We start from the raw sequence: 72,089 nt of genomic DNA on the forward strand, positions 1-72,089 counted from the left end.
GATGCATCAAGTTTTGAACTAAAAAAATTAAGTATAACTTGCATTATTATTTTATCACTGAAATATTATATTATATTATATAATATGAAACAGTTTTTGTGTGTTTTTCTGTGTCAAAATATATTTTTCAAATAAATGTGGCAGAATGAAATATTTCAATAATAAACTAATAATGCAATTTATACTCATTTTTTCAGTTATCAAAACTTGATGCATTATATGTTGATTCAATAACAGTGCAATCTTAACAGATTTACTATCGTCAGGTGGTCAGAGCAACTGGAAAAATGTAGAACAGGCAATTTATTCTACTCCAATATTGTATTAAATGCCAATTTCAGAGGTTCATAATAAAATAGTACAGTAATATATGTTGTTCTTTAGGCTGTTCATAGTATAGTAGTTTTTCACTTTTATAATTTGGTATCAAATTCAACAGACTATTTGATAATCTGGAGTTAGGGCAACAGGACATATGAAGAACAGGAAATTTGCTCTTATTCTGTAATAATAGAGGGTAATAATAAAAAACAGTAATATTTGTAGTTATTTAGGCTATTCACAGTATAGTAGCTCTATTTTCCTAATTTAAATTTAACAGACTTTGAAAATCTGCAATAAGGGCAAATGGAAACAGGCGATTTATTCTCCTTTAATCTTCTCAAATGCCAAGTTTAGAGGGTCATAATAAAAAATGGTACAGTAATATTTGTAGTTCTTTGGGCTAGTCAAAGTCTAATAATCATATTTTCATAATTTCGTGTCAAATTTAACAGACTATTTGATAATCCGGAGTTAAAGCAACTGGAAACATGAACAGGCTATTCATTTTTAATTAATCTTCTCAAATGGTACCGCAATACTTCTAGTTCTTTAGGCTATTCACAGTCACAGTATTTTCATAATTTGGTGTCAACTTCAACAGACTATTTGAACATCTGGAATTAGGGCCAATGAAAACAGGCAATTTATTCTCCTTTAATCCTCTCAAATTCCAGGTTCAGAGGGTCATAATAAAAAAATGGCAACAGGAAATATGCAGAACAGGCAATTTCCTCTTATTCAGTATTTAAGTGCTAAATTCAGAGGGTCCTAATAAACAATGGTACAGTAATAGTTGTAGTTCTTTAGGCTATTCACAGTACAGTAGTTCTGATTTTATAATTTGGTGTCAAATTCAGCAGACTATTTATAAATGTTGAGTTAGGGGGACAGGAAATATGCAAAACAAGCTATTTTCTCTTATTTAGTATTTAAGTGCCAAGTTCAGAGGGTCATAATAAAAAATGGTACAGTAATATTTGTAGTTCTTTAGGCTATTCACAGTATAGTAGTTCTATTTGTATAATTTGAGCCAATTTCAAGAGACTATTTGATAATGTGGAGTTAGGGCAACAGGAAATATGCAGAACAGGCAATTTTCTCTTTTTCAGTATTTAAGTGCCAATTTTAGAGGGTCATAATAAACAATAGTACAGTAATATTTGTAGTTCTTTAGGCTGTTCACAGTATACTAGTTCTATTTTCATAATTTGGTGTCAAGACACCATAAAGCGAATTTATTTACCCTAGAAAAAACATTAAAAAATCTGGTTCAGCGCATGCGCACTGCCGCTAAGAAGCACATATCGGCGGGTAGCGTAAAGCGACGGAACACCGGGCCACATCCGCGCTGCTGTCAAGGCAGCGGGGGGAGGTAAATATCGGGCGGACCAGCTTCCTGTTGTGGTGTCTGGTCTCGTGCGCTGCTGTGAGGAGGAGGAGGAGGAGGAGGATGATGAAGGTGAGAATGATGATGAAGATGATGATGATGGTAATGATGAAGATGATGACAGCGCGCTCCTAGCCCCGCTGCTGCTCCTGGTGCTGTGGGTCGGGTGGTTGAGATGGCGGGCGGACTGACGGTGCTGATGTCGGTGCGGGTGCGGGCGGTGCTGAGCTCCGGAGCGGCTGCGGGATCCGAGAGCCTCCGCCTGCAGCTCAGCATGAACCCGGAGCGGCCCGGAGACTTCCACCTGTCCCTCAGAGACACCCCCAGCTCCGGACACATCCGGGTAACTACTGCTGACCCCCTCACTAGTACTACTGTTCACTAGTGTACTAACTTATTCACACACCATAGAGAGAGAGAGAGAGTATTCTGTTATATGTGTTTATGCTTTATCATCATCATTGTTAACTGTTATAATGCGAGGGCAACACTGTAACGTTACCTCACACAGGCATTTAATAAAGCTACACTGATATAAATAGAGAGAGAGAGAGAGGCAAAAAGAGGAAGAGAGATAAACTGAAAGGAAAGACAGAGACAGACAGATAGAAGAAGAGAGTGGAGTAAGAAGAGAGATAGACAGAAAGAAATGGGAGATAGAGACTGCCATAAATAAGGAAAGAGCGAGGGGGGATAAAAAGAGAAGGAGGATAAACATAAAGAGAGAAAGAAGGGCAAAAGAAGGAGGAGATACATAAACAGAAAAGAAGAACAAAAACAGGCAGAAAGAAGGAAAGGGGGAGAGAGTGGGGTAAGAGAGAGAGATAGACAGAAAGAAAGAAAGAAAGAGGGGATATAGATGAGGAGGAGAAAGATAAACAGAAACAAGGGGAGTAGAGAGAAACAGAGACATAAGAAAAAGAGGGAGAGAGAGACAGAGAAAGAAACAGACAGGGAGAAGGAAAGGAAGGAGAGATATGGGGAGAGATAAACTGAACAAAATGGGAGACAGAGAGAGGAGGTGAGAGTGGGATAAAAAGATATAGAATCAGAACGAAAGAGAGGATGGAAAGAGAAAATATAAGAGAGAGAGACAGAAAGAGAGAAATAAGCAGAAAGAAAGGAGGGAGAGAGATATGAACATAAATAAAATTGTAAATGTGGAGGAGAGATAAACAGAAGAAAATGGTAGAGAGATGAAAAGAGAAAGAAAGAATTGGTGCAATGAAAGATAAAAAGAGAGGGAAACGGACAAAGTAGTTGGGAGAGTGTGTAAAAGAGAGAAAAATAGAGTGAAATGCTGGGATAGAGAGAGAGAGTGATAGAGAAAAAAAAACAACTAGAAGAATAGATGCAGGGAGGGAGGCAAAGGAAGAGGAGAGAAATAAAAATAGGGAGAGTGTGAGTCAAAGGTAGAGAAAGAGAGAGAGAAAGTCGTGTTGGATATAAAAAGGCAGGAAATAGAGTCAGAGTAAGAGAACAAAAAAAGGGAGATGAAGAGAGAGAGAGAGAGAAGTGGAGAGTGAAAATGGGAGTGAGTGAGTGGGAGACAAATGCAGAGGTGGGGAGATCAAAAGAGAAATGGGACTTTTGGTACCCATGGTTAGATTTAAATATTTTTAATCAGTATTTTTTTCCTCTCTCTCTCTCGCTCTCTCTCTCTCTCTTTCTTTCTTTCTCTCTCTCTCTCTCTCTCTCATCTCAGTCTCTAGCGGAGTTTGAGCTGTGCACAGTGCGGTATGAGATCAAGTCGCCTCGCTGTCACGAGCTGTGTGTCATCAAACCTCCTCACGAAACCTACAGCTTCACCTTCCGCAGTGAGCAGGAGGCTCAGGAGTGGGCCACCGTCATGCTGTCATCACTGAGGGAAGCTCACCGAGGTCAGAGTTTATACTCTTTTTATATATATATATATATATATATATATATATATATATATCACTTTCTCTTATTCAGCATTCTCTTATTCTTTCTCTTAACAGCAGAGTGTAAAGAGTTTCATGAATGGGTTTCTATGGAGTAGGTGCATCTAAGCCTCACATCACCAAATACAACGCAGTGGAAATATTTAAAAGTGTATTTAAACGTTTAGACTGGACTAGACAATAATCAAATATATTGTATTTTTCACACTATAAGGTGCACCGGATTATAAGACGCATTATGCAACACTAGTAAGGAACAGGACTAGTTATTTCAGCAGATCTCACCACTGGGTGGTGGTGGTGGTGAGGGTACAGGGTCAGGGATTTTCGGAAAGGCTTAGGCTACTCAAATATGTTGTAAAGCAAGGGTGTCCAATTTTTTTTGTTGGGGGCCAGAAGGAGAAATATATTTGAAGTCATGGGCCACAGACTCTGTAATAAAACAAATAATGAAATATACCACTTTAAATAATACATTTTCCTGATTATTTCATTTACACACCATTTTTACTTGACTTTACTTATCTTTATCTTTGACAGTGTTGTGTAAACTAAGATTTTTCAAGTTGATGTTTAATTTCATGATGTCTCTTAACATAAAACTCCTTAATTACGGCAAATTTTAGACTCTTTGGCCTTTGGTTTTTCTGCGCTAGAAATGCGCACCCTCTCCGCTTTTAGACTCTTTGGCCCGTTTTTCTGCGCACCCCTGTTGTAAGGAGTAACTATACCCTATATTTCTTTTAAAAAAAAGACTAAATGTAATGCTTAGGTGAATAAAGGTGCAGCTATATATATATAATATATAATATATATATATATAAAATATAGTATATTTTAGTGTTTACAGCATCTGTTACTGACTGATGTTCATTGCAGGATTCTGCCTCAGTTCACTGCATTCAAGCTGAGCACAAAGGGCAGAACATTATAGCTTTCTGTAGGCTGGCAGTGCCAGCAGTGTATTTATTCTGTTTCGATATCAATTAGTGATATTATATCATATCAACTGACATCAAGAAATATATTGTGACATAAATTTGCTAGATATTTGTCCAATTTCCTCTTGTTGCGGGTCATTATTCCATTATTCTGTTTTGTTATCCTCTTTTTAAAACCTCTCTTTCCTCCAGTCGCCAACGTTTCCTCTCATCCCACTGATGATGAAGTGCACTATCTGAAGCCTGTGGAGAAAAATACAGTCTTGTCATTGTCGGATAAAGGTGAGTGATGATACAAATCCTGATACAAACACCCCCTGCAGCTTTATTAGGGATGCGTCAAATTGTAAAGCTCATTTTGATTCACCTGTAGATATTACACAGAATCTTCAATTTACACAGATTTTTCAGTTTTTTTTTTTTTTTGCTTTTTGACACAAATTTCATGGTGACTGGGCCAATAGACATGTTCTAAAAGTTTTATTTCTAAAAGTTTATTTCACATTTTACTTCCAATAAAAGTTAAGGTGTTTTCCTTTTGTTTTTGTTTTTTTTATTATTAGCAAATCGCTTGGATTATCCTGTAGTAAATAGCAGCACCTTTCAAGTGTCTGAGATGTACATTATATGGACAAAAGTATTGGGACAGCTGCTCTTTTATAGTTTCTGGAATTAAGGATATAAAAAAGTTTATCCTGCTTATACTGGAGTATTTGTCTCTTTCCAACTCTCCAACATACAGTGTAAGAAAAAAAACTGAAGCTTCATTTTTCCAGAGAACAGTTCTACTGCTCCACAGCTTAATAATGAATTCTTCTTTTGTAAGGCTTTTGTTTAGTCTCTTTCAATTGATGTTTGTTTGTATCTGCTAAAGTCTCCTCTTTAGCAGGTACAATTAATGCTCTGTTGGCTAGATTGGCTTGTCTAAAAGCTCCTACTGCTTGACCCTCATAAACTCATTTCTTGCTGCATGATGAAGGATTTTAGATGCATCTTTCTTTAAATTGACAGGCAAACTCTTTCTGTAGACGTCTAAATTCATTGTACAGCTTGTATGTCTGAAACTTTCTTTCTCCGAACTTTTGCCACAGTGAAGATTTGTCTTTGTAGTTTTTGGTAAATTCCAGCCTGTCCTTCCTATTTTTTTCTTATTTTTCTTCTGATGAAGTTTCTGTACTTTTGTTCTTGAAGTCTTTTGTGGATAGAAGATTCTGATCTCCCCCCCCCTGCCCTTTCATGGCAGCACTTACGATGTTTGTCATCAAATGCTGTGGTTTTCCTTGGTCTGCCAGTTCATTACCTGTATTTAGTACACCAGTGACGACTTTCTTCTCCAGAAAATTCCAAACAATTGTTCTGGCTATGGCCGATATTTGACCCAATGTTACTAATATGATTTTCCACTTTCTTTTAGCATCACAGTTGCTTATTTTTCACCCATAGACAACTTTTTGGTTTCTATGTTGGTTACTCCTCTAACTACAAAAGCACAGTCTGCACAGATAAAACCCAAATCTGAAATTGGACATAGACATTCTGCGCTATTTATTGTTTGAATAATCAATTTATTAGGACGCACCTGGACAACAAAACACACCTGACAGTCACAAAGGTGCTATCTTTGAACTGTCTATCAGATTCAGATGTAAATACCTGGAAGTAAAAGCTTAACATTACTATTCTAATATTATTTTAATTAAGCAGTTAATTGTGTTTAACAATGAATCCAGAAAATCAGTACTGTATACAAGACTGTCTGCACTTTACTTGCCAAAATAGTGTAAAGAAATTCTATTGGTCCACTCTTTGTGCCCTGTTACCACATTCTTTTGCATTCCTTCATTATTGTGTTTCTTTAGAGGAGCTGTGTGCTGAGCTGGCTAGAGCTATAGAAGCTGGAGACACCCAGGCCGCAGTGCAGCACGCTACAGCGCTCGCACACCACCAGATGACCCTGACTATTCAGCCCGCTGTGAATAACTTTGAAGACGGGGAGATCAGGTGAGGGAATCACTGTATAAGCAGTTTTTTAAGATAATTTAAGTTAAGATATTTGAATATTTGAGGTTGATTTAAGTATTATATATTTTATCTTTTGATCCCTTACAATAGTAACATGCAGCAAACTTCTCTTTGAAAATAAATAGAGATACACCAATGTGGGAATTCTGAGCCGATGCCAATATTACACGTGTATATATACAGCTCTGGAAAAAATGAAAAGAAACCGCTTTAGTTTTTGAATCAGTTTCTCTGATTTTGCTCTTTATAGGTTTATGCTTGTGTTAAGTGAACATTGTTGTTTTATTCTATAAACTACGAACAACATTTCTCCCAAATTCCAAATATTATTCTCAGTTAGAGCATTTATTTGCAGAAAATGAGAAATGGCTGAAAAAAAGAACAAAAAAAGATGCAGAGCTTTCAGACCTCAAATAAAACCGCAAACAAAACAAAGTTCATATTCATAAAGTTTTATAAGTTCAGACATCAATATTTGATGGAATAACCCTGGTTTTAATCACAGTTTTTTTTCATGCATTTTGGCATCATGTTCTCCTCCACCAGTCTTACAGACTGCTTTTGGATAACTTTATGCTGCTTTACTCCTGGTGCAAAAATTCAAGCAGTTCAGTTTGGTTTGATGGCTTGTGATCATCCATCTTCCTCTTGATTATTTTCCAGATGTTTAAAATTTGGTAAAATCAAAGAAACTATCCATTTTTATGTGGTCTCTTTAATATTATTTTTTAAAGCTGTATATCTGCCGATACAATATACACATTTATGACTTACAGAGAGACAACACAGCCTGGTATATTTATTTTAACCTTATATAAATACTTTTAAAAACTAGCTTAAATGTATTGTAAATGTATTGTAAATTATTTTAAAGCAGCATGGCCAGTGTCGGCCAATTTTAGTAATGTATAGAAATGTGTCTTTTTCTGGAATACAATAAATACGTTGGCAAATATAATTTTAAAATATCTGCCAAAGCTGTACTGATGCACTTCTGATATCAACGTGCATCCCTAAAAATAAAGTTAAATAGATTATTGGTAGTAAATAAACTATTCACTATCACTGTTAATAATGTATCTGTCTTGTCTTTTTTTTTTTTGTAGTCTGGCAGTTGCGGTTGAAGATGCGACGTCGTCTTGTTGTGTCACAGTGAAAGTCGTTCCCCACATGACTGTAGCTTCTCTCAAACAGCAGGTGAGTGATATTCAGTCCTGCACATTTAAAAGCGTGTGGACACCAGGTTTTTCCCATATGTCCAGAAGTGCAGCTCAGAATATTTTAAAAGCTCTTTTTTGGAGCTGGCAGCCATTCACGTTTCTGTGCAAATGTGGGATGACGTTATTAAACTTTATTAAGTCACAACTAGGCCACTTTTGTCACAATTGTTCACCACCTGTTCCTGCTGGTCTAGAGGTTTGATGAGATTTTGGTACCAAGTCCCCTTCTTTAGCCATTAGGTGACAAGACAAGAAAAGACAAGTTCTCCAGCACTGAGGATGGAGAAGTATTAGCATTAGCAGCTAATCATGCTAAGTGCTAGCTTTTTATTTGATTTTTTTTACCTCATTTAGCGGTATTATCAGCCTGTAGCCTGCTGCTAACCCTGCTGTAACCCTGGGTAGCACTGCTGAAGCAGCATTAGCATTAGCATTAGCCAATAACCTCACTAAAGCGCTAACTCTTTTGCCATTCAGAGGCGGATATTTTATAATAATATATTTTGGACTGACAGGGTTCCTCAGTGTAGCGCTGTCGGGCGGCATTTACTAGCACTAACTGTGACTAACGCTAGTGGCTAGCCGCTAATGCTAATGCTAATGCTGCTGCACCAAGCCATAGTGAAAATCTGAAAATCGAAGCTCACTGTAAATAAACCAAAGCAATTTACTCACCCAAATAAACAGGTTTCAGGAGAGAAAGATCTACACTGTGTAGATTAACATTTGAGTGCTTCTTTAACTTAAAAAAAAAATATATATATATATTTTCCTTTTGTTTTTTGTTGTTTTTTTATATATATAAAGAATTACAAATTTGTTCACTTAACTTAGTTACGAAAAATACTTTTTTCGCGAAAAATACAGGAACTGTACACAAATGAGCCAAAACATTATGAACACAGATTAAGTAACAACACATTCTGTAATTATATAACCTTCATTTTTGAAAAAAAAAATGGAAATTTAAGCAGAAATAATAATGATGGAGATAGTGTTAGTAAGTTTGACCAAATCTCACAGTATTGCATTTAGGTATCTGTAAAACAGAAGTTTGGAAGTACTTTGGGGCTTTGCAGGTGTGTTGCCAATAGGTTAATTTATTTTTAATTGGTTAATTTATCTGTTCCAGAGAGTGCTATTCTATTGCATTTGGTGTGCATTAATTAGAAGCATTAATTAGAAGCATTAATTAGAAACATTTGGGCACATCGTGTACAGTTCACTTCTCTTTCTGTCTCTGTTACAGATGTTTGCAGAATACGGCTTCCACCCCCGGGTGCAGCGCTGGGTCATAGGGCAGTGTTTGTGCTCTGATCAGCGCTCGCTGGCGTCGTACGGCGTGTGCCGGGATGGTGACACGGCCTTCCTCTACCTCCTCTCAGCACGACACGCCCGCCTCAGCCGACAGCAGTGCCAGCAGGACCAGGAGAGCGCCCTCCTCACGCCCGCCCCCAAACCAGCGCCAAACCCAACCCCCACTGCAGCGGCGGGCAGCGGCCCCGCCAGCCATGACTGGAGGGGCTACAGCACGCTGCCACCCAGGCTGCACCACTCCAGTACAGGTGAGAAGGGTATAGCTGCAGCCTGGAGCACCTCCAAAGGGGAGGAACATACCTCCAAACAGGCGGAGCCTACCTCCAAGTAGGATGGTGTTTGGTGTTACGCGGTATGGTGTTTTTCACAACGTTTTGTGCTTGTAAATAGCCCCAAAGGTTAATTAATTAATCTATTTATTTTATTGAATGTTTATTTATTTTAAAATGCATTTTCTAAGAGTCTAAAAGCATGTTGTGCACATTGCAACCACATTTTATTTATTTAAAACGTTTAAACATTTGCCATGCTGTGAATTTTTCAAATTATAAAATAGTAAAGATCTAAATAATTAAGGCAGTTGTTTATTCATAGCCAATAATATTATAAATACATACACACTACACATATTTTATTATATTGACATTTAAGAAATATAAATAATCATTCATTGTTGACTAATATATTTATTGACATCCATGAGCTTTTTAATCACGGAGGACTTTTTTTGTGGCATTCGGCAGAGAAATGGAGCTGTGTTGAGTGAGGTCTCCCTGCCTTACGATGTAGACTTTTATATAATATAATATAATGTGATAGTACATTCTATATAACATTAAATTTGATGTAATAGAATAAAAGTAATAATAATAATCACGGAAGACTTTTATTATGACATTCGCCGGAGCCGTGGTGAGAGAGGTCTCGCGCACAAACGCGCTCCCAGTCTCGAGCCGTATACTGTTGGTGGACTTCCCACTTGGAGGTAAGCCCCAAAGGAGAACCTCCCTCCCTTTGGAGCTGTGGACCTAACATTTGGAGGTAAGCCCCTCCTCTTTGGAGGTGCTCCAGTCTGCAGCAATACATACTTGGTACAGGTGGGCTTTTTCTGTGTAACAGTGGGAAAAGAATGCACGTTTTTAATATTCTGTGAACACAGTGTTTGTTTAAAAACTCCAGCAGCACTGCTGCTGTATCTGATCCACTCACTGTAGCTGCACAACGCACACTACTAACACCTCATACACCACCACCACCATGCATGCATGTTGTGTATCTGTAAATGAGGTGATCTTCAGTATATTACTGGTTGTATTTTAATGGAACAGGCAGCAGTAGCAGTGCAGCAGAGAAACACAGCATCAGTGACCTCATGAACCTGGAGATGCTGCAGCTGAGAGGCCCCAGCAATACACAGGTACTGACTGACCCTGTTCACTCTTTCACACTAACCTCTGACTGACCCCACCGTTCAATTTTTCACACTAAACTCAGCTTCTTCTGTCCTGTTTCAGATGGTTAACAGAACTGCACTAAACTGATACTAAAGCAGCAGCATCTTAAAAGCAGCGTTATGCTAGAATTGCTATTTTTCTAATAAAATTCTCAGTATTTTTTAAGTAATAACTAAATAAGGGTTCTCTACTGTTTGCTACTTAAATACATTTTATCCCTCTAAACCATCAGCTTGCCTTATTTTATTAATATTTATTTTATTTATTTTTTAATATTTATTTTATTGCTATGGTCTGTTATTCAGTTCATACCAATTATTCTGTAGTTATTCTAAGGTAGTCAGTAACTAGTTACTATTAAATAACTGCTAATTATTTAGTAACTGCTAATTTATTATAATGACTGAAAAATAGTGTGACTTTAATCTAGAGTAACTTATGTTCACTAATTAGCTTTTATTATTTAACAATTTAATTATTTAATTATTTACTACTATGTATTGTAATTAATATTTACTATGTATTGTAATTAATTATTTAGTAACAGCTATGTTTTATATATGTTAATGATTTTTCTTCCTCTGTTAATGAATATTAATATTTACATTAATAAAATTATGGATTACTTTAAATTAAGTAACTTATTTATCCACTTGTAATTATTATAAATGATTTATCCATTTCTAGTAATTCAGTAACTTCATATTATTAAGTATTGGCTTGTGATTTTTCATTATTGTTGTTAATAACTTCTTTTTCAACTTCTAATTATTCAGCATCTGTTTATAAATATTATCTATTTACTATAAATTATTTACTGATTAAATTTTTTCATTACCTGCTTATTAATTTTAAGTATTTACTAAAATTATTTAGTTATTTGCTGCTAATTAATCAATAACTTTTAATTAATAGTAATTACTTAACATTTTTCAGTAAATTATAATTAATGTTCCAATAAATGTAAAAGTACTATAAATAATAGTTTATTAAGTACCACAAAACTGATATGTAATGTAATGTTTAAAGCCCCACTAGGTAGGATTTTTCTTCTTGTTTTTTTATCTTTTTTAAAGAAGTAAAATTACAGCTTGAAACTCACTGCAGCGCTGCATTGAGGTGTAATAGGAGGAAAAGCGGTGCTCTTGTGTCTGTGTCGGAGCTCCTCTGAGCTCAAACCAGACTCTTTAATTTTTCCGAGGCGGCCGCGACCAACGCTCACGAGAACTGCGACCTGCTTTCCGACCTTTAGTTCTTCCGAACAGTTCTACAAGAACTACTGGTTCATTCTTTACAAACTAGCATACAGACACTCTGGCAGAGGCTGGAAAAAGACTGAATATGTCTGTGAAAGCCAGAAAACGAGAAAGAGAAACTAATCCGCCTGAAACATTTATTACACTCTGCAACTGTAGGGGGAGCCCACGAGCACAAAATCTCAATCCTACCTAGTGGAGCTTTAAGGGTGAAAATGAATGTATGGGCTCATATACAGAACTTTAAGGCTTTAAAGGTTTAATTCTCTTTTGAATGGTTGATAATCAGGATTTGTGTTGTTTTGTGTAGCCGGGTTGGTCGTGCCCTTCCTGCACGTTCATAAACAAGTCGACGAGGCCGGGCTGTGAGATCTGCAGTACGGAGAGACCTGCGGCCCCGGAGCTCAGCAGCTCTCAGCAGGCCTCGCTGCATCTATAGAGGCTGATGATCCGCACTGTGAGCAGACGTGAGTACTGTACCATTACTGAGCTGAACTGAGGCACGGAAACACAGAGGAGAATATGAACAGATATATAAATATATATATAATTATATAAAACTCAACAAAACACAACATACTGCAGCAGATCAAACACAGCCAGCCAACTGACCACAACTCCCAGCACTGAACCCGGGCAGAGCCAGCCTGCCCCCGGACTTTTCTACTGACTGGATCTCAAGATGTTCTGATGCATGCAGCGTGCCATGTTCTCTCCCTCTCCAACCACTATTCCTCAAAGACGTTTTCTGCCACACAGCAGATGGGACAGTAAATATATATACTAGTGCATCTCAAAAAATGTGAATATCATTGAAAAGTTACTTAATTTCAGTAATTCAGTTCAATATTCAAAATGTGAAACTCATATATTATATAGATGTATAACACACAAAGTGATCTAATTTAAGCGTTTATTTATTTAATATTTTTTTCTAATTTTCAGTGTCTCTGAAAATTAGAATATTATATAAGACCAATTGGTACTTTTGGCAGTGTGGGCTGTGTGCCAAATCCTGCTGGAAAATGAAATCCGCAGGAATTTCAATTTCCAGGAAAACCCTGCACTGACTTGGGACCAACACCAGAAGATTGAGACATGTCTCTCTAAACCATCACTGATTGGTGGAAACTTCGCACTAGACCTCGAGCAGCTTGGACTGTGTGTCTCTCCACTCTTCCTCCAGACTCTGCTCCCTTGATTTTTATTAATGAAATGTAAAATTTACTGATGATCAGTGATGGTTTAATGGAGAGTCATGTCATCTGCTGGTGTTGATCCACTGTGTTTTATTATCAAGTCTAAAGTCAGTGCAGTTTTGTTTTCCCACAAAATCTTACACAAGCTCTTCATGCTTCGGCTTTCATTTTTCAGCAGGACTTGGCACACTGCCCACACTGCCAAATTGTACCAATTTGGCAATTGTACCAACAATAAAATAATAAATAAATGCTTAAAATAGATCACTCTGTGTAATACATCTATATAATATGAGTTTCACTTTTTGAACGGAATTATTGAAATTAAGTACCTTCTCAATGATATTCTAATTTTCTTAAGATGCACTGGTACATACGGAACGTGAGGATGGACATATTGTGCTGACCGTTCGTTGGTGGCATCAGGGTGCAAAGTTCCTACAAGCAACTCAGCAGATTTAACCTCTTTTAATCAACAGCTATACAGGAAGATTTCCCTTATTTCAACTGTAAATACACTCATCGCAGGTCTGCAAGGATCTTCTTCACGTGCAGACTGACACTCAGATGCTTATTACTGTCGTTATTACTGTCTCATTTTATGAAATGCACTGAGATTTTCGTAGGATTTTTCTTTACTCATCTAGAATTGCTGATGCATTTTTTTTCTCGTTACTAATGCATGCGAGAGCTTTCCGAATAAAAATACAAAAAAAACATGCATCTGTTAAAAAGCTAAGAAACAATAGCAGCATTGTTCATGACATGATTCTCCAATACAAAATCCTACTAAAATCTTAGCAATTCTACAACCCGACATACAGCACCAGTCAAACGTTTGGACACGTCTTCTCATTCAATGTGTTGTTTTTCTTTTTTTATTTATTTAAAATATTTTCTACATAGTGGATTCATATTGAAGACATGAAAACAGTTAAGGGACACATATATCATTGATTTAGTAATTTAAGATTTGCGGTGATTTTGGGATGAGCTGGAGCTTCACAGCAAAGTGAAGGAAAAGCAGCAACTATTGTTCAGCACCTCCAGGATCTCCTTCCTTCAAGACGCTGAGAAAACTATTCCAGGTGACTCTCCCTCTTGAAGATACTGAGATTAAAATCTCACCAAGAGTGTGCAGATCTGTCCTCAAAGATAAATGTGCTATTTTTAGAAGAATCTAAAGGATAAAACTTAAAATATTCTGGTTTGTTTAAAAAAAAAAAGATTTACAGAATAATTTAGCATGTTTTCCTGTATAGCTTTGATCATTATAGTCTTTAATATTAAATTTACAAAAAAAAAAAAATCATTAAAAGTAAAAAAACACATTAAATGAGTCGGGTGTGTCCAAACTTTTGACTGGCAGTATATGTAGCATTTAATGTTGGAATAATTTTCCAATCATTTCTAGTAATAACACAGAATGTATTGACATGTATTGATGACCTTCAAATGTAGTGTCTTGAGTCCCGTGACTTTTGCCATGTCCCAAAGAAGTGAAAAGAATGTTGCGGGATACACATGTGGAGTCGCTTGTCTGATCACGTGGACAGTTCTAGCCAGACACCGCCGGTCGCCATCATTACCACCCACTGTACAGCTCTGTCCACTGTGGGTGGTAATGTTAGTGTAATCTAATGTGATGGGTACAGTATTCCTGGTGCACATGAGACACTGTGGATCGAGGAAAAGGCCTGCCTCACTCACAAGATAACACCTCACAACCTATACAGGTGTGGGTGAGCTCTCCCAAGCCATCCCCTGAGGTAACACTTTGTTTTAATCGTTATAACAGACTGCTATCTCTTGACTTTTGGCATTTCTAATAATATATCTATAATTGAATACATGGTCTTGATCATTAATGTAAAACATTATTCCCAATCATTTAATAAAGTAATTGGTAATACCATATTAAATTATTATATGATTTTAACATGATTGGAATATTATTACCATATTAAGAGCTACAAATTAATCCAATAATTTCATTCTCTTTAGTGTTTTAGATGTGTTTTTTTTCCCTTATTTTAATTTAATGTTTAATTATAAGTCAGGGCTGGGTATCGATTACAGATGTTTACTATCAGTACTCAGTACTATGTATTTTGTTGCCTTCTTTGAATAGATGTTTATTACATATAACAGTTGTGTTGAGTTAAGAATAAGTGGTTTGTGTTTAAGCCCCGCCCACTTAATAGCAGCATTGTACTCGGCCATTAGATCTAACTGTTATGATTGTGTAAAAGTAAAAAAATATATATTTTTACTCAGATTAAAAAAAAATATCATGGTGTATTTTTAGACAAATTATTTAAAAATTTTAATTAAAATAACCACAATATATGATCTTGCTTACAGTATCTCAATTAGTTCTGTAACTAATGATTATTTTGATGAATAATTCATCTGTCCGTTTTGTTTTCGGCTAATTAGTTGATTATTCGGATAAAAAAAGGGAAAAAGCATTTCATCTGATTTCCAGCATTTAATTTAATAAACCAATCTGTCTTTTGTCACTGTCCAATGAAAAATGAGTATCTCCAAAACAGCAACTTTACAGGAGAGAGAAAAGAACCTTCTAAACTTTCAATGGGAGTCAATATAAAAAGAGTTTATTTCAGGTCATTTAAAAGTATTTCTATTGGTCCATTCATCAAGCAAATGTTGGAACAGTGTAAGAGACAGTTTGTCTGTTCAAATTATGTAATAAACTAAAAATCGACAAAAATGGAGATAGTTGTTTTTCATTGGACAGAGAAGCTTTGTACTAATGTTGTAATCATTATGAGGAACACACAACTTAGAATTAATTTAAATATTTAATATGAAGAATTAATTTGACAGTTACATCAGGTCAGTGTAACGTTTAGCAGTTTAATTTTCTGACTGTATCAAGTTAAATTCATTAATAAAATAATAAAATTAATAAAATTGGATATAAAACCTAAAACATTTTTCAATTCAGTACAGTGAAGAAAAAAAATTTGAACATCTAGTTTTTCATTTCAGCCCTTCACAAACAGAAAGGAAACATTTAAGGAAAAAAAAAGTTGTATCTTCTCTCAATTTTCAGTTTCATCCATTTTTCTCTCTTTCCAACTTGCAAAATGCAAAAATGGAAAATTAAAAAATAAAGAAAATGTAATTTTTTAAATTTCTCCTAAAATTTCGATTGTGAGGGACAGAGATTAAAAAACTAAAATTGCACACTGCTATATTAAAAAAAAAAATAGTTTTACATCCAATTTTCTATTTTGTCATTTAGCCCCAAATGATATATAGTCTGTTTTCATGGCTGAGCAGCTCAATGCAGGCCAGCACAGAATACTATTGCCAGTTTAGTGTAAAAGTAATCTGAGAAACTTTTACTTTTACTTTTTTATGCAATCAAAGAACAGTGGGCGGAGTTTAAACACACCACAGTATGATCCACTTCTGACACCAATCTTGACCTGTAAACTTTTAATTCAAAATCTATACCGCTTTTAAGAATTGATACAATATTGCAAAGTTATATATTAATATTTTCTCACACCTCTGTTGTTTATACTGTTGCTATTTAATGTTGAATGCAGGTTCAGGTGATTTTCAGAAAAGTACTGAATTTTGATACCCAGCCCCAGGTGCCAGGAAAGTTTTATGTTTTATTATTATTATTATTTTTATTAGTATTTTTTTTAAACATCCAGATATTTCTGATCATCACTAATCCTCATTCTTGACTTTTAAAGCCAGTTAATTATAGTAATGTTCATGTTGTTGAGCGTCATTACACTCAAGCTGAAGAGCCGTATGTAGCAGCTCGGTCAAAAACGCTCCTCCTCTTCAGTACAGGACGAGCAGCTTTGATCAGCCTCACTGAAAATGTGACGCACTGAGACACACCACAGTCTATAAAGAGTCTATAAAGAGTCTATAGTGTCTAAAGAGTCTACAGTCACAGCGGCTTCTGATCCTTCTCTCTGTTAATGACATTCAGGAGACACGTCATCACTGTTCTAACACACCCTGGATCAGTTTAGTTTAGTTTATTTCTGTCATCCAGGTACAGGGTAATTTGCAAGTGTTTTTATTTTATTTGTTATATCATTATTATTAAACAGAATAAATGTGACTGGATTTAAAAGAAGTTTTAATTTTTAATGTCTTTTTAATTTACATGGAGTTTTTTGACATAGCTGTTGGAAACACGTCAATTCATTTAACACATGAAGGTTCTGTCAATAAATGCAAATAAATGCTAAATGATGTTGGTGTGCAGTTTTTATTCTTTAACGGTTTAAAGGTTGTGCTAAAATCCACTTTTTCTTGTTCTTTGTGAAATACACTAGATCTCTGAGTTGTATATGATGCTGCTCATAAAACTTTTTTTCAACATCTATTGTCTGCAGTAACTAGTATAAGAAAATATATATATAATAAAAAAACTAAACGATCAGGAAAAGCAACCGTGTGTGCGTCAACCTGTGAATTAGTATTCATGGTGTATTTTTAAAACTAGGTAAAAGTAAAAAAAAAAAATGTTTTTTTTTACTTTCTGGACCTGGACTTCCCACCTCTCTGTGTTTACATGGGATCTCCTGTGGATTTTGTGTTTTACAGAGACTCTAAGACTAGGTCAGGGTCTGAACTGCACTCAGCAGGGCATTATTACACATGTTGTAAATTAACATGACATTGCAAAGACTGTTTTTAGTGTAAAAAGTTCTTTATTTTAAAACGTTTGTAACTTTTGTCCGTCTCTGACATCTGTTGGCATGTATGAATATTCATAAGAATCAGCCGAAATCCTATCGTTCCTTCTCCCCAAACTCCTCCTCTGGACTAAAGCAGTGTTATACCGGATCACTTTTTAATTTTCACAAAAAACATCTCACATGGCATTCATTCATTTTAGAAACAACTAGACTTTACTGTCCACAACTAGACTTTTTTAAATGAATTAAAAAAAATGGAATGAGACCTTTAAGGCATTTCATCCAACAAAATATGATATGGAGTTATAAATTTAAGAGAAAGACCATGCTCTCTATCTCTCTCTAAATAAAGTTATAAGTCATGTATGAAATTTAATGTTTGGAATGAAAGAAGAGCAGCAGGAGCTTTGCTTATTTGTTTCATCATTTATTACTGAAAAAATATATCTACAAAATGGAAACTTTACAGGAGAGAGGAATCTTCTTTCAATTGAAGTCAATGTAGGTACATTTTATTCCAAGTCAGTTTTTGGCTTTTCTTTTTTTCCAATTATCATTAATTTTTAACACAATGTAAATGTTTTTTTCTGTAAATTTGAAGGGGTTCTTTTTTCCTGTACAAGATCCAACCTCAGCCTAGTTTGTATCAGACACACAGTTGACAGTCTGAGACTGCACAAAAACATTATCAAATTAATATTACTAGTGCATCTCAAAAAATACAATATTTTTTGAAAAGTTACTTTATTTCAGTAATTCATTTGAAAATGTAAAACTCAAACTATATAGATGTATTACACACAGAGTAATCTATTTTAAGCTTTTATTTCTTTTATTGTTGATAATTATGGCTTACAGACAATAAAAAAAGAAAGAAAAAACTGTAAATTTGAATAGTAGATAAGACCAAATGGTACTTTTGGCAGTGTGTGTAGTGTGCCAAGTCCTGCTGAAATATGAAATCCGCATCTTTGATTTCAGAAGAAACATAAACGAGGAGGTGTCCCAATACTTTTGTCCATACAGTGTATTTAAGATGGCATTCAGGAAGACTCTCTACTCTCTGGTCTGCACAGACACTTCTTGCAGATGCTGCCGCACCACACTGTCCAGCACTTTACTGAGGCCCTTACAGGCTGTCATCGCTGCCTCCATAAGCGGGTCCAAATGGTCCTGGTGGAGCCGAGCGTCCATCTGCACCAGGGCGATGCTCTCGCTGCGGGGCAGCAGAGCCAGGGCCAGCGTGGTGCCGCCCCCGCTCTCCTCCGCGTGGCACAGGTCCGCCAGCGGCGTGTCCTCCACGAAGCCCGCGGTGCACGCGCACACATAGTCCCGCATGGGGATCCCCGCGTCCACCAGGGCCAGAGTGGCGGCGTTCACACACGCACTGTAGTTCCCACCGTCCGACTGCAGGATCTGCAACAGAACATTAAGAGGGATCACTAAAGGGGAAGGAGCCTGAGTTTAAAAACTTTTGGTGGCTGTTTTCCAGACAGGGATCAAGCATAGTCTTAGATTACACAACATTTTAAATAGAGAATTTTCACTAAAAGGAGAATACAGCTCTGGGGGTTTTGTTTATTTTACCAAATTGAAAACCTATGGAATATAATCAAGAAGAAAAAAAATAATAACAAGCCATCAAACCAAGCTGAACTGCTTAACTTTTTGCACCAGGAGTAAAAGCATAAAGTTATCCAAAAGCAGTGTGTAAGACTGGTGGAGGAGAACATGCCAAGATGCATTAAAACTGTAATTACCACCAAATATTAATTTCTGAACTTATCAGAAATTAGCCATCTCTCATTTTCTGCAAGTAAATGCTCTAAATGACTATTTTTATTTGGGAGAAATGTTGTCTGTAGTTTATAACATAAAACAACAATGTTCATTTTACTCAAACATAAACCTATAAACAGCAAAATCAGAGAAACTGATTCAGAAACTGAGGTGGTCTCTTTGTTTTTTTTCCAGAGCTTTATAGTCTAAAACTAGGCTTAATCTGGAAAAGTCTGGGAAACCTTGGATTTCTGATATACTGTGGTGCTTGGAAGTTTGCAAAGCCTTTAGAATATTCTATATTTCTGCATAAATATCTTGATCTGAAACATGAGATCATTTTCACAGTTTCAAGTCCTAAAAGTAAATTATATTTTGTCATTTATTATTAAGGACCAATATTACATATTTGTGAGTGGCAAAAGTATGTGAACCTCTAGGATAAGCAGTTACTTTAAAGGTGAAATCAGGTGAGAGTGGGCAGAGCCTGTTCTATGTACAGAACTGGGATCTATTAACCTCTTGAGACCCAGTGTCCTCATATGTGGACATTACAGTTCTGCTTCTCTGCACCAAGCTTTTTTAAAACATTGACCCTTTGGCCTCATATGGAGACACTGCCCGTACCATAAAGTGGACTCAACATGACAACATTACACTAAATTGGTTGAAAACCAATCGGCGGGAAGCCCAGTCAAAGGTTTTTACAGCCATTCCAGACAGAAACATGGGCCAGGTAAAAATTATCCTCCACTTTTATGTTTGAAATTAGTTTATTCTATTTTTGTAGAAAGCTAACATTTAGCTGTTGCACTAATCTTGTCCTTCTGATCCCAAATTGAAAGGGTCTTTTTTAAATGTTAAAATTTAGCAAAAATGACTTCCTGTACAAGGACAAAGTTTAGTATTTATACTTTTTAGGTCCTAGTAATCCCAAATACCTAGGAGAAAGTAAAAAATGTCAGGCTTATGTCCAGGCCTCAGGAGGATATAGTCAGCTCTTCACATTACATGTTTGTGGAAGTGTATAGTGGTACGAACAAAGGAGATTCCTAAAGACCTCAGAAAAAGAGCTGTAGATGCTCATTAGTCTAGAAAAGTTACAAAACCACATCTAAAGAGGCTGGACTGCAGCAATCCACAGTAAAACAGATTATAGTGTACAAATGAAGGAAGTTCAAAACCATTGTTACTCTCCCCAAAAAATAGTCTACCAACAAAGACCACTCCAAGAGGTCACAAAGGACCCCAAGATAACTCCTAAGAAACCGAAGGCCTCTCTCATGTTGACTCATGTTTAACTGAATGGTGCAGATAAATTACTGCCTCATAAATGAGGAGCAAATAACACAATATGATATATCTCCTGAACCAGGAATGAACACCAATGACGTTAGTCACGCGATTTGACCAGCTCAACCAAGGTTCCTTTAATCGTGATCCAGGTGCCCCACTGTCCTGCAAATGTACTGCTTTCCCGGTTCCCTTCCCTCGACTCTTTTAGATGTGCAGTGGGTGTGTTGTATTTATTTAGCCATGTTGGGTAGTAGAAGCTGAAGCAGGAAATGTACCGTACTTTAACGTAGATGTCGATCTGGGAGCGTGGGTAGAGCTGGGTGAGGACAGCAGCCTCGAAGGTCTGTTTCAGATGGAGACTCATCTCACTGGACTTGCGGTCGCCGTGCGGCCGGCGCTTCCTCTCCGCAGTGCTGAACGTGGCCATGCTGTACTGGCAGTTGATGACGGCGCGGTCGTGCAGGGTCCTGCTGCGGGACCCTCTGACCTGTAAGTACACACTGATCAATACATGTTACATGTAGGAGACCCTACACACACATCTCACAGTTCAGTGCAGTGTCATTTAGCTTCCATTTTTTGTTGATTTTTAGTTTAATTTATAATTTTAGCACACACACTGTCTTCTACACTGCATCAAAAATCCTTGAAGAATGAATTAATAGAAAGTCTCGTAAAATACCTGAAATAAATTATTTTACATTACCAAGTGAACCTGGCTGCACTACTACAATGGGTCAAAACTGGTCAAGCTACATTAAAATTAATTGATTTAAGCTAATTCTTTATTATTATTATTATTTTAATTAGTTTCAACAGGTATATTTATTTAAAAAAAGAAAAGACAGTTCAAAGCTGTGACCAGTCTATGTAAAGACCAGTTAGCTAAATAAATGTGAAACCATAAAATGTAAAGCCAAAATATGTGAAAAGTTTTGGTAGAAAAACTTGGTTAAAAATTAAAATGTAAAGTAAATAAATGTTACATTTATTTCTAGTTACACTGGGGGTGTCTAGTAGAGCTGCAACGATTAGTTGATATAATCGACAATGTCGATTATTTATATTTGTCGACTACAAATTTCATTGTGGACTAATCTACTAAAAATTAGTACTTTCCACATTTAAACAACATTTGAATGTTTATATATCTTTTAGATCTCATACTCAGCTGTTTCTATAATTAAATATAATATATAGTTATAAAATAAGACAGAGAATGTGGCAGAAATAATCGTTGACTAATCGAAAAAATAATCATCAGATTAGTCGACTACCAAAATAATCATCAGTTGCAGCCCTACTGTCTAGTCCCTCTTAGGTATAAAGCTATAAATGTGTAATCAGAATTCCCATGTTGATGCATCCCTATAACATGTGTCTATACAAATATTAGACCGCCTTCTAAAGGTGACATGAGGGGTCCTGAGTATTAGAGGACAATAATAAAGTATACAATGAAACAGGTACAGAACTACAGTCTGTAATTATAGAACTACAAAATGCTATATATTGTATAAACAGTGGAGCTGCAAAAATGGACAGTTTTTTGTGCAGAAACAAAAAGGTGGTCATAATCTCATAATGTTATGCTTGGTTGGTGTAGGTGCACTATATCTATATGGACAGAAGTGTTGGGACTCCAGCACATTACAATTAAAGCACTATAACTGCAATTCCATCTTTAGTTATTATAATATAAAGTTTAGTACAGTACTGTTCTATTTACTCTATACCCCCTTTCCCCTGCTGTAAGTTACCCCCCCGGGCTGTAGTTACCCCTGCCCCGGGCACTCCTCACCTCGTGCGGGCCGTACACCACCGCCAGCGCCTTGGTGTTTCCCTGCTCCAGGTAGGCCGACCCGTCCGCCTGAGCGAACACCCCCATCCGGGCCTGCAGCTTCCGCAGCTCCGCCGCCCTGCGCCCGTCCAGCCGGTACCCCTGATCCGACAGCAGCTCCAGACCCGCCATGATCACTCCCGCACACACAACACGTGTTCCCGCACTACGGGTCCCCGCACAGCCCAAAACACCGACTACTGACCGCACACCGAACGCCCCCTGCCGGCCGAGCTCCCCCTTACCATATATATGTACATATATATAAAAAGTAAAAGTACATATTTAACGTAAATCAAAATTTTAACAAATGTGTACAGTTTTTAGCACATTATTTTACCAAACTATATATAAATGGCAAGTAGGCTGCACTGTCAATGTTCTCCAATTTATAAAAGATAGATATATAATATAAATATCACAATTTATGTTTAATTTAAGCTGCATACATTCTACATAAAAAAAATATAAATATGAAACAATCAAGAGAAAAACAAACAAACAAGAAATTGTATATGTATGCAACCTTGCTCATAAATATTTTCCTTAAAAAAAAAAAAAAAAAAAAAAACATCTGGGTTGCTTGCACAGTATGTTTTGGGTCATTCCAGTCAGTTTTGTTGCATTTGGCTGAATCTGAGCTAAAAATAAAAACCCTGTAACTTCAGAACTCCTCATTCTGCTTGTCTTCCGTCACACCAAAATCAATATTTGGTGGAATAACCCTGGTTTTTATTCACAGTTTTCATGCATCTTGGCATGTTCTCCTCCACTAGTCTTACACACTGCTTTTGGATAACTTTATGCTGCTTTACTCCTGGTGCAAAAATTCAAGCAGTTCAGTTTGGTTTGATGGCTTGTGATCATCCATCTTCCTCTTGATTCTTGGAAAAGATATTTTCAGAAAATTTTAATATGAATAATTATTATTCTGAGAAATAAATTAATAAAGTTTTGTCTTTAGTCATGCTGGGAAGTCAACAGTAAATCACAATGAAAACATTTTTTTTTTTTTTTTTTTATCCTTGGCTCAAACTGCATTATCCACCCAAAGTGCACATTACTGTTATTAGAACATAGAGACGTCAGAATAAAACATACCATGCAATTTTAAAAATAAAATTTATTAGCATCTCTAATGTGTATAAATAAAAACAGAGATAAGAAACAAATGCATGTACGCATTATGAGCAGAACAAGAAGAACTGAATTATGTGATACAGAGGAGCCGAGGCCGACTGAGGCCCCAGTCAGGTTTTTATAATCCTTTCTTCAGAACGTTAAGTGTGTCTGTGAGAATGTACCTCAGAAAATCAGGCTTCGCAAACCATACGAATCCCTACGAGCTGCAGCTCTACATTCTGTCAGCAGAAAGAAATGAGGACTGAGGTTCAGCAGCAGAATCAGGGGCACACTGGGGTGCAGTGGTGGGGGGCAATTAAATTGAACAGTTTTAGAGTTTAGGTTTTGGACGAACTCTAAAAAAACACAAAACCACAGGTTTTACACTGACATGCCAAAAGTCAGGGGATAGCATTATGTAAAATAATGCTTTGAAAATGCCCACAAATTAATAAATAAAAAAAAATGTCCATTCAAACAGACTTAAATTGACTCCAGCAGAAATCACATTCACATTCGATTCAGAAGACCCCACACACATATCCCACAGTTCGGAGTAGTTTTGGACAGGTCAAAAGTCATGGGAATATTATTTACCATTCCATTACACTTGGCATGTCAGTGTAAATCAATAATCACTATCCAAGAAACAAAGCACATCTCCAAAACATCGACTTAACAGAAGAAGGAAAAACTTTAGTCCTACTTTGTAATAAGTGTCTCTAATACCTGTGTGGTTACACATTAACAACCATGTAATAATAATGATAAAAGATTAATTGCAGTTGTACAGGTTATGTAATTACATGTATATCAGTGCCAGTTAGACATAGATTAATATTTTGTCCTACTGTCCTTAAATTAATCTAATTAATGATATTGGAAATGTTGGAAAACTGGTGTATTTGATGTGGTGCAGTGGATAACACCACCACCTGCCACTGAGCTACCATGTAGGAGACTGGGGTTCAATTCCAGGTCTGGGTGACTATGCTGTGCTACACCAATAAGTCCTTGGGCAAGACTCCTAACACTACATTGGTCCACCTCCAACTTCACTCCGGATAAAAGAATCCGCTAAAGGCCATAAATGTAAAACGAGTTACACATAAATAGTAATTAAATTACTAATTACCAGACAATACCTGGAGAAATATAAATATATTCACATATTCCAAACACATTATCACATGTGATAATTTACACAAATTATGACATGTAATTTCACTTGCCCTATTAAAACACAAATTGTAAAAAAATGACTATAAACACACATCCAGTTACATAACCGGTACAAATATAATAATTCTGTACCGTTTTGTGGTACAGAGTGTGTGGTTACATAGTATGATATTCCATAACTGTTAATGTGTAACTACATGTGTAATGTGTAACACTTATTATAAAGAGATGCCAAAACATTTCTTAGCTTTTAATGAAAGTCAGTGTAACAGCATTTCATTCTAACCCATTTGGCGCAATTCTATTGGTCCGTTTATCATGGAGGGTTCACACAATGTAAAGGTATACAAGAAAAAGCTGCCGGTTCCAAACAATGCAAAAAAAATAGTATATAAGATTTTGTTTTTTGGACAGTGATTTGTAGGTTTTAAACTTGTTTAGCATTTTTTTTCTCCAAATAATCAGATCTTTAAAAGTGATTAAACATTGTTTTTTTTGTGTAATACCATTAAAATGCTAGTATAAAGAACCATTCTGAGATCTGTTTTTATCCACCAAAAATGGTTCTTTGATTCATCAGGAAGCAAAAGTGGTTCTTTTATGGTATTGCACAAAAAAAGTCAGTAAAATTATTAATTTAAAACTTTAAATAAATATATTCCTAGTAATGCTGTAGTAATCCAATCAGATATTTAGATATCATGTATTCATCTTAAACCCTGTTTACACCTGGTCACATCATGTGGCGAGTATCCAACACCTACAAGTGCATTTATTACATTATTTTAAATAACTAAGTTTGAAATGTGAAACTCATATATTATATAGACGTATTACACACAGAGTGATCTATTTTAATCATTTATTTCTTGTTTTGTTGATGAGAATGTCTTACAGCCAAAGAAAACCCAAAATTCAGTATCTCAGAAAATTGGAATATTATATAAGACCAACTGGTACTTTTGGCAGTGTGCAAAGTCCTGCTGGAAAACGAAATCCAAATCTTACAGCACTGCATGGTTTCCCCTCTGCTGATGCTTTTATGGAGGTGCAGATTTTATTTTCCAGCAGGACTTGGCACACTGCCCAATAAGATCAACTGGTCTTGTATAATATTCTAATTTTCTGAGATAGAAGTGTTGGAAGTGTTTCTGAAGTGGTTTGAGTTATACGATTTGTATCTGTTTATAGTTTGCTTGTGTCCAGATATAATTCTAATATTTAAATTCTATGAAATGACCAGGTGTAAACAGTCTTTCTGTGCATTAACTTAAACAGTCTCCTTCTTTTAAAGTAAAACGAATTAGTACAATACTTATATGACTCCAATATAACAGGGTATCTCTAATTATGTTGGCTCAGTAGTGTTTGGCTTTCTAAGGCAAACATGGAAGTAGACCTGCCACGATAATCACAATTACTGACTTATCAATGTATTATTACATGGAAATTACCTCAAAACATATTGCATACTGTAATATGGTCCATTACCTTTACTTGTGTGTTTGCTGTGTTTGTTGAAGAATGAACACAAACAGAAATTGAGCCAGCTTTAACTTTTAACTTAAAATCTGGAAGATCTCCAAATCTATTAAGAATTATTAATAAATAGTTCTATTGCAATGTTATGATATAATATCCATATATCAGTGGCATATGGTAGTCTGAAAATTCCAACAATATAGTTTAGCTCAATTACTTTCAACAATATAGAACAATTAAGCATACCATTATGACCACAACTTGTTTCTACACCTATTATCCATCTTATCAGCTCCACTAATCAAACAGGACACTTTGTAGTTCTATAATAATTACAGACTGTATTTCTGTTATTTAATACTCAGAACCCACACAAAAGAAAACCACCACAGAGCAGCTATTATTATTAGTATTATTATTATTATTATTTGGGTGGTGGGTCATTATTATTCTCAGCACTGCAGTGATTAGCGCTGATTAGCATGGTGGTGGTAGTGTATGAGGCATTAGTAGTGCGTGTTGTGTTGGTACAGTGAGTAAATCAGATGCAGCAGTGCTGCTGGAGTTTTTAAACATCTCAATGCAGTCATCTTCTTGTGAACACTGATGAACCACTAGATAAAAACCAACACTGTAAACTGTGTAGCAACAGCTTCAGAGCTTCTGTCTCTGACTTTACTTTATCTAGAAGGTGGAGCAGCTGTAGGCAAGTGTGTGAACAGAATGTTTAAAAACTCAAGCAGCACTGCTGCTGTACCTGATCCACTCACTGTACCATCAGCACAACACACACTACTAACACCTCATACACCACCTTCACCATGCTAATCAGTGCTAATCACTGCAGTGCTGAGAAAAATCAATGCACAATACACAATTAATAATAGTAATAGCTGATCTGTGGTGTTTTTCTCTACTGTAGGGTCCTGCGTATTGAAGAACAGGTTAAAAAGAGGTGTATAAAGTGTCCTATATGATCATGGGAGCTGTAAAAAACCAAGAAGGTAGTCATAATTATATAATATATGTTTGATTTGTGTGTTATCATGACAGGCCTACATAACTTTTCCACCTCCCACTGCCACCCACAGCTCTATAGTTTTGGTCAGATCTGAAAATCTCCCACTGTCTGAAGTAAACCTCTTTAAAACCTGACAGCATAAAAGGAACAAATAGAATAGAAAACGAGCAGTACCTCCAGAAGCTGGCAAAACAGTGGTCAGAGGTCTAGACTGAGGTAAGAGAACAGGTCAGAACTCAAAAGGAACAGGAACAAAAACAACAACACGACAAAACAATAAAAACACATGTAACAGACAGAACTGTTGAGTGCTAGAGGCAACATCTATCCATCCAAATCGCAGCCATGTGACACTGCCAGCGTCACGGCTGACCAGCCCTACTACGTTGACACGTTACATAGTTAAGTTGGCCTTTGAATTTCTTGCTTAAATTCTATGCTTAAAAACACAGTCCAAAAACTTTCCCTTTTTTTTTTTTTTTGACCTTAACAAAAACACGGGAAATGACATCCGAGACAACAAATGCCCAACGTTGTCAAAGTAAAACAACAGAAGAGAAAACGAGTAAAATGCAGGACGAGTGTTGCGTGGCGTAACGAGAAAAGCGCTGTCGAAGCACGAGGGCCCGGTTGAGCAGATGGAATGAAGGAACTATGCAGGAACTTTGTTTGGTGATGTGGTCTCTGCTCCGTCTCTGTGTCTTCAGAGTGCAAAGATCCCCTCCTTATTTTGTCTGTTGTGTGATATATACACACCCACACCCACACCCACACACTCACACCCACACACGCATCCACACGCACACAGTCCCACACTCGTATTATATATATATATATATACGTATATATACGTATACGTATAGCTCTGATATGTCCACACTACTAAAACTCCGTGAATTCTTTCGCGCATTTTTCTGTAACAGATACGCGGATGTCCTCCTCCTCGTAGTCGTCGAAGTTGCTCGTATCTCCGGGGCCTCTGCACTTTGGTATGAATGGAGCTTCCACCTGTGGATGGACATTAAAACAGCGTGTTTAAAAAAAGGGATATCATTCTCAGGGCATGAACACATTCATTGAACAGGTTCATATTATGTGAACGCTGAACAGAACGATTCCGCTTACAAATAATGAGCGTGAGTATCATTTACCCTCACGCGACTAAACACAAAGCCAGGCCAGAGCTTGTTAATGGAGAGCCCACCTACTTCCTAACCCAGAAAATTACTGGAAATGGTGAACGGTTTGAATAAACAACTAAAAACACAAATTAAAAATAGTATATAACCACTTGGCCATGACATTCCTTTACTTTTAGAAAGCAGAACAGTGTATTTTGTTAAAATGCAAAGAAAACATACCAAAATTTCATTTTTTTATATATATTTTTTTATTTTACACAATGTGTTTAATGCAGTAAATGTGCTATTATCACTGCTACTACTGTAAGCTGATTGGTTGGTGAGTTAATGCTGGTGTTACATCCAGAACACACTTAAAAAAGATGTATAACTGGAGTTTTAAAGCTTTATAAATGATATCTGTTATACTGAAACAAATAAAATTGTTGTCTTAAGTTTCAGTACAAAAATCACTGCTAGAGATGGCATTTACTTTAGGAGTAATTATATTTTGTGCAGGTAATGGATGGGTAGAAAGGATGGGGATCAATTGAAAAAGAATAGCAGCCAATTTATAAGGAGGAAAGAAAGTTAGTTTCTGGAACTGTGAACTTTTTTCCAGATGAACTATGAACTTAAACTAGTTAATTTAAATGCTCAACTTGGGGTAGCCCTAACTTGATCACATTTGAGGGCCTTAATCAAAAAAGGAGAAGAATTCCTTTTTCCATTATAATGAAGCACTACACGAGGCAGTCTTCCTTACCTTCCTCTCGTAGATGGCAATCCAGTCTGTTGTTGCAAACCATTTGTGGTTTTTAATGTCATTGACGCCGTTCTTGAGGTTGCCGTACCGCTTCGTCAGATCGACTTGAAGCAAATTCCTCAGCAGGTCTTTCAAATCGGAACTAAAGTGGGATGGAAATCGTACCTGTAGAAAGACAAAAGATGGACAAATCTAAATTATCTTCAAAAGCAACAAAAAAAAAAAGGTGTGAATATATATATATAGCTGTATATAAAAACTGTAATACACTGAGTACTCATTCACTGTGTGTAATAAATCTATCATTTATGTTTTGAATTACTGAAATAAAGTCAGGGTTCTGGCACCATTTTAAAAGTCAGATTTAATCCTTTTTAAGACATTATTATGACCTCAATAAATATAATTTAAGACCCAAAAATATAGTCATAATTTATTTGGTAGAAAATAATTTAGTGCATTGGAAATCAAAACTTGATATTTTGTAAAGCGTGCAGATTTTGGTTTTCACCCCAGGCTTGCACAAAACGGTTCTCCGACTGAAACTTTTGAGAGTCGCAATTGTTAAATGCAGCCAAAAAATATTTATTTATTATAGTCTTAGTCAAGACTTATTTTGACCTTCCAGTTAGCCGGAATATTAGCTAACTCACCGCTAACATTAGTATGTTAGCTAGCCCTCCGCTGAACTTCTCTCCTAGATCTCTCCTGGATTAGATGTTTACAGGGGTCATTGTGCCTTTTGACCAGCATTAAATGCACCGTCTGAAAATTTAATACCTACAGCAAATTTAAGTCAATTTAAGATTTTACTTATCCAGATTTTATTTAAGACATTTAAGACTTTTTAAAAACACATGGGAACCCTGAAATTAACTGTTTAATAATATTCTAATTTTTTGAGATGCGCCTGCAGTTTCATACCTTTCCAGACACAATCTTCTCATAGATCTGAATGGGCTGGTCTGCGAAGAATGGAGGATACCCAGCAGCCATTTCATATATGAGCACCCCCAGTGCCCACCAGTCCACAGCTTTGTTGTACCCCTATTAAGAACAAAGATATTAAGAGACAAAGACATTCCAATGAGCATCTGCCTTCTTTTGCTTGTAAGTCAAAGTATAAAGTAATTATCTATTTAGATCTAAAGTCTGCTTGCATCTTATACCTTGCTAAGAATGATTTCTGGTGCCAGGTACTCTGGGGTTCCACACAACGTCCAGGTTCTGCCCTTCACTCTTTTTGCAAACCCAAAGTCAGTGACCTGCAATGTGAACATAGCAAATTTAGGAAATGTTTTAATCATGTGAATAAAGGATGAAAGTATTAAACATAACACACAAATAACATTACATACAGGGGTTGGACAATGAAACTGAAAACCTGGTTTTGGACCACAATAATGTATTGTGGTGACGGACAGTTCTGGTGGAAACAGGAGAGTTGAGGTGCACATTGAATTCTGCCGTGATTTGATCAGCCGTGGTTTTATGTTTTATGGATACAATCCGGGTTAGCACCCGAACATCCCTTTCAGACAGCTTCCTCTTACAGCGTCCACAGTTAATCCTGTTGGATGTGGTTGGTCCTTCTTGGTGGTGTGCTGACATTACCCTGGATACCGTGGCTCTTTATGCATCACAAAGACTTGCTGTCTTGGTCACAGATGCGCCAGCAAGACGTGCACCAACAATTTGTCCTATTTTGAACTCTGGTATGTCACCCATAATGTTGTGTGCATTGCAGTATTTAGAGCAGAACTGTGCTCTTACCCTGCTAACTGAACCTTCACACTCTGCTCTTACTGGTGCAATGTGCAATTAATGAAGACTGGCCACCAGGCTGAACCAATTTAGCCATGAAACCTCCCACACTAAAATGACAGGCACTTCAGTTTCATTGTCCAACCCCTGTATATGAGACCAGTCCATATACAGCTCTTTAAGACCAACAACCATTGTAATATTTAATGTTACCATATTAAAACAAATACAATTGTATTGCGTTCCATTGCATTTAGTCCAGTTTCACACTGCAGTTTTGTGAGCAGACAAAATGACTTTTGCTCCATCTCCCTATACTTTACACTGATTGGACTGTAGGAGAGTGTCCACTAAATAAGGTTGTGTTATCTATTCTAGGTGCTGTGCTGAATTTTTCCTCCCTACCAGAATTTGACCCAACTGCACACAGCAGAATGAGAGTAACAGATTTCCCCCTTGGTTTCCTTTCATTTCTGTGTATAAATAAGGGCTAATCTACAGTTACAGTAGATACAGTAATCACCAAGGTAATCTGTTACACATACTGCTGAATGAATTTCACAAATGCATGTGAATTGGAGTTTGATTTTAACAAAAATACCTGTTCTTTTACTTGCATGAACTTACTGGCACCCAATATGCCTAATGCCAGGCATAGGCTAGAGGGGTATAACGCCCCCAGTATTGGAGCTCTGTTCTTGGGAATGATAAAGAGTCATCCAATACTTTTGGTTTAAAATGAGTTTGAGAGTTGGAGATGAGGTGGGCTGGTGATCATCCAACATCCTAAACTAACACTCTTGCCAATAAAAAAACAATCACTTACTCAGAAAAAAAGGAAGATAAATTCATTTAATACCCTTGATTTTAGTAGAAACTATGAACGAACAGTTTTTTCTAGCATTTTAACGCTGATATACATTAAATCAGACCAGAAAAAAAGTGATATTAAACTCACTGAAGCATCAGCAGGACCCTGTTGTTGCTGTTTTGGGGGGAAAGACTGCTATGTAATGCTGCCATACTCTTACCACTATGTATGTACTGTACTTTTACACAAGGGTGAATTAGCCATGTTTTGACAAAATGTGGTTGGCTTAACTGCAGTCAAAACACTGACACTGGAACTGGGATATTTTCAGTTCATCCTTTTTAAATAGTTTCACACTAAACCACCAGCTGCCTTCTGAAAACGGCCACAATTTTCAGATGACATCAGTTTACATCATTGTTTTTCAGTTCTGGTCCTTGAGGCACCTTCTGTAACTCAGTCAGCTGATTGGTTGAATCAGGTGTTCTAGGAGCAGTGAAACCAGGGTGCCTCCAGGACCAGGGATGAGAAACACCAGAGATTTCATTAATGAGGAGACAAGGCACTGAATGAAATATGACTGGGATGCTCAACCCAGCATTTGTTCAAGGATAAAGTTCTGCCCTTTAAACAATGAGAGCAAAACAGCGAGCCGCTTGCTCACGCTGAGAGTGAGATGAGCCAGCATGCTAGTGGGGAAGCTTCCCCTTGATGTGGAGATCTGCGCAAGTGCAGTAGACATATCAAGCTTAAAGGTGCCCTTCTGCTAAAATCCATTTTTTCTTGTTCTTTTTGAAATACAATATTCAGAAAAACAAATTGATCCGGAAAAGCATTGTGTCTATTTCAGCTCGTGAATTAGTATTCATGGCCCCGCCCACCTTGGCTCACAACTGCCCACAGACATAACTAATGGCAGGCAGTGACATGTCTCATCAGATAAGAATTAACAGTCCGTTCCTGTGTTATCTGCGAAAAATATCATATCAGTGTTTATAGGCTTTACCCTGTAATTCAGAGTTAAGGAACAAATGGTTAGAATTTGATCTATGGAACACCACCAGCGAAGTACAATTCAGAAAGTTAGGTGTATGTTTAGAACAGTTCTGTTTACACTACCTAAAAGTAAAAATCCACCCAATGTGTTTACATAGGTTTACACAGGATCTCCGGTGGATTTTCCGTTTTGCAGAGACTCTAAATCTAGGTCAATGGCTGAACTGCACTGAGCAGGGAAAAGACTGTTATTAGTGTAAAAATATCTTTATTTTAAAACGTTTCTAACTGTTGTCTGTTTTGCTGCGTTGCAGTGCTGTTAGCCAATTATTGGTGATTTGTTTGCATGCATGAATATTAACGAAAACCGATAGTTTCCCTGCCCACTCCTCCACCGGACTAAAGCAGTGTTATACCAGATCACCAGGGGACTTTTTTTCCCCATAAAAAACTTGATGAAAAATTGATGGAAAAAAACAATGGAATGAGACATTTAAAAATCTATTTTTTTTTTTGCACATTATGAAGCCAAATGCTACAAACTAACCATTAGGTGTTTGTCAGATTTTTTATTTTTTCAACAATGTAAGTTACGTTGTTCAAAAGGTATTTAGAGCCTTGGCTGGTGGCATTGCAACGATGGCCACAAAGTGAACTAGCGTGCCTATAAAAGACTTTGGCAACACTGGTTCACATCATCTCTGCGGTGATCTCTAATGTAACGAGGCAGCACAAGGTCATTTATTAACATTATGAAAATATCCTACAGTGGAGACTGTATAAAACTGTGTCCAGAATGTGATGCTTAGTTTTGACCTGTGCTATCAAATCAGATGAAAGCAAAGCGTGAGCTACTTAGCCCATGCAGGAACTTCTAAGTGCATTATGATGACATCCATCATCGCATCAGTCATAAGCCATTAATCCCTCAGACTGAGGAAACACAGTGATGAGGCACTACTAACTGATGCTACATGCTGGAGTCGGTATCATGTTTTCATGTTTACATGTTGCTCAATCAGAAGCTCTTAACCAATTAAATAGAAAGCTACTGAATAAATAAACAAATACATGTATATGTCTGTAAATCTGTGAGCAGCCCCAGAGCAGAGCTGAATGATTGGGGAATAATGTACGTAATAAAAAGCATTTTGTAGTTGGTAGATATCTGCAACATGTAGGTATATGTAAAAAATGCAATTACAGATAATACCTACAATTCTTTGTAAATCAATGGTTAACACATCACGACTAGAGAAAATGACATTACAGAAAGTCGAGATCTGATATTAGCACTAAATTATCATTAAAAACTCTTAAAGAATCTATAATTTGAGTTTTTCCTAATAACAGTATACAAGTTAAGGCATATGTCATTGGTAGCATTTTAGGCTACAATAGCTTTTCATGGCTATTTATTTATTAAAAAATAAATAAATAAATAAAAATCAAATTATCAGATTAATCATGACAGTATTCTGAGATTAACTGTGATTAATCACATTTGTTCTTATTTTTTATTTATTATATATTTATTTAGTGGTGTCAATTAAAATGCTAATATATATTTGTATGTTTGAGTGGAGATCAATTTAGTGAGCGTACAGAATCAGTGGGTGCTGCGGCTAAACTCTTTTCCTGTTTTTTTATTTCTGTAAGTAACATCATAAATGTGCTTTGGTGCTTTATTAGCTTATGTATGAACTAATAAATAAATGGAATAGCGCCAGAGCGAGTTTCCTATCTGCTCCATGTGCTTCGTGTTTTACCTGCCCCAAAACTCAACTGAGACCGGCTCTGAAGCTTTAAAACAGGACACCTCACACCGGGGGATTGCCCCTTTGGGTTGTCCGTGTTGGAGCTTTTCAGTCATTCAGCCAGAAAAAAAAATCTATATGTTGTGCGGGGCAGATACAGAAGAAGCTGGGGTTAAATTTGGTGATGTAAATCTATTACTGATTTCAAGTTAATTGCGGTCGTTTACGTTTTAACGTTTACAGTCCTAATGGTAAAACATGAATACAAAAAATTACTGGTAATGTGACTAGTCTAGATCTGTAATTAGCACTAAAAAGATGATAATTAAATGCAAATTTGGATTAGGAAAAACTGTATTAAGACATCTGTAATTTGAGTTTTTCTAATATAGTAGAAGTTAAGACCTATGTCATTGGTAGCATTTTAGGCTTTTAATATGTGTGCATATTATAATTTAGGGCCTCCTGAGGGTTACGCAAAATCAAAACTTCTTGAGCACCAGCTGATCACATGCTTTGTCATGTATTGTGTTTGTTTTCAGAGTTTAATAATCAGGGAGAAGTATGCAGTCTCCACAGATGTATATTCTGTTGTTATTACCAGGGTTCAGACACTTTTTAACCAATATATTTCCATGATTTTTGCATGACTTTTCCATGGCTTCAAGGCAAATTATCATGACCATAGGATTTTTAAAACATCAGTGCAATGCTTTCTGGATATTTTTATTTTTCCAAAACTTATCCAGGCCTGAAAATTGCTATTTTCATGACTTTTCCAGGTTTTTCATTAATGTATGAACCTTATATTACTCCTCTTATGGGTTACCTGGATGTATCCGTGCTGATCGATCAGCAGGTTCTCAGGCTTCAAGTCTCTGTAGATGAGGTCTAGCGAGTGGAGGTACTCAAAGGTCAGGACTATCTGTGCTGCGTAAAACCGCGCATGTGGTTCACTGTGGAACAGAAAACACAGCTTTAGAGTCATGGGGGAAAAAAAACAACAACACATGAACACACACATACAAATTACATGCAAATGACCTAACATTAGCTTTCCAATCATATTTTGTTGCTTTTCTAACTGAAGCATGCAAATAAATCTATCTAAAAGGCTGGCATTTATTCTGTCTATTTTAATCTGATATGGTGCAGCGAAATAAGCCGAGCAGAGATCTCAGATCATTAGGAACGAGTCACCTAGTCCTGCCTAAAGTAAAGACTAAACATGAAGAGCCAGTGTTTAGCTACTGTGATGCTATTAAATGGAATAAAGTATCATGGAACATTAGAAGAGAGAACACTGGAAAAGTTTAATATATTCTATTTATTGTATTTTCCACAGCATTCGGAAATACAGCACTTTTAGGCGTTACTCCCAACAGGCGTATGGTGATAGTAATAGCAGTGGGGGTGGTAGCTAACCAAGTTAAGTAAAGCTAAGCTAAATAAACAAAACTGTAATTAAAAAAAGACTTTTAAAGTCAAATGAGCGTTGGACGTTAATCTACACAGATTAATTTAGTTGGGTGAGTAAAGAGCTTCCGTTTATTTAAAGCTTAGATCCCTGAATTTCTCCAGCACTAAGGCTGGAGCATTAGCATTAGTGGCTAACTGCTAGCTTATGACGCCCAAAAGCACGGAGTGTTTTAGTTAGCCAGGGCGATATTAGCTAGTGGGTCATCCCACGTAGCTTGTTTTAACATGGTTAACACGCAGACTACAGTCCAATATACTCACCTCTTACCAGCTAAAGAGCGAGCGTCGTTAGCATGTTATGCTAATGCTAATTGTATCAGAAGAATGCTAATTATTACCATTTTTCTTTTCCACACTCAGGAACAACAAAAAAAAACCCCTTAAGACATTTAAAAACAGCTTATAAAACATGAAAGCTTAACATGTTTCTGCCCAAACCAACTGCCTGAAAGCAGCTCAAAGCTGTTTAACTATGAGCCAAAAACTATAATAAGCAGATGGACTGGAAGAACCAGTTTCATGTGGTCAAAAAACACCAAAACACTCCACTTACCTGAACCTGCCGATTCTTCTTAGATGTGAAAACATCTCACCACCCGGTACATACTCCATCACCATATACAAATTGGAATTATCCTGAAGACAACAAAATAACAACATTAGAACTTGAATGATAACATTAATACTCATAAAATAAGAGAACGGTGTTATTTGACACACTGTGAATAAGTAAAACTCGTTAAAACTGAGTAAACAATGAACCTTGAAGGAATATTCCAGTCTGACGAGGAAGGGGAACGATACTGCCTGTAGTATTCTCTTCTCGTTTAGTGTGTGTTCTATTTGCTTCAATTTTACCACCTAAAAACAGCAAAGCATAAAAAAATCAAACAAAAGCAAGCTTTATAAAGTACTTTACAACCTTCTAACAGGGTATCTGCAGGTAGAGGGAAATTACTTTAACACCACTCATAACCTTTATATAACTATAACCCCTTTTCAATGACAAAATAACGCAAATCAATATATATATATACACATATATACATATATATATATACATTTTAAAAGACTGTACAGTAAGCATGTTATTCCTGTAAAACCAATATTTCAAATGAATAATGTAAAGGCAATAAAAAAAAAACAAAATACATTAATACAAATTTTTATTTTCCAAATTTTCTAAGTTAGCTTAGGTTTTTTTTTTTTTTGTACAACGATGGAAATGGAATTGTTGGTAGGATGCAATGAAACACTAGGGATACCCAAGCGACTGTCAGTAAATTAACACTTCCCAATGCCTTTAGTATCTTCTTAACTTATCCTGCTGTCAATTCAGCAAGATAACATATGAAACATATTTGTATTTAATATTCAATATCTTTTGCATTTTGAAGACATACAATTTAACACAAATTAAGGCCATTTTTAGCTGAATTTTCTATCTTATCAGGACCATACAGCTTTCAGTTTTTAACCCCCCTGTCCATGGTATGAATTTGAGTATCTGATAATCAAGATGAGGGAAAGAATTTGCATCTACTGCAGAACTGACCTTTTGTTTATCCAGGACTTTCATGGCGAAGAACTGCTCTGTTCCTTTGTGTTTTACCAACATGACCCTGCCGAAAGAGCCTGTGCCGAGAGTCTTCAGTCTCTCAAAGTCATCTAGAGTAGTGGTGCTCTGGAACAAAGCAGAGAATACACATCAAACCTTTATTAAACTGAATGGAGTTTGGCAAGTTGTACCAAAAAGTTGTATTTGTTGGACCATAAGGTGCACTATCAATAAACGTCTATTTTCTGGACTTTTTTCATACATAAGGCACACCGGAAGTCAAATCGGCGCTGGATGTTAATCATAACAGATCACTCTCCTAAAACTGTTCATTTGGTTTCTGTTTATTTACAGTAAGTTTAGATTTTCAATATTTTGTCTAAGGGTGAGTTTTTAGTGAAGTTTCTCTAGCACTAAGGCTGGGTGCAGCAGCATTAGCATTAGCCGCTAACTTCAGTGCCAGTGGGATGTACATGCCACCTGATAGTGCTAGACCAAGGAACCCTGAGTGTTCCAGTAACCCAGGGAGCTATCAGCTAGCAGTTCGTCCCACGTAGCTTGTTTTAACACGGCAAACACGCTACAAACTACAGTCTAATTACACTTGACTCTGAACAGTGAAAGAGCTAGCTCTGTGGTTAGCTGCTAAGGCTAATGCTGCTGCACCCAGCCTTAGTGCTGGAGAAACTTCACTGAAAACTCATCCATATAACGCTGTACTTCTGCAAAGTGGTTTTACTGCTCCTTAATACCCGACTGGTAGAATTACCCAGGTAATTACTACAGTTACTATCTAATGATTATAAAGCGTTTTATGGTTTTATGCATTTATGGTTTTCCTTGTGTGAAACCAAACCAAAGCAAACCACAAGTGGAATGCTCCAAGGTCAACCGGTTAACTGATTCACACCAGAGAAACGAAGAACAGGTGTGCAAATGCCTCAAGATTACCTGTGGTGGACATTCCCATTTTCTGAGGAAATCTTCTTTGGCTTTGGCTAAAAACTCTTTTACTGTAAAAGAGAGAGAGAGAGAGAGAGAGAGAGAGAGAGAGAAGTCGAATATGAGCATATATAAACAGTCATTTTTCCCATTACTAATAAATAATAACACAAGCAAGCAGAGGCCAGTTAGCATAAGGCTAAACGGTCTACTGTGGCCTTTTGCCTAAATTGGCAGCCAATTTCTTGTGAAATATTCATTTTAAGGAATTAAATGGAGATTATAAATGCATATATATATTCTTATTCATATATATATGAAACATAGATCCTATATAGATCTATAAGTGAGAGTGTATTACAGTACAACTGTACCACAGTACACTGGACACTTCATCACTAAATCTAGGACCTTACAGAAAGGATTAAAAGGGACCAATTCCAGGGCTACACAGCAAACTCAGGCAGTCACGTTCAGTAAAAAGGAGAAGTCACAGGGTGAGAACAGGAAAAACAGGTTTAACAAAAACAAAAGGGGTTTTTCTTCATACATGCATCTCGTTTATCATTAAAAGAACAAGGGATTTATTAAAACCACACTATTATAGGTATAGGCAAGGACAAACCCACATCACACGGAGTAAAACAGCACTTTAGATGACCCAATGATGGAATAAGTGTGATTAAAAATGGCAGGAAGTCTTGTGACTAAGCTTTAGAGAAGATATCTCATTGGGAAATTGCTGTACAGAATCTGACTGAGCCAATCTGGATGCTTTCGGTCATTGTGGTCATCTAACGGAATAATGGTCATACCAAAAGTCTCTATAAATCACCAAGGATTTGCAGGAGCATTCACCCACATGGATGGGATGATCGAGAGACAGGAAAGAGAGACAGAGACACAGAGATAGAAAGAGAGAAAGAGAAAGCAGAAGAGTTTCATATGAAACAATAATATCATACTTATACAAGACATACACTGATCAGAAATGACAAAAAGTACAGCTGTAACAGTTTTACTAAGAGACAGAGAAAGCCATAGTGGTTTGAACGACACATGAAAGAATGAAGAGCGAGTTTTAATTATTTGTAATAAATAAGGAATTTTTATTCAGTTTAGTGTAGTAAGATAAACTCTAGTTTAAATTTGAAAAAGGCTAAAAAAAAAAATGCGAGGGGTAGTTTGGGAGGGGCACTGAGTGATGTATGGGTTTAGAGGTGGGGCAGGAGGAAGAGCTGATTGGCTGAGCTGCAGCAGCAGCAGCGTGTCTCCAAAAGTGGTGAGAAGCAGATTGGAGGTCAGTGATTGAGTGATATGACGTGTATCGAGATACAGGGGTTTCGATTCAATATATCAATATATTCTAATGCTGTAAACAAGGTAATCTGTTGCAAAATCTAAATAATTTTTTTTTTTTTTTTTTTTTTACACACAAATCATAAGTCATGCAACACTGCAATCTAGTGGGCGGGGTTTAAACAACACTAAATAAACCACTGCCTGGCTCCAATCTTCCAATGTAAACTAATTATTAGTAAACAAAATATTATAATAAGATGTATGTGATTTTTACGTGAAACAGAAAGAAACATAAAAATGACAGTGGTTGTGAGGACTTGAGTTGCAGAAAAACAAGATAACATAACATTGATGAGTTTCCTTTAATAATATTAGAAGGCTTGCGTTGCAGCCATGTGCTGTTCCTAATGAATTGGCCAAACATGGCTAGAAGACCACGGCTGCATCGTCAAAGGTAAACAATAAAAATAAAAAAAACTGACCATGCCTGTATTACATGTATATTCAAGAAGTTTTTCTTGATGACCTCAGCTACAGTCTGAACTCATTCATAGCGCTTGAGATTCTGACAAGGATTAAAGTGAAACTTAACATGAAGCATTGCTCTGTCGCGCATACGTGCCACTTACAAAGCTCAAACCTAAATAGCTGAGTTTTACTTTACCAGAATCGCATATAAGATGCATCAGTAAAGATAGATTCTTAAAAACTACAATTTAAAGAAACACTCTCCTATACTGTTTATAGAGATTTATATTTAAAGGTCATTCATCCTGTCTATTGTCCAATTAAACTATTCTAACTACCACACAACTAACTACACTCTATGTAATGAAATGTGAAGTAGATCAGTGTTCTTTAACATCAATCATTTCATTCCATATCATTCCACAGTGTCTTGTGTGAACCAGGAATAGGTCATAGTAGGCATTACCACTCACAGTGAACAGTGCAGTGGTTGGTAATTATTAGGAATGCACAAGGATATTGGAATTATATTGTATTGGCTGATAATGTTTTATATTATTTCACTGATATTTCAAAACAATACTTGATGTATTTATTGTACGCCGGAAAAGGACCAAGCGATGCTGGCCACACTACTCAAAATCCATTGATTGGAGCTTATTTTAGCTATTTTTATTTTATAAAGACATAACCAGGATCTCTCATCTTTCTGGAAGTTATAAAAAGTGTATATCAGCATAGATACCCACACATATATACTACAGGTCAGTGTGGCATTTTTACAAAGTGTACTGTGCAGTACTAAATAGCTAGCTTTCCCCTAAAACTGATACAATTCTCAAATGTCTTATATCATCATATCAAATTGAAATGAAACTGTTTCTTCTTTTAAAAGTTGCACTGAAGTAGTGGAAGCCTTCAGGAGTCTTCAGTGACCTCCTTTTATGGTGCGTTCTCTCTTGGTCAGAGTTTGTGAACAGGAGGGATCTTCTGCTCCAGACCACTCCCTACGAATGCACTGCATACTTCAGGAGATTCAGGAAAACATGGGTCTCTCCATCAGCTCTCTAATGCTGGGTTGTTTTATCCAGGCCTGGTTTTGTAAACAAGGATTTAGTCTAGCCTTGAACAGGGGATTACATATTGTATACAAAATAAAACCAAATAATTTAATGAGTTTCAAGATCACTTAGAACAGTTGAAACAGAAAGGTTTAAACTTAACCTGTACCTCTCAATTCAACTACAATAAACTGATATGGCTAAACAACCAATAAAAACAGCTGAAAACTGCACACCGGAAACTGATATGCTTTCATCAGAAAAAGACAACTTGCTGTGATTTTTATCAGCTCAGTTCCAGGTTTAATGAACAAAAGGTGAGTGTTTGAAATCTAAAGCCAATTAATATCTAATTCTCCTTTGTGCAAAAAGATAGATGGAAAATGTAAAGTACATATTTTTAAAAACAAAAACTCATGGCTCCAAAAAACAGCACTTGTGACCTGTGATTCTGATTCTGATCATTATGAAATTTTAACTCTAAAAAGCAAAGTAAGTAGAGTTTTTGGATTATGTAAAAAGCTATATATATATTAAAAAAAAAAGAAAAAAGGAAAAAAAAAAAGGAAAAATGTAGACCTTGGCGTCACGAAACATATACAGCAATCAAGATTTAACATATTGCAATACTAAGATACTGCGAGGGAATATATATTGCAATTGTTTAAATACATTCCCATAAAAAAGAAAAACCCACACACTAATATTGATAAAACCTGAGTAAAAGGGAAGTACTTACGTAACAACCCAGTACAACACTGCTATTTGGCAGGTGAAGATTAAACAACAATAAATTAATCAGTGTCTAACACCAATCTATAACTACAAATCAATACTGGGTTTTTGATTATTTCCCTCTTTCCCTCACAAATGATCTACTGTAGCATTCTGTGCTCTCGATGTGGCTTTAATTTAATGCAGATCTGTCAGACTTGACAGCACTCAAAATCATTAAGCACCAGATCATCACTGCAAAAAATAGTAACAGAAACACTATAATTGATGATAAAACATCAGATATGGGTCATTGTGTCTCTCCCCTAGTGATTACACTGAACTCATTTGTAAAGTCTGATTGATGTTGTCCTGTTGGTTATTGAAACCTAATGCTGCACACACACTCCTGTTGCATATTAAAACACTCCAGTGTGAGATGCCACAGGGCACGGCTGCCTAAAACATCTTCCAAAGAGGAGCTTCAACTATGCAGGGCCTCTCTAGAACCATCAAACTGTCAATCTAAAGGAAGACCCTCCAATTAGCCACAGACCATTTCTCCAGTGTAACACTGAAAAACCCTGCTCATTCTGCTCATTGTGGTGCTGCAACATAAGCAAACAAAATATAGTACATAACACCAGTCCATTACAGCACTGTTACACTCTTTCCAAATAACACAAGGAATGGACAAATAAAAATGCTCTAAAATGACTTTGAATTAAAACTTTTTTTAGTTCTGTAAAGTTGCGGTTTTGGAGAGTTCCTGATGTTACAAACTGTTTTAAAGTCAACTTTACAAATATATTACAAACAACATTACAATTAGTTGTGCTTATATTGCAAGCATCACAAAAACACTCCACTCTGCTGACATTACCAGCATCACATTACACTGGACTGTGCTGATATTACAACAGTCCTCTGTTGCCGATATTACCAACATCACATTACACTGCACTGTGCTGATGTTACCAACATAATCACATTACTACGGTGGCCGAGAAAGCCCAACGCAGTGCAAATTGAAAAGCGCTGCAAAAGCACAAAACACATCCATCAAAATTACAACACAGGCGCAGCAAATAGAAAAACGCGCTGCAAATAGAAAAACGCGCTGCAAATAGAAAAACGCGCTGCAAATAGAACCACAACACAACGGAAGTGAGTCACAACACAACAGAATTTTCCCGGGGGACCTTAAAAGATACTGTACCAGCTAAGCTGCGTCTTCAGTAACGTCTCGGACTTCACTATGTGTACAAAGGACAATAAGTGGCAAACAAGGCGTTTTGTGAAGCAGAACTTTTAATAATATGCACACAACCGTGGTAATCACAGGTAATAAACATAACTTACTTTTCAGAAGTTTCAGAAGCTTGTTTGCCACTTATTGTCCTTTGTATACAGCTGGTACAGCATCTTTTAAGGTCCCCCGGGAAAATTCCGTTGTGTTGTGACTCACTTCCGTTGTGTTGTGGTTCTATTTGCAGCGCGTTTTTCTATTTGCAGCGCGTTTTTCTTTTTGCAGCGCGTTTTTCTTTTTGCTGCGCCTGTGTTGTAATTTTGATGGATGTGTTTTGTGCTTTTGCAGTGCTTTTCAATTTGCACTGCGCTGGGCTTTCTCGGCCACCGTACATTACACTGCACTGCACCGATATTACCAACATCACATTACACTGCACTGCGCCGATATTACCAACATCACATTACACTGCACTGTGCCGATATTACCAAGATCACATTACACTGAACTGTGCTGATATTACCAAAATAACATTAAACTGGACTGTGCCAATACTCCCAACATCACATTACACTGGACTGTGCTAATACTCCCAACATCACATTACACTGGACTGTGCTAATACTCCCAACATCACATTACACTTGACTGTGCTGATATAACCAACATCACATTAGTCCAATGTCCTGATATTACAAGTATTACATTACATTATATTACAGTCCACTGTGCTGATATTACCATCACCACATTACAGTCCACTGTCCTGATATTACATGTATTACATTACACACCACTATTCTGATATTAGCAATATCACATTACAGCACACTGTCCTGATATTACAAGCATAACATCAAACCACTCTGCTCATGTTACAAGCCCATGTTCCAATACAATCAATGCCAAATTACAGTTCAATGTCCTGCCATTGACTGTGTGACACGCTAGACAAAGCCTGATGTTTAATATGATACAGTTTAACTATAAATCATTGCAGTTCTAATTTTTAAGGCCAAATTATGTTTACGGAAATCTGACCCAGTGGTATCACACCACGCTGTGTGCACCCACTATCAGCACGCGTCAAAGCGTCACACTCAAACTAATACAAGCCTGGAGCTGTTTGCGTCAAGCCCTTCAAAGCTCGTAATTACACTTATCCTCTGACGAAGGTCTGATGACAAGCTGCTCGAGTCAATGACAAACTGTGTGTGTGTGTGTAGGGGGGGTGCTGCTCATGATACTCAGATTAAGGCATGTGTTGGGGATGGAGGGTGAGCACATGCAGAAAGACAACAAATAAAACCAGTGCTGAGTTGTGGCTGGGAGTCAGTTTTATGAATGGGCATCAGTCATTTGTTCACCATATTCGGGCAGGGCTCAGCTGTGGCCCAGTTCAACTTGGGAGTTGTTTACAGAGCGAGATAAGGACCCAGCTAAGGGGGCGGGGAGACTGAATAGAGATGTCTGTACGGAACAAGACTGAGATGATTACATTTACTTTATAGTTTTAATTGGGACAGTATGTGCAACACTGCTAGAAGCAGAATCTAAGTAGGCTTGGTTAATCTAACAGCGACAAGGACAAAAATACAGCATAATATAAAGAATACACAATACATGGTGGTGGGCAATATGGTAAAAAATATTTAATGACAACACATTATAATGATTGTATATTCAGCTATTTTAGGCCAAACTCATTGCTGACACAGATGTACACATGCACAAACACACAGCTTGTCTCAATGTTTCCAATATGACAGGACTCAGATTAACATGAATATTCCTATTGCCAAGAATGGAATTGAGCAGTATAAGCCCCCCAGTATTGAGCAGTGGAGCTTTATTCTCTGGACTGATAGTGATAAGTACAATCACTTTTGGATACATTGATGAGATAAGCTTAAGATCATCCAACAACCTGACCTCTATAACACTCTTGTTGCCGGCTAAATGCAATCAAATGCCCACAGCAATGTTCTAAATTCTAGTAGAAAGGAACACAACCAAAATATACAAGCACAGAGTAGAACATCTTGTTTAAGCAAATGAAGACAAGCCAAATGTATGTGTAGAGTGTGTTTCAAGCCTAATGTTCTCGCAAAGCAACTTATCATAAATCTAAGAAGAGGATGAACCAATAATTACTAACATATACATTACTAATAACAGGGTCGCCACAATAACAATAAAAAGCATAAGTCTACTTTTCTGCATAGGTGTACTGATACAATCCCTGATATTCTTAATGCTTATCCATAAACCTTAAACATAATCAACAATAACTAGTATAAAAGTAACATATGTGTGTAGCACAGCCCTACACCCTTTATAAAGGACTGGTACTAAAGTTAATATGGTTTTATAAATGCAGGGCCTGTCAATCTTGAATTATATTCCATACAACAGCACAGCTTATTCTGTCTTAACTAGCATGCTTTTTAGTAGTTTTCTATTTTTTAAATACTAAAATATAACTAGTAACTTTAAGAACAAAAACAGCTTAAGATTTTACAATGAAGCTCAAGTTGAATTCTTGCTCCTGAACTATCCATTCCACCATCATCACATTCAGGTTTTTGTCCACTTAAGTTGGAACAGAATACTGGAATTAGAAGTATTTTGGGGGAATTTAATCAGTAAAGCATCTGTCGTCAAGCAAAAACATGTATGTAGTAGCTGCAGATTTTAAACATTAACTTGGTTATATACCTAGTTACCTAGATAGCTTGCCAGTTAGTTAGCCAAGTTACCATAGTAGATTAAACTATGTAAAAAATAGCTTTTGCTTAGAATATTTAATTTGTTCCCAATGCTCAACCAAACTAATGTAACCTAGCTAACCGGTATTAAAGCTATCTAGCACGTTGAGTAATCCAAATAACAATAACCTAGAATAGGGTTATCTGATGATTTTAGAAGTTAGCTGGCTAGATTACTAGTTAGATAGTTACAAGCTAACAGTAGATATGACATGAGCACTGGGCATTTAGTTGGTTACCTAGCTATCTATCTAGTTATCTAGTAAGCTCGATAATTAATTTAGCTAATTAAAAGGTAATTTTTCAAAGCTACAAATGACTAATGTAGCGTTAGCGTTACTGTAGTTAGCCAGCTAGCTGGGTAGTAGGATTATCTTAGGTAGCAAACTGTGCAAAATAGCTGTAAGTTACAGTAAGTTAGCTATGTTAGCTAACCTAAATAAGAGCTAGCTCAGCTAGCTAGCTAGCTGAGTGTAATCTAATTGGCTAGCACTAGCGAGGTAGCTAGCTAGAATAGGGTTTGCTGCTGCTTTTAGACGTTAGCTGCCTTATCTTGGCTAGTTAAGATAGCTTGCTAGTAAGCTAGGTTAATTTAATAGTTTGAACTTCGTAAAATAGCTGTACAGTTAGCTTTACTAAAATATTTAATTTGTTTCCTATTGCTCAACCAGGCTCATATAACTTAGATAGATACGAGCTAGCTAACAGTAGTAGATACCTAGCTTAGTTATCTAGGTTAACGTTAGTAAACTGGCTAGTCAAATTAGCTAACTAAGTTTAAAATACGTACAAAAATAGCTGCACTGGTAGTTTTGCGTGTTTGCTTTGTTTCTCATAGCTCGTATAGACACATGTGTTACAGTAGTTAACTAGCTAACGTAGATAAGAGCTAGGCTGGTGTTTTGGGTAATCTAGCTAGCACTAGCGAGCTAACTAGTTTTAGTGGTTTTTAGACGTTAGCTGTTTTATCTTCGCAGGTTACGTTATTAGTTTAAACTACATCAAATATCTGTACAGGTAGTTTTGTTAAAATATTTCATTTATTTTCAATTGTTCAACCAGGCCCATATAGATAAATACGAGCTAGCTAAAGCTAGCTAACAGTAGATATGAGTATTGGGCATTTGGCTAACGTTAGCTAGCTTGGCTATCTAGGTTAGTAAGATTGATAGCTTGTTAAATTCGCTAGCTAGGGGTTTAAACTACGTAAACATAGCTACACTGGTAACTTAGTCTTGCTTGGAATATTTCCTTAATTTCTTATAGCTCAAACAGTAGTTAGCTAACGTAGGTAAGAGCTAGCTGGCTAGCACTAGCTAACTCCCTAGAACAGGGTCGGCTGCTGTTTTTAGACGTTAGCTGCCTTATCTTAGCTAGTTAGCTAACTAGCTAGCTAGGTAGCTAAATAAATAGTTTAAACTGCGTAAAATAGCTGTACAGTTATTTGTATTAGAAATATTTAAATTTGTGTCCCATTGCTCAAACAAGTTCATATAACGTTCGATAAATAAGAGCTAGCTAACGCTAGCTAACAGCAGACATGAGTTTTGGGCAGTTAGCTAGCTTAACTAACAACCTAGCTAGCTAGCTTGGCTGTCTTGTTTATGTTAGTAAGCTTGTTTAACTAAATGAGCCACGTAAAATATCTGCACAGTACGTTTTGCATGGAATATTTAATTAGTTTACAGCACTAAGCTAGTTAACTAACACAGATAAGAGCTACCTAGCTTGCTAGCTAACAGTAGATAAGACACGAGTATTCAGCATTTAGCTAGCTAGCCTAGCAGTTAGCCCGGGTTACCAAGCTAAGAAACCATATAGCCCAGATAAAATCCCCCTTTTCCACCACCGTAACCTGCTTTACTCACCGCTCTCCAGCTCGTTGCCCTTTTTGGCGGCCGCAGCGTTTCCCATCGTGAGCAACAAACACACTCTTTTTCTCTCACTCACTCATACACACACACACTCACTCTCTCACACACACACGCACGGAGAAGCTGACAAGAACCAAGAAGACGAGTCAGCCGTCCACTCTCTGGATCCTCTGCCGTGGTCCCTCCGCGCTTGTTCGGGTAGGTAGCTCTGTAACTCTCCCCTCCAGCCGTCAGTATCACAGACTGCTGCTGCAGATTAACCTGCCCCGCAGAAAGCGGACCGAGACAGGGAGGGGTGGGATGTGTTATTTGGACTACAGCCCCCTGTTCCCCTCTCTCTCCTCTTTCCCTGCTTGTCTCTCTCTCTATCTCTCTTTCTCTCTCTCTCTGCCCCCAGCTGTCCCTGATTACAGTAAAGCTGATCTCTTGCTCCGGCTACAGTACAGCAGGGAAAACACACACACACACACATACATTAACTCACTAACACACACACTCCCTGGGTCGTAAATCCTGTAGATTTGTTTTTAAAGAGCCAGACTGAACTACAAGGCTGGTTCCTGTATCTACAAGGATCCTAAAATAAGCATCTCTTAACATTCTCTAACTCTGGGTAAGTTAATTGTTTAACAGTTTCATGCCTGAATTATATCCAGTGATGAAAAAAAGATATGAAAGAATGCTGTCTTTCTGTTTGCTCTCTGTAATGTGTAATATTTAATAAGCCACCACTTAACAGTAAAAACATGACTAAAAGTGTTCTAAATCACAATAAATTAGTAAAAATTACCTGTTACTTTGCCTTAACAGGTCAGGACTGCGGTAAAGTTAGTTTTATGTTTGACATTCGTGAGAGATTCGGAATTTCGGACTTCCTCCCCTTAATCAAAACGGAGATTCATCACTGTAATTGTGGTTTCTTGCTATAATGAGGGAACACAACAAACTACAACCACAGTTTTTACTGAAGATTGTATATTTTACATCATATTTAACAAAAATACAGCCGCACCGATAGCGCTCTCTCCCCGCTTCTCTTCCAAACAGCGTGCTGCTCTCTTAGGGACCGTGGCACAATTACTGACCACAGCAAAAAACGAAAAAAAAACTATTAAACTCTCTTAAATGTGATTCCATAATGGCAAAACTAACAGTACGTTATACAAACATATATTGCCTATATATTACAAGCCTTAAAAATAAATAGTTAATTTATTACTTCTTTATACAACTTTATTAGTCAAATAAATGCATTAAACTCAGTTATCAATGAATGTAACCTCCCACAACCTCCCACAACCCTCTCCCCGGATGATTTTGTCAACTCCTTTGAGGAGAAAGTAGCAAATATCCGCCAATCCTTTCCTCCTGCCTCTACCCTTCCCACCAAGCTCTATCTTCCACATTCTACCTCTCTGTCTCAATTCTCTCTGCTTTCCACAGATGAAATCCTTCATCTTCTACATTCTAACAATCCAACCACTTGCCCACTTGACCCTTTACCATCTTCCCTCTTTCAGACAATTGCTCCTGACCTCCTTCCGTTCATCACTCACATCATTAACACCTCTCTATCATCTGGTCATGTTCCATCAACTTTTAAGACTGCCAGAGTGGTTCCTATCTTGAAGAAACCAACTCTAGACAGCTTGGACGTTGGCAACTACAGGCCAGTTTCTCTCCTCTCTTTCCTTTCCAAAGTCCTTGAGCGTGCTGTCTACAACCAACTTTCTATCTTTCTCACTCAGAACAATCTTCAGGATCCAAACCAGTCTGGCTTCAAACCTGCACATTCTACTGAAACTGCCCTCATTGCAGTTACAGAGAAGCTTCATGCAGCAAAAGCTACTAACCTGTCATCTGTTCTGATTCTGCTTGATCTCTCTGCTGCTTTCGACACGGTCAACCACAGCATTCTCCTTTCCATCCTCACCAGCCTTGGAATCACTGGCTCTGCATGGCAGTGGTTTGCATCGTACCTGGAGGACCGTTCCTACCAGGTAACTTGGCAAGGGGCAATATCTGCTCCATGCAGACACTCCACTGGGGTTCCACAAGGCTCGGTGCTTGGTCCTCTTCTTTTCTCACTCTATACTCGCTCTCTGGGTGAAATAATATCTTCTAATGGATTCTCATACCACTGCTATGCTGATGACACCCAACTAATCCTTTCATTTCCTCCTTCCGACACTCAGGTTTCATCCCGCATCTCAGCATGTCTCAATGATGTCTCGATGTGGATGAGTTCTCATCACCTAAAACTCAACCCCAGCAAGACTGACCTTCTGTTCATCCCAGGAACTACAAGCCCTCACAACAATCTCTCCATCTCTTTCGAGAACTCACTGGTCACTCCATCGGCAGAAGCAAGAAGCCTCGGTGTAGTAATGGATGACCAGTTATCGTTCTCGAGCCATATTGCAAATCTGACTCGGTCATGCAGATTTCTCCTGTACAACATCCGAAGAATTTGACCGTTTCTGTCTCAGGATGCCACTCAGGTGCTTGTGCAGTCTCTTATCATCTCAAGACTTGACTACTGCAACTCTCTACTGGCTGGTCTTCCACTGCGAGCCACCAAACCACTACAGTTAATTCAGAACGTGGCAGCACGACTCGTCTTCAATCTTCCGAAGTTCAGTCATGTGACTCCTTTGCTGCGTTCCCTCCACTGGCTTCCTGTTGCCGCCCGCATCCGATTCAAAACCCTGACGCTGGCCTACAAGGCAAAAAACGGACCAGCACCTTCATACCTGATGGCGATGGTCAAAGCCAGATCTGCACCAAGAGCTCTTAGAGCTTCCAGTACGGCTCGGCTCGAACCTCCATCACTCAAAACACACAGAAAACAGACATCCAGACTCTTCTCTGTGCTGGCACCAAGGTGGTGGAATGAACTTCCACTGGATGTCAGAACAGCAGAGTCACTCACGGTCTTCAAACGTCGACTGAAGACACATCTTTTCAAAGAGTTCCTAAACTAATAATAAAAATAAAAAAAATAAAAAAAAGGTTCCTAGGGTTCTTAACATGATTAAGCTCTATGTATCTCTTGATCCTAGTCTACAAACTAGCTTTGGATATCTTAAGTAACTTTGAAGCACTGTTGTAAGTCGCTCTGGATAAGGGCGTCTGCTAAATACCATAAATGTAAATGTAAATGTAAATGTAATATTCTCAAATCAACTTTGTCATGTACATATACATCATCCTTACATATTACAAAGCTTATTTTTAATGAGTCTGTTCATTTATTTTAAAATAGAATTTCCTTACATGTTACAAGGCTTATTTTTTCAATTAGTCAGTTCACTTATTTTATGTTAAATGAATGATCAAATAAATGCATTAAACTCAATCATCGTTAGAAGTATTTATTTGAAACCAACTTTATCATGTACAGATATATATTCCTTACATGTTACAAGACTTATTTTTTTAATTAGTCGGTTTATTTATTTTATATTAAATTAATTATCAAATAAATGCATTAAACTCAATTATCGTTAGAAGTAATCATTTCAAATCAACTTTATCATGTACACCTATATATTCCTTACATGTTACAAGACTTATTTTTTTAATTACTTAGTTAATTTATTTTATATTAAATTAATCATCAAATAAATGCATTAAACTCAATCATCGTTAGAAGTAATTATTTCAAATCAACTTTATCATGTACAGATATATATTCCTTACATGTTACAAGGCTTATTTTTTTAATTAGTCGGTTTATATATTTTATATTAAATTAATTATCAAATAAATGCATTAAACTCAATCATTGTTAGAAGTATTTATTTGAAACCAACTTTATCATGTATATATATATATATATATATATATATATATATATATATATATATATATATATATATATATATATATATATATGTATATATTCCTTACATGTTACAAGGCTTATTTTTTAATTAGTCGGTTTATATATTTTATTTTAAATTAATTATTAAGTAAATGCATTAAACTCAATCATCATTAGAAGTAATCATTTCAAATCAACTATTTATTTTTAAGGCTTGTAATATATAGGCAATATATGTTTGTATAACGTACTGTTAGTTTTGCCATTATGGAATCACATTTAAGAGAGTTTAATAGTTTTTTTTTTCGTTTTTTGCTGTGGTCCGTAATTGTGCCACGGTCCCTAAGAGAGCAGCACGCTGTTTGGAAGAGAAGCGGGGAGAGAGCGCTATCGGTGCGGCTGTATTTTTGTTAAATATGATGTAAAATATACAATCTTCAGTAAAAACTGTGGTTGTAGTTTGTTGTGTTCCCTCATTATAGCAAGAAACCACAATTACAGTGATGAATCTCCGTTTTGATTAAGGGGAGGAAGTCCGAAATTCCGAATCTCTCACGAATGTCAAACATAAAACTAACTTTACCGCAGACAGGTCATGCTGGGTCAAGCTATTGTTTTATTGGTTTATAAACTTGCTCATTGGCTGGTTCATGGTCTATTCTGATGGAAAGCAGCTCTCAAACAGTGTTTTGTGCAACAAAACAATAAACAAACAAGAAAACACATGATGTCCATTGTAATGGATGCAGGGTCTGAAAGGGTTAATACAAGCAATGAAAAAGTTCAAGTCAAGTTCAGATAGTTTTATTGTCATTACTGCATACATATAGATATAAATATAAAAAATGAGATAGATAGGGGCAGAATGCTGAGTGAGTGTGTTGTGGGGGCAGAAGGGGGAGAGGGGGTAAAGCAGGGAGAGAGTAAATAGGTCAGAGCATCACACAGGTTTGGAAGCCCATTCCTGCCACCTTGTAAAAATAGCGTCTTAGGATCTCAAAGTTAGTATATAAAAAATATTGACTTAGCATCTCAAATCAGATAACATCTTAAAAGCATTGAAGTATCTCAAAATAATTACTTGATTGCCTAAATTGTAAACATCAATTATTCAAATTATCCCAAGATTAATAAATTAAAGGATACGAAAATTAATGATTATAAGAGAGAAGAGCAAAGAAAAAAAATACTTTATTAGTGCATCCTAGATAACAGATGGTTCTGGAACCATTGGGGGGTATTATGCTTTTTTTGTGGATGAACAGAATTTAATTAATTAATTAATATTATTCCTTAATCCCTTAATTTATTACTAAACAATTCTGACAGTCTACATACATATAAATATAATAATTTAGATTTTTATAAATGTTAACACTTGTGCAATCCCTAAAACAATAATATTTATATTTTTTGGTTGTTTTGAATGTTGTTGTATTCTTATATGATTTGCATTATCTGTTTATTACAAATAATTTTTTGTCTGTATTTTGTCTGTTTGTCTGGATGGTTGTATTTTGGGGTAATTGTTGAGTCTGATGAGCATTTAAAGATCTCTTTAACCAGGCCCTGATCTGTCCCTGACTGTGGGCCTGAACTCTCCTGGCTGCAGCAGCTGCATTTTTTGTGGTTTGTAGTGGAATTTGAACTCGGGGCCACATGTGGGCCACCTCTAACGCAGCATGTGAAGTGTTTGAGCAGCGTTTCTATTTTGGGCCCAAAACGGCCCGACTGTAGCCAGCTGTGGCTGTGTTCCAGCACCCAGATTTCCTGGCTGTATGTGGGATTGATGGAAGTAGTAACTACTATGTTTGAAATAGACCTGGTGTCTATATCTAGACTATATCTAGACTCATCTGATATTTGCAGTATTTGATGTTTATTTGTTGTATTGGTGATGTTGTATTTCTGATCTCTATAGTTTTTCCTAGATAACCATGAGATCAGATGAACAGACACTCAGATCATGGTAAAACACTGAGATTATACGGGTTAGGGTCGGTCCCGATACATCAGCTCACAGATGCCCTATGCTGATTAAAAAGGAAAGCAGCAGGATTACTGGCAAATGTTTCCCACAAACCCTGGTTTACAGTATATAGGCCCTAGGAGTGATGAGGGGAAAGAGCGCCATCTACCCACCCGGAGAGAGCAAGGCTAATTGTGCTCTCTCAAGGCTGAGGCAGCTGATGGCAAGCTACAGTACAGGCCAATGTGTTTTCTTTATTTTCATGACTATTTACATTGTAGATTCTCACTGAAGCACCAAAACTATGAATGAACATGTGGACATGTGGAGTTTTATACCTGGCCTCCACAGTCACCAGACCTGAACCCAATCCAGATGGTTTGGGGTGAGCTGGACCACAAAGTGAAGAAGGCAAAGGAGCAACAAGTGCTAATAAACACCTCTGGGAACTCCTTCCTTCAAGACTGTTGGAAAACCAGTTCAGGTGACCTCTTTGAGAAGCTCATTGAGAGAATGATGCCAAGAGTGTGCAAAGCAGTAATCAGAGCAAAGGGTGGCTGTTTTGAAGAAACTAGAATATATACATATCTTTTTTTGTTAAGTACATAAAACTCCACATGTATTCATGCATAGTTTTGATGCCTTCAGTGAGAATCTACAATGTAAATAGTCATGAAAATAAAGAAAACGCATTGAAAAAGCAAAGGTGTGTCCAAACTTTTGGCCTGTACTGTACATGACCTGTATTTGAACCAGTGAAGTATTAGTTTGAATACGCGTTTGTGACACAGATACCATTCTCACTTCTTATTGGACATTCCTGGTTTGGGCTTAACTTCTTTTTGACCTATCTAAGAAATCCCGATTTCCTGAGAAATTTTGTTTTACTCCCAAAACCTCCTCTTGCATCTCCCACAGGGACGTTCAGTCCCCGAGCTTCCAGGCATAACACTAGCAGGGAAGCAGCAGGATTACTGCCAAGTGATTCCCACAAACCCTGAGTCACAGTGTACAGACACAGCGAGCACGGACAAAAACACTCACCTCAACTGTAAGAGTCTCTACAGAACCTTTATATAAATGTCAACATAAAACACAGCATGGTTTTGGGATGAGCTCATATTAAACACACTTTAAGAGCACTTTAAAAACCCCAAAGAGGGTCTGTTTATAGAACAGACTGGAGAACATGCAGTTTTTAAGATATTTGATACTAGGTTTCTAAAGTTAAAAAAAAATAATTTAGACATTTATTTATTCAAGCTATTTAATATTTTTCAGATATGTTATTAATGAGGAGACCAGCCAACTTCTAAATTATGACTTGGAGTACAAGGATAAAGTCCCATTCTACAACAAAAAAGAGCCAATCAGCGGAGTGGAGAAGGGTCAGGCTCTCTGACCCAAGCGCAGTATCCATACCAAGCCAAAGAATATAAATTTTTTTGGGCATTAATGAGACAAATGCTACAAATTGTTCATATGGTTCCTTTTTAAATTTATTTTAAAAACAGGTTAAATAAATTGGGCCAGCTTTTAACAAGACACTTAGTAAAATAATATATAATAGTTTCATCATTCATTTTTTTTACAGTTAAAAGAACGAAATACAATACAAGCTTAATTAGTTGTGCAGGAATAAAGGCTAAACTTCTCTTTCCATAAATTAATTATTAACATGCATATAGTGCAGCACATATTTTTATCATTAATATAATATATTATATTACTGTCATTATATTATTATTATTATCTTATCTCATCGTATTATTAGTTTATATTATCTAATGATTACTGGGCTACTGTATTTCTGTAACAGTGAGAAGTCTATAAAGTAAGGAAACAGACATATAAAATTAACATGGCTTTGGAAGGTGTGATCCAATTTAGTTATATTGAATCACTGGTCATAATCTGGCCAGATATATTTTTTGTTTTTGTTTTAAACATTATTATTATTATTATTATTATTATTATTATTATTATTATTATTATTATTATTATTATTATTATTATTATTAGACAATCTTCCACAGGTCCAGATTCAGATAATGCACATACAGGTGTAGTTTGCCCTCTGCTGGACATTCAATATAGCTACACTGGTGGAAACTATTCATCACAGCTGTGGTACATTTCTGCATGGCGTTCAGTAGTATGTAATTCTGTATTTCATTAATCATGTATTTAACATTTTCTTACACTCACATACAAATCATATATTGCTCTAAAATAACCTGGAATAAAATAATTTAATTTTATTTAATTTTATTTAATCATTATTGTTTTAAAACAAGGTTATTGCAACACAACACATAAAATGTTACTTAATAAAATACAAAAGTATTTTACAATACACACATTATATATATATATATATATATATATATATATATATATATATATATATATATATATATATATATATATTTTTTTTTTTTTTTTACAAATGTTTTGTTGCACAGAACACAAATTGAGACCTGCTGACCATCAGAATAGATTACAAACCAGCTAATGAAACACCATCTTAACCTCAACCACTGCACTGGACAAAAAAAGAATTAGCAGGTCAGTCATTAGGGCATTAAAACACTTTTTTTATGTTTAGGAATAAAAAAAAATAGTTACTTGGATTAATTTTAATTTTATTATTTTATATTAGGATAGTAATGTCATTTATTCTCCCCTTTTAAGAATATGTAAAAAAGGTTGGTTATATATACTTTACTTCTACTTCTTACATTTTCAAACAATTATCTGAACTTTTTACTCCTTACATTTTAAAAAATAGCCTCACTCCTATTTAATTTCAGCTCATTTTCATTCCGGCTTCTCATCGTTTAATAAAACCCCTATCCAAATAAATATCTTTATCCAGAACCAGAATGAATCTGATTGTGATTGGATGTAGAGAAGTATAAACATATACTATTCCGACTCCCTATTGGTTTATACTGTGATCCATCACACCTGCACTCACCATGCTCCCCCCCCACCCCCCCCCCCCGCCCGCCCCGAACACACACACTCCAGCAAGAACATAGCAGACGTATGTAGTCTAGTATGAAGATGATCCCAAATTATATTATCAACATTAACATTTTAATAATAGAACATTATAGTCATTATGGCTTTTAGAAAAATGTGTTTTAGGGAGGGGAGGGGGGGTAGTGCACTATAGGACTCTGTGGGTGTGGCCTAAGCTTTTGTTCTTTATGGATTTTAATTTTTTTTTCCTTACCTTACTTTTACTTTCATACTTTAAGTAGTTTAGAAAGCAGTACTTTTAAACTTTTACTTAAAGAGTGGACACTTCAACTTCAAAGTATTCTAAACCCAAGTATCTACACTTCTATTTACAGAGAAATTAATATGAATACTTTTGATACATTTGATCATTTCATGGACAACTAAGCTACTGTAATTAACTATAAAAAAAGTACACGCAGTACAGTGCTAAGCTAACATTCTTTTTTTTTTCAACATTCATTAAAAATGTTGATGCTACCTGTTGATACAGGTCATAATCTCACTTACAATCAGATGCTACAATCTGGAGCTGGAATGAACTTGCTGCATGAGTTTGACTGACACATCTACACAAATAAAGCAGAAACATAATAAGAAAGGCCATAAATCAGATAAGTATCAAGACAGTTGCTTTGCAGATGAGTGGAAGTCCTGCTCTGACAGAACTACACTACACTGTACACAATGCTTACAGTGTGTAGAATGTAAATATACTGTAAGTCTGTTGGAATGAGAGCTAATGAATCCACCATTCATACACGAACAAGCGAGATAATACAGAAGACCGACCCGCATCATGAGAGTCAATGAGAAAAATGATGAATGACGGGTTTATCAGAGTCTGATCACACTGTCTAAAAGTATACAGAACATAAGACACCCTGAAACAACTTTCCCATAGATAGATAGATAGATAGATGGCATCAGTGAAGAACAGGTTCGGGAGGAAGGAGCTGAATGCAGGTTTTGTCTCGATGAAAGGATTAACATTTCTTTGAGGTGTTTCATGTCTAGATCAGTACAGGTCATACAGCTGCAAGTAGTGCTGGGCGATTTTCACGATGAATTCGGCTTATTCGAATTACAGTTTTAATGCGTTTTAATAGCAATTTTACTTACAGACATTTTATCTTTTTTATATAAAATATCCGAAAAACGCTACTCATTTCTGAAGTGTTTATTCATCTTATAAGTGCCTCCCACAGACTAACCTGCGCATATTTTTTAAACATTCCAGTCAGTCTGAGGACTGAGCTTGTACCGAAAAAAGTTCCAGCACTGTTCCAGCACTTTCGACACAAACACCCGGTGGGATAAAGCATATTTTTAGCTAGAAATAAATCCTACTGTTTCTATATATATATATATATATATATATATATACATATATATATATATATATATATATATATATATATATATGTGTATATATATATAGGCCATAATTGCCCAGTACTAGCTGCAAGTGGCTGTCACTAAACTGAACTGTCGTGGGCTTTAGCACAAATGAAGTAATATACAAGTATGAAACAGACACTTATTTATGTACGTTTTAATTCCAGTGTATCACAAATCAAAGCTTTTTCAATGCTTTGTTGCAGGAGTGCAAAAATAACAGCATAAAACAAGCACTTTATATACATTGTGTGGTGTATACATAATTAATCCAAAGTTTGTTTTTTCCAGTTTTTAATGATGTTTAGCTCTTTAAGTCCTGGCTTCATGTGTATGGAAGGATGTGGGGAAATTGACCTCCCATTGGCCTAAAATATTCAATTATAAAAAAGGGTGTTTATTTAAAAAATCATTACTAAAAACATAATGCAATCATTTAACAATTTACAAACCATTTATTTGTATAAAAGACGTGTTACTGCACTTTCGACAGCAATATTTCAACATTGCATACTCAGAAAGCTCTCATAAAGACTTGAATTGTGCATTACAACATTTATATCCCTTACATTTAGCTCCTTTATTTAGAAAACAATACAGATAAAGTATCACTCATATGATAGCACCTCATAGCTCAGCCTAAAGCAGCATTATTTGAGAATTAGTATTTCTTGCTAATGGGCTCCCCTATAGAAAATAAATGTAATTCAAGCTTTGAGCCACCACTAAAGGACAGACTTTACAGATACATGCATTTCTGGACAAGCTGAGAGACACAGAACCGCCATCTTACATAAAAGAACAATGCTGAACTGAAGCGGCAAAATAATATTACAGGATTGTACATTAATATGACTCGGATTACCGTATTTTTTGCACTAAAAGGCACACATAAAATGCTTTAATTTTCTTAAAAATTGGCAGTGAACCTAGTGTATGAATTTTACCCTTACAGGTTGTAAGGAGCAGTAAAGCCACTCTGCTGAAGTACAGCGTTATACAGGAGTTTCAGTTTAGCCGATAATGCTAATGCTAATCCTGCTGCACCCAGCCTTAAAAGAAATCTCAAATTCTAAGCTTACTGTAAATAAACGGAAGCACTTTACTCACTCAAATAAACAGTTTTTAGGAGAGAAATCTGTGTAGATTAGTTATGGACATACAGAAAGTGTATGTTCGGATCGTGGTCGTCCAACATCCAGTAATTCTACAGAATCTACAGGGGTTGGACAATAAAACTGAAACACCTGGTTTTAGACCACAATAATTTATTGTCCCGACGGACAGTTGATGTGCACATTGAATTCTGCCGTGATTTGGGCAAATGTGGTTTTATGTTTTTTGGATACAATCCGGGTTAGCACCCGAACATCCCTTTCAGACAGCTTCCTCTTACAGCGTCCACAGTTAATCCTGTTGGATGTGGTTGGTCCTTCTTGGTGGTATGCTGACATTATCCTGGATACCGTGGCTCTCGATGCATCACAAAGATGAAACCCTGTAGAATCTAGAAAGCCTATTTTGCACAAGTAGAAACGTCCTTGAAGCTGAACCCAACAAATCAATTAATATTTGTATTCGTGTCAGTTAAGCCGCATTAGACTGCAGCACTGGACTGGAAACTTTTCTCAATGACGGAAATCCTTTCTTCCCGAACTTTTTGGTGAGTACCACCGTGTGCATGTGGAACAGTCAATAGTGGCTGCTCATGCTGCGCCACTGCGAGACTTTTGTGAGACCCTGTGAGCCCTTGGCCAAGTTGGATGCTCTGACCTTCGCTGATGCTGGAGTGTAAAGAGCTCTGCCCTGTATGTACAGGCTCCATAGTCTGTACTCTTCCAGATTCCACAATCCGGACGCTTCCCGAACCGACCTCGGAATGTCCTAGGAGCACCTGTGGCCCACTGCCCTCAACAATTGCAGCTCCTCTGACTGGCTTCTTCTCCAGCAGCACCTTGGTTTGGGTTTGATTTAGCTTCCCCAGTGTGGATGCTCCCTGAACTAGGCTCCCTCCTCTTTGGTCCACCAGCACCACGTTCTCCTGCATGCCAAGGACTGGTCCGGATGCAACCAGCAGAGTGGCTTGAGGCTTGGGGTCCACCAGGTAGACTGGAGTGGAGGTGTAATACACCGCTGGCTGTTGGATCAGCAGGGTTTGGCTGGGCACTGTATGGGTCAACACACCTGCTGTAGATACTGCTGTTGATGCTGTGCCGCTCTGGCGATAATCCATGGAGGTCATATGAGTGCTGGAGGATGATGCAGAAGCTGAAACTGAAGCAGAAGCAGAAGCTGAGGTGGACGAAGAGCTGCCCACCTCAGTGCGTAAACCACCCTTGCTACCTTCTTCCCTCACATTTAGGTGAACCCTTGCTGGGGCTGGTTCAGGTGCAGGTGGCTTTTTGACCGAGCTGACCTCAATATCGATGGCCGAGCCCCGGCAAAGCTCGGCCAGCGCCCTGAACTGTGGCCCGAGGTCGTTGAGGAACGCCAAGTCGTCTCCGTCATGCAGCTCGGCGCAGATGTCATCCAGTGGACCCGCGTTACCGCCTTCCCCTTCAAAGTCGAAGACCAGCAGGCTTTCGCCGGCAGCCTGGTGCTCCGCCATGAAGTTCGACTTCTGTAAAAACACACAGAGGGCATCAGAAAGAGTGAGCTTCATGTGTTCGAGACCAAATAAAACAAAATCAAAACTGTCAATGTACAGCAAAGTAGAACTAGCTCACCATAACACCTTTAAGTAAGGAATGCATCTAAATTAATAGCTTAACAAAAATCCAGTTGATATATTTTTTTATCAACAAAGAACATTTACACTACTACTCATAGTATGAATCTTTCCCAATACTGCTATTCTAGTCATACATTTACCTCAGAAGTGCTACTGTATTCAAGTCATGTGAGTCATGTACAATTTACACAGAGAAAAGGCAGAGAGTATATTGGTAAACCAACATTTTCTAAATCTAATTGACCTCAGCCGTTTTTACTATTCTAGTCCTGTACAGCTCGCATGTTTCAAGCAGGAAACAAGCAGTTGTTAAAAATAGTAAAGTTGAAATTGTATAAGTTTGTGAAGGTGGTATACTGATATCAAGCATGATAAGTGATGCTGAACACTTAATTTTACTTCATTTATGAGTGTAGAGTGTGAAAATGAAACTAAAATTGCTGTTTGCCAGCTCTGCCAGCTCTCTCCCACACTTCCTGCACTGTGTACAGCAGCCACAGTTGCCGTGATTGCTCTTAATAAATTAATAAACTAGTCATTATACAGAATAAATTAATATTCACTCTTTCACTATTCCATGAACCCTTAGGTTTAGGGGAATATAATGGACAGATATGTACATATTTCTTGTGTTTTACTTTCCCCTGAGCTCAATGCAATGTTTTGTGGCCCACACAAATACAAAATACAAATAAACACTACTGTTGAATGAATTGATATGTTTGAACTGCCTCTTGAATTAGTATTTTATTGTGAACTACCCTGTTTTCAACATTTGGCCATGATGGGTAAAACGTATGCAAGAAGCTGTGTCTTTCATGCAACACATTTGACCTAAATATAATACTTTATTATTTGTTCAGCAAATAACTTTAACTTTAAATATTCTCAAACATTTTTGTACCATTTTTATTGATATATGATGTAAATTGCTCACACAGTGTAAAAGGAAGGCAGCTGTCATTTGCAAATGTACTAACCTTTGAATAGTAGTCACCCAAGAACGCTTCAGACAGTGCGATGCCTTCAAACGCTCCCATTCCCCCACGTCCAGCGTGACCTCCGGTTACAAACATGGAATTGTAGTTGCCGTTGAAGTCATTGAAATGCTCGTTGAAGTGCCAATCTTCTCTGGTGTTCATCATGCCATCTTCTCTTCCTCCGCCCCATCCTCCAGCTCCCCAGTGCCCTTTCTCTCCCAGGCCTTCCACGTGCCCCGTTTTGATCCCAGCGTCCAGCTCTGTGGGGACCTGCAACAGTGGGATGTCCTGTTGGAGAACAGCGAAAGAGAGATATGGGTCAATCACTGGAATACTGCACTGAGATTTAGCATTTCTTTTTAGGACAAAACAATAATAAAATCAAATCGTGCTTGATATTTATTTATTTTATATTATTTATTTCATTTTTTCCCCATTTCGTTTCCTAATTCTGCTCAGCCAATTACCCAACCCACTCATGAGGACCCCTATCACTCGTAATGCCCCAACACACCAGGAGGGTGAAGACTAACACATGCTTCCTCCGAAACATGTGAAGTCAGACTCCGCCTTATTTTGAACTGCTGCTGATGTAGCATTGCCGAGAAGCATCACAGTGCTCTCACAGGAAAGTGCAGTGACTCAGTTCAGATACATCAGCTCACAGAAGCCCTGTACTGACATCTGACATTCAGTGATGTGGGGAGAGATAGCGCCATCTAGCCACCTGGAGGGAGCAGGGCCAATTGTGCTCCCTCTGAGTGCCGGCAGCTTGATGGCAAAGCTGCATGAGTGGGGGTTCGAACCTGCGACCTCCCGCTCATAGTGCCAGTGTTTTAGACCACTCCACACTCCTGTGCTTGATATTTTTGCTTTGAATTTGTTAAATCATTCACTTGTTTATTAAAACAAGTCTTTTTCTCATTGTTTTCTATTTTAATACCTTTTCAAATCACCCCAATTTGGAAGACCAATTATCCCACACACTCAGCTTCACACTGCCAGTCACATCATAATAAATGCCCTATTTTAGTGATCTATAGTGCAACAGTCAATTGTGTATCACACAGTTAGGTTTAGGACGTGTCGGTGGCATCGTCTTTGGTATCGTGAGGGGGCAAAAAATATGCTCGAAATGTGCAAAAGGCATGAACTAATTTTTTTTATTGTTGTGGTAAAAGTTGGTGTGTGAGCTGAGTAGTGGCTGAAGCAACTTCTTTACTCCTGTCTGCGTCTTCCCCAAAAAACTTCCACAGGACTCCGTGTAAAATGAACAAAAACAACTGCTGTTTATTCCAGGCTGTACAAGTGATGAAAACAAACAAAACTAAAACTTTTAAACCATAGTTGTTCCAAACACGTGATGCAATACTGTACTAAAACGCAAACACGGTAAGAAAACTGTGTTGTTACTAGCATCCAAAAACGCAGCTCACTCAGCACTGCCCAAAACACGTCCAGGCAGAGCACCAGTGCCGTCTCTCTTAAAGCGACAGTACACCTATTTTCTGCATATTAACAAATGGTGTAAATGTAAACAATTTGGGTCTTATAAACAGTACAAAAGCACTTACGATAACTTATTACTGTTTAACTGCAATATACACATATATACATTTCTTATCTAGAAATGCAAATCGTAGTCTTAATGTTTTGGCTCCTACAGTTGGGTTTGTGCTCTGCAGTGCGTCTGTGTGTGGACGATTGACTGTTGTCTAGGTTCATTTCAGTCAGTGGTGCACCTGTGATTTCCGGCGTCAAAAATTTACCATGCTGAAGCAGCATGACCTGCGATTCAAACTGCAGCCCTACTAAAAGCTCATGTTTCTTCATAGTTTTAAAGAACAATGACTTGTATAACCTGGTATTTAGCTCTGCATACTGTACCTTATCCTCTCCCTGGCCCTCGGTGCGGTAGGTGATGAGGTGTTGGGTTTGTTCAGTGGGGAAAGCTTTGAATCCGGCAGCAGCTGCAGCTCCTCCACACACGCAGAACAGCAGGAGCAGAGGAATCACTGCAAGAACATACAATGATTTTTATAACTTTTCCCTTTTATCATTCATTATTACAAGTTGCCACAAGACACAGGGACTGTAGTTGCACTCACACAGCAGAAGCAACAGTCCCAGCAGCATGACCAGAACTCCAGCTGCTCCGAACACCACCTCTGATCCACGTCTCTTCGGCAGACACACCTTGTCACCGTTACAGGTGCACACCGTTACGTGAACAAACTGTTCACCACAGACCTTCCCCTGCTGGTCCTCCACCTCCAGACCCACGGTGTAATGCCCGGGCCACAGCATCTCCTGAGAGCGCAGAATGGCTGTCGTTTCTGGAAAATAGAACAATGGGATTTGTTAATCATGAGCTAAACAACAACATATTCCAACGTATAATTTCAAAAATTAAAACTCAAATTATTAAATATTACATCAAAAAGTTTCTGATTCAGTTTCTCTGATTTTGCTGTTTTTAGGTATATGTTTGATTAAAATGAACATTGCTGTTTTATTCTATAAACTATTTCTCCCAAATAAAAATATAATAATTTTAAGCATTTATTTGCAGAAAATGAAACATTTGTATTCATAAAGTTTTAAGAGTTCAGATACCAATATTTGGTGGAATAACCATTTTTTTAATCACAGTTTTCGTGCATCTTGGCATGTTCTCCTCCACCAGTCTTACACACTGCTTTTGGATAACTTTATGCCTTTACTCCTGGTGCAAAAATTCAAGCAGTTCAGTTTGGTTTGATGGCTGTGATCAGGTTTTCAAGGTTTGGTATATATTAGTACTCTTTATCATGTTTTACAACACCCAAAGTCAATTTTAAATCGGAGTTCTCCTTTAATAAAATAAATAGAAAATTCTAAGTAAGGCCGAATAAGATCATTATATTCATATTTTAAGACAATTTCTATCAGAAAACAATATATACAATTATTTATTGTCTTGAAATGAGATCATTTGTCTTGATTTATTTTTTTGCCGTTTATAAATATGCACAACTGGGTCTGGACTCTTATGGGTTAATGTATAAGTTTGTCAGAGTTTAAAGCGATACGTCACCATTGAGGCGCTCCACAGTCCACTTCCCCTTCTTGCTCTGGAAGAACAGTCTGAAGAGGAAAGGCTCTGCATTGGGGAACTCGTCCACGTCTGTAGCTGTGACGTACACAACGCTGTCTCCCAAACACATGGTCTGAGCAGAGCTGGTCAGGATTGGACAGTGGTCGTTAAAATCCTCCACCTGAATTGCGATGGTTCCTGTCGCAGTTTTGATTGGATAATCTACAGAAAATGTGAAGAAGGAGTTACAAAATTAGCAAAATAATGAATCATGAATAATAAAAAAAACACAAAACTGTACATAATTGCACATTTTAACATAAATCCACAGTATCATAACTGATGCTATAACATCCCTGACCAGTATGACTTGCCTAATTACACTACTAGTCTGAGAATAATCAGTTTGTATACCAGTATATAGGGTCTGTTATAGGATAAGATGACCAGAATCAGCTGGTTCAGAAACAGTTTCTTCCCCCAGGCCAACAGATTGCTGAACAGTGAACACTGTAGCAGAGTTCAGTACACAGTACACTAAAGCCTTTACACATATACACATTTATAACTTGCAGAAAAACTACACACCTCATTTTAACTTTAGAAACTAATAAATAATAGCTTAATAAATTGATAAATAATAGCACGGCCAGTATCGACCAATTGTAGTGGTGCAGCCAGAGTTGCCTGGTCCTTTACTCGCATATAATAAATACAGCTCTGGAAAAAAAATTAAAAGACTCTTTTAGTTTCTGATTCAGTCTCTTAGATTTTGCTATGTATAGGTATATGTTTGAGTAAAATGAACATTGTTGTTTTATTCTATAAACTACAGACAACATTTCTCCCAAATTCCAAATAAAAATAATATCAGAATTTATTTGCAGAAAATTAGAAATGGCTGAAATAAAAAAAGAAAACAAATTCATATTCATAAAGTTTTAGGAGTTCAGAAATCAATATTTGGTGGAATAACCCTGGTGTTTAATCACAGTTTTCATGCATCTTGGCATCATGTTCTCCTCCACCAGTCTTACACACTACTTTATGCCTTTACTCCTGGTGCAAGCAGTTCAGTTTGGTTTGTGATCATCCATCTTCCTCTTGGTTTTATTTCAGAGGTTTTCAGTTTGGTCAAATCAAAGAAACATAGACAAAACTCTCTTATTTTTTTCCAGAGCTGTATGTCAGCATTAATCAATAAAATAGAATTCCAATATCATTGTGCATCCCTACTACGTTTTTCATTCACCTGTACATCTACTGTTCTGATGTATTGTGATTTAACAATAAAACTGATTTGATTGAATGAGCTAACTAACTTACCGTTAGTAATGCAGAGGATTTTGGCGTAATATGTTCCATTAATGAGGAATGTAGATTCCCGATCCGGGACTTTGTTGAGTCTGATATTTGCAGTTTTCTCGTCAATGATTAACCAGTTGTCAGCATCTTCTCCTTTCACATATCTACAATGATACAATAACAATTACAACATTTAAATCCAATGGCAATACTGAATGCACTGTAAATGGACCAATAGAAATGCTTATATAAAATAGTTATAGTTATAGTTATAGAAATAGTTATTCAATATCAATATTTTGAAAGCTTTATTTTTTTGTTCATTTTGCTATTTACTGAATTTACTGTTAATTGTTTGCACTAAATTTACTGCACTTTAGTTTTTGGTAGATTGTTTTGTTACATTACTTTATTTTTACTTTACTTTTTTTTTAATTGTTAAATATTCACATTATTATTCTTTTAGACAAATTCAGGGTCTTGCTAAGTTACTGTTTATGACAGAGACAAACATTTCATGATATTTTTTTCCTACCTAATGTATAAAACTCTTTTATTTATACTAAATAAAACTTTTATATTTAATAGTTATATATTCTTGAACATGAAAATGGAAAGTGAATGTCCCATCCATCTGCACCCACTATCAGACCTCACGCCACCTCCCACAATTCACAACGCCTTGCCATGAGCACATTGGTCACTCACAAGATAACACCTCACAACCTACACAGCTATTATATGGGAATTTGTAAATACAGAGACAGTCAGAGCAGACCCACCTGACGTTAGTAGCAGCTGTGAGCGTATCGCTGTCGATAGCTGTGTAGGTGGCTATGACTTTCTTCAGGTCGATGATGGTCTTGTCTTCAGACAGTGAGATGACTTTAACGGAGGGCTGGAAGCGAGGGCCCTCGGGCACGTTGATCACTTTGATCTTGATGGGGTAGGTCTGCGGCTGTTTGATCACCACCGAGGAGTGATATGCTGCTTTGTTGGAGACGGTCACTTGCAGGTTTATCTCTTTCATCTCCTCATAGTCCACTTCCTTTGATATAAAGACCAAGAAATACAAGATAGACAGAGAATCCTTTTTTTATATATATATATATTTTTTTCCAATTTAGCTAAGCCAGCTGAATAGCCCCCATCACTGGTGATGCCACAACACAAGAAGGGTGGAAACTTAGCCACCGCCTCTTTTTCAACTGCTGCTGATGCAGTATTACCGAATAGCATCACAGCACACTCGGATACAGCAGCTCACAGATGCCTTGTGCTGATCGACATCACCCTAGAAGTGATGAGGGGAATAAGCACCATCTATCCACCCAGAGAGAGCAAGCCCAATTGTGCTCCCTCAGGGCTCCGGCAGCTGATGGCAAGCTGCATGACCGGGATTTGAACCAGCAATCTCTTGATCATCCTGGCAGTGCTTTAGACCACTGAACCACTTGGCACCCAGTAACAAAGAATACTGAACAAAGGCAAATTAAAACATTATATCATCATTACCCTTCTATGTTCAGCCATGTTTGTTAAGTTTTTGTGAACATTCACCTGTAATTCACTTTTTTCACAGAACCTAGTTATGTTTCATTCAGCGATGTAAACATGTTTTTTACATTATCTCATAAAAGTACACATTTTTATAAATATTAATTCTGAAATATTTCTTTTCATGTGACAATACTGAAGATATGACCCTTTTTATACAATATAAAGTAGCCCGTGTACAGCTTGTATAACAGTGTAAATTTGCTGTGCCCTCTAAACAATTCAACACACAGCCATTAATGTCTAAACTGCTGTCAAACGAAACAAACAAAAGTGAAAATGACCAAATGGTGCCCAAAGTGTCAATATTTTGAATGGCCACCATTATTTTCCAGCACTACCTGAACTCTCTTGGGCATGAAGTTCACTAGAGCTTCACAAGTTGCCAGTGGAAGTTGAGGATGCCCCACAGATGCTCAATAGGGTGTTCACCGACTCCTTTACATTGTATTGTATCAAAGTGTCATATCTTCAGTAATGTCCCATGAAAAATATGATAAAATATTTACAAAAATGTAAGGGGTTTACTCACTTTGTGAGATACTGTATATTGTCCTTATAAATATGAATTAAATCTCATAACTAACTTTCACTGTCAAATTGATCGCACAATTAGCTGTGATTAATTGTGATTAATTTATGAGTTATGAATAGATAAAGAGACACATAAGGTTACCTTATTGAGGATGATGATGCCCTCGTTAGTCTCGTTGTCGGTGGTGATGGTGAAGTAACCGGCCTCGTTTCCGGAGACGATGGTGTACACAGCTCTCCAGTTATCTGTGTGGATCTGATCACGGTCAAAAGACCGGATCCGGATCACTTCCACGCTCTTAATGTTCTCCTCCACACTGCCCTCGTACTGCAATCACCACAAACACATAAACACAGGGTCACCACGGGGTTTCAACTATCAATAGAGATCTGTTACAAGTGGAACAGTTTTATTATTATTTTTTAATAATTCTGTATTATTCAAATTATACTGTATATGTTTCCGGCAATGAACAAAGAAGAAATGAATAATTTTTTGAAGTTATAGAATATTAGGTACCAGAATCATATTCAAGATACATTTATAGGACATCAATATATTTCAGAATTGAGTCAAACTTAATAGGGTATTTTTTTTCAGAACCTACAATTCTGTGATCAATAACCCAGTGCTCTAATCACAAAGCCAGCACTGCCTCTTTAAGAGCCACTAAACCCTTAACCATATTTTTCTTTTCATAAATAGATTAAATGTGTTTCTTTGAAGTAATAAAACATAGAAGTAAAAAATCTTTTATTGCTTTTTTGTGGTAATTTCTGCCTTCCGCAGCGCCCTCTCAGGTTCAACTGTGCTATAGGCGTGGATGATGTGTCTGTGTACTTTGGTTGCAGATACATCACAATATGCAAATCAGTCAATCAAAAACATCACCGTCCAACTTCATCTGCACCTCACTGCTATCAGAGGCACAAGGCTTAGCCCAATTATCTCTCCTGTCTGCCACACCCCTAAACCCATACATCACCCAGTGCCTCCCCCAAACTACCCCTCCAATTCTTAAGCATTTTTCAAATTTGTATCTACTTCTTTTCAAATGTGTATTTTTCAAATACTCAGTATGCGCTATTAGGGTAAATACGGTATTTTTTTTAAATGCATGTACCATTGTGGTTTACGGGTATCACAATGGTAACTGTTGTCTTGTTTGTTCCCCCCTTTTCCCCATCACTTTCTCTCTTGTCTCTCTTTCCCTTTTGCTGCAGAGTGACGCTTGTTTTGATTCTTTTTATTCGTTATATTTTGTATTTCTCTGATTTTCTGGCTTTAACATCTAATTTTAACTCATGAACTCAAGATTTTACTGCTTAATTAACACTCTACAGGCTGTATTAACTACCTCAGGGGGGCGCTATATGACACCTGCTGGAACAAAATATAAGTTGCACAGCTGTCTGCTCAGGTTAAATAAAAAAAAAACAAATAAATCTGTATTAATAAGGTCCAAATATGGGATGCGATGAGAAATGTACAGTATTATTTTGTGAACAGTTTAAACACCCACAGAATCCATATACAGTACAGGCCAAAAGTTTGGACACACCTTCTCTTTTTCAATGCGTTTTCTTTATTTTCATGTTTATTTACATTATAGATTCTCACTGAAGCATCAAAACTATAAATGAACACATGTGGAGTTTTATGTATTTAACAAAAAAATGAGCTGGCCTCCACAGTCACCGGACCTGAACCCAATCCAGATGGTTTGGGGTGAGCTGGAGCACAGAGTGAAGAAGGCAAAGGAGCAACAAGCGCTAATAAACACCTCTGGGAACTCCTTCCTTCCTTCAAGACTGTTGGAAAACTTTTCATTTCAGGTGACCACCTCTTTGAGAAGCTCATTGAGAGAATGAAGCCAAGAGTGTGCAAAGCAGTAATCAGAGCAAAGGGTGGCTATTTTGAAGAAACTAGAATATACATTTTTAGTTATTTCACCTTTTTTTGTTGAGTACATAAAACTCTACATAGTTTTGATGCCTTCAGTGAGAAGCTACAATGTAAATAGTCATGAAAATAAAGAAACGTTTGGCCTGTACTGTGGGAAAAGAGTACAACTTACAGAGTTCTTCTCCAAAGTGGGGACGTTATCGTTGACATCCAGAACGTTGATGCTCACAGTTCCCGTCCCTGTGTTTCCCCCTGGTTGTCCGTTCATGTCTGAGCCTATGATTTTCAGAGTGTATGATTCCTGAACCTGTTCAAAAAGACAGTTCACAATCAATAAATTTAATTCTGGCTTTATCTACTGTTAGATACATCCGCCAGAGGCTGGAGACAGACGTTCTCACCTCTCTGTCCAGACTACTCCTACTGACGAAGATCTTGCCGGACCCTCGGTCGATGTAGAACAGGTTCCCGGCTGGACTCTGCTCAACGATGCTGTAGGCGATCTGTGAGTGCGGTGTGTTTGGCTTATCTGCATCAGTCGCTGTGATGTTAATGATGTAGGTACCTGCAAAATTTGATTAAAAAGTTATTTTTTGCACAATTTTACTTTCTAATTCAGTTAGTTCTGTTTTAAAATAGTGTTTTTACTTTTAACCTTTTTTTTCTTCTATTCTTTAATGTTATTCCTCTTTTTCTTGTTTGGACGGACATACATTTTTTCAGTTTTTAAGAACTAATGGGCAAAAACACATACCTATCTAACTTTTTGGGATATTCTCTCTCAGGAAAGTCATTCTGACCTGCACTCATTTATTTGTCATTTTCTTTTCATCCTTCATTTCTCCTATTGACTCCTATTCATTTTTAACCCCTAAATCCCAGTGTCCGTTTCTATCTGATGGCCATAAAGCTCTAGGTACTCCTTTAGGCCAGCCCACTAAGCTCTGTTCACAGTACCTAGAACCAGAAATAAATATAGTAAAGCAACCTTCAGCCATTATGCTGCAGTGAGCTGGAATAAACTCCCATAAACTGTGAGAAGTTCTGCTCAGACTGTAACCTCAAGTGTTAAATTTCCTCAACTTCAACTTCAAGTGTTAAATTTCATGTTTGCTATTATTATTTATTTATTAAAAAAAACGTTATTTCTCTCTATAAAGCACTTTGGGTCCTATTTTAATGCGGTTTAGGCGAGCTGTCACCGAGTAGCTTGTTTTAGGGCTTGTCAGAGTGTCTTTGTTATCATAACAACAGGAAAAGTACACCTTGCATGGTTTAAAAAATGCACAAAAGGCATGAACTTGATGCCTTTTCATGATGCACCAAACTGTTTGTTAAAGAATCCTGATCTAATGTGCAAAAGTACACGCCTATATCACTTTTTTTGATATTTTGGATAATTTCTTATCTTGACACCTATTCTTTTTTTTTAAAATAATTTTATTTCAATTTTTTTCCCAATTTACCCCCAATAAACGTTATTTCTCTCTGAAAAGCACGTTGGGTCCTATTTTAATGCGCAATAGGCGAGCAGTCAACTGTGCACTGAGAAGCTTGATTTAGGGCTTGTCAGTGTGTCTTTGCTATCATAACGACAGGGAAAGTACACCTTGCATGGCTCAAAACGCACAAAAGGCATTAACTTGATGCCTTTTCATGATGCACCAAACTGTTTCTTAA

At 37.0% G+C, this 72,089-nt stretch overlaps 4 protein-coding genes across 4 annotated transcripts in view; 1 reads left to right on the top strand and 3 right to left on the bottom strand.

Annotated features, from left to right (window-relative positions):
• Positions 1–1,519: 1,519 nt before the first annotated feature.
• On the top strand, positions 1,520–16,076 carry sharpin (SHANK-associated RH domain interacting protein). The gene is made up of 8 exons (XM_022678152.2): positions 1,520–2,054; positions 3,417–3,591; positions 4,770–4,859; positions 6,437–6,578; positions 7,706–7,796; positions 9,069–9,384; positions 10,465–10,553; positions 12,157–16,076. The coding sequence occupies exons 1-8, from the start codon at positions 1,887–1,889 to the stop codon at positions 12,283–12,285; spliced, it is 1,200 nt and encodes a 399-aa protein (XP_022533873.2). The 5' UTR covers positions 1,520–1,886; the 3' UTR covers positions 12,286–16,076.
• Positions 16,077–18,559: 2,483 nt separating this feature from the next.
• exosc4 (exosome component 4) lies at positions 18,560–22,855 on the bottom strand. The gene is made up of 3 exons (XM_007240018.3): positions 22,625–22,855; positions 21,104–21,310; positions 18,560–19,164 (listed from the first exon to the last, which is right to left on the bottom strand). The coding sequence occupies exons 1-3, from the start codon at positions 22,793–22,795 to the stop codon at positions 18,805–18,807; spliced, it is 738 nt and encodes a 245-aa protein (XP_007240080.1). The 5' UTR covers positions 22,796–22,855; the 3' UTR covers positions 18,560–18,804.
• Positions 22,856–23,768: 913 nt separating this feature from the next.
• prkacbb (protein kinase, cAMP-dependent, catalytic, beta b) lies at positions 23,769–48,504 on the bottom strand. Its single transcript, XM_007240016.4, has 10 exons — positions 48,095–48,504; positions 38,674–38,735; positions 37,720–37,848; positions 36,927–37,025; positions 36,718–36,800; positions 35,515–35,641; positions 30,527–30,622; positions 30,282–30,404; positions 29,358–29,522; positions 23,769–28,478 (listed from the first exon to the last, which is right to left on the bottom strand). Exons 1-10 carry the CDS (start codon positions 48,138–48,140, stop codon positions 28,353–28,355), a joined length of 1,056 nt encoding a protein of 351 aa, XP_007240078.1. The 5' UTR covers positions 48,141–48,504; the 3' UTR covers positions 23,769–28,352.
• A 9,957-nt stretch (positions 48,505–58,461) lies between these two features.
• dsg2l (desmoglein 2 like) overlaps positions 58,462–72,089 on the bottom strand; it is a 24,139-nt gene continuing 10,511 nt past the window's right edge. Inside the window, exons 5-14 of the mRNA XM_022678151.2 lie at positions 70,811–70,974; positions 70,582–70,716; positions 68,646–68,831; positions 67,195–67,460; positions 66,434–66,576; positions 65,108–65,329; positions 64,140–64,367; positions 63,919–64,046; positions 62,032–62,319; positions 58,462–60,940 (exon numbers count right to left, since the gene is read on the bottom strand). Of these exons, the coding sequence (XP_022533872.2) occupies positions 59,918–60,940; positions 62,032–62,319; positions 63,919–64,046; positions 64,140–64,367; positions 65,108–65,329; positions 66,434–66,576; positions 67,195–67,460; positions 68,646–68,831; positions 70,582–70,716; positions 70,811–70,974 (2,783 nt within the window). The 3' untranslated portion in view covers positions 58,462–59,917. The remainder of the gene's footprint in view (positions 60,941–62,031; positions 62,320–63,918; positions 64,047–64,139; positions 64,368–65,107; positions 65,330–66,433; positions 66,577–67,194; positions 67,461–68,645; positions 68,832–70,581; positions 70,717–70,810; positions 70,975–72,089) is intronic.

Source organism: Astyanax mexicanus, chromosome 8 (genome assembly GCF_023375975.1).
Source record: "Astyanax mexicanus isolate ESR-SI-001 chromosome 8, AstMex3_surface, whole genome shotgun sequence".
Classification (NCBI taxonomy): Eukaryota; Metazoa; Chordata; class Actinopteri; order Characiformes; family Acestrorhamphidae; genus Astyanax; species Astyanax mexicanus.

Bases quoted from the DNA above. Each gene is read 5' to 3' on its own strand.
- prkacbb (XM_007240016.4), bottom strand. From the start codon at position 48,140: ATGGGAAACGCTGCGGCCGCCAAAAAGGGCAACGAGCTGGAGAGCG. The intron at 37,849-38,673 runs GTAATCTTGAGG...GCTTTGTTCCAG, and splicing joins AATGGGAATGTCCACCACAG to AGCACCACTACTCTAGATGA. The intron at 28,479-29,357 runs GTAAGGAAGACT...GTCCATCCACAG, and splicing joins TTGCCATCTACGAGAGGAAG to GTGGAAGCTCCATTCATACC.
- exosc4 (XM_007240018.3), bottom strand. From the start codon at position 22,795: ATGGCGGGTCTGGAGCTGCTGTCGGATCAGGGGTACCGGCTGGACGGG. The intron at 21,311-22,624 runs GTGAGGAGTGCC...GTGTACTTACAG, and splicing joins TGGTGTACGGCCCGCACGAG to GTCAGAGGGTCCCGCAGCAG. The intron at 19,165-21,103 runs GTACGGTACATT...GTTCTGTTGCAG, and splicing joins AGATCGACATCTACGTTAAA to ATCCTGCAGTCGGACGGTGG.
- sharpin (XM_022678152.2), top strand. From the start codon at position 1,887: ATGGCGGGCGGACTGACGGTGCTGATGTCGGTGCGGGTGCGGGCGGTG. The intron at 3,592-4,769 runs GTCAGAGTTTAT...TCTTTCCTCCAG, and splicing joins ACTGAGGGAAGCTCACCGAG to TCGCCAACGTTTCCTCTCAT. The intron at 4,860-6,436 runs GTGAGTGATGAT...GTGTTTCTTTAG, and splicing joins CTTGTCATTGTCGGATAAAG to AGGAGCTGTGTGCTGAGCTG.